This window comes from Motacilla alba, chromosome 13, assembly GCF_015832195.1.
Source record: "Motacilla alba alba isolate MOTALB_02 chromosome 13, Motacilla_alba_V1.0_pri, whole genome shotgun sequence".
NCBI classification, from domain to species: domain Eukaryota; kingdom Metazoa; phylum Chordata; class Aves; order Passeriformes; family Motacillidae; genus Motacilla; species Motacilla alba.
In genome coordinates this window covers 16,420,023-16,490,157 of record NC_052028.1, presented here as the reverse complement: position 1 = coordinate 16,490,157, position 70,135 = coordinate 16,420,023, and the positions used below count along the sequence as shown (strand labels likewise).

The window sequence follows — 70,135 nt, the reverse complement described above, 5'->3', positions numbered from 1 at the left end:
CTGCTCCCCACGGCCCTGGGGAGGAAGCTGGGCAGGACAGAACGTTCATTTCTTGGCACAGCCCTGCTGTTTGCCTTTCATTTCATCCCACTTTCACAAGCAGCCCTGTCTGTGGGTCACTGGGGGTGCCACATGCCCCTAAAATGCCACCACACTTCATTAAAAGCTGAGTGGAAGAGGGAGAAGCCAGCTGCCAACTCCCTCGGGGCGAGAGGGCTCTCGTTTGCACAGGAGCCAAGTGTGCAGAGTGAAAATTCAATATTGGGCTCTTGGGATGGTTTATTTTATGGCTTGGAAGGTGCCAATAAAGTCTCCTGCTTTCAGCAAGGGATGGCAGGGGACAGAAGGATGAAGGAGGTGCAGCACTCTGACCCCTGGCTCTGTTGGAGTAGGACGTTCTCCCTCTTACTCCCTCTGAGAAAAGCCAGGCTTCCCAATTCAATAAAAGCAGAGAAATAAATCTTAATTTCACAAAAAGAGGTGCAAACAGGCACATGTGAAGCCGTGCTCTGCCGGGGTTACGTTCAGGCACTGCACAGCAGGACTCTGCAGCTCTGGGCTTGGCTCTGGTGTTAATTTGCCACTAATCAGCAGCTCTGGCCATGTTTCCTGCCCATTTCCCATCAGCAGCAGCAAAATAACAGCCTGGAGCACTGAGAGCTTCTTTGTTAAGTCACAGACTTTTCTCAGATGCAGTTTGACTGCCTGTTTATCACAGAATGATGGAATGACCTGAGTTGGAAGGGATCCTCCAGTGCCACCCTGCCATGGCAGGGACACCTCCCACTGCCCCAGGCTGCTCCAGCCCCATCCAGCCTGGCCTTGGGCTCTGCCAGGGATCCAGGGGCAGCCACGGCTGCTGGGGAAAGGATGGAAAGGAATCCAAACCTGCCTTCCCTGTCAGGAGCTCTGTGAAGGTGCTTCAGGGTATTCTCAGGGAGATTTTCTTCCCAGAAGAGTTTCCAGAGAAGGGAGCCCATCCTGCAAACCACTCTGGCAGGAAACCCTCCGAATCTCACCAGCCAAGCCCATCTGTAACCACCCCTGCACCGACCAAAGTGTCTTCCTCTCATAAATTCCCTATAAAGTAAAAATCCCGGAGCCTGGGCTGTGCAGGGAGTGGCTGATGTCCCCAAACCCAGCTCAGCCTGGCCCAGAGGGTTCCTCCCTTGTCCCCTGTCCTTGTTTCTGCAGGAGGATCACTGGGAATGCTCCAAAAGCTCAAACTGCACAGCAGCAAAACTCCCGAGAGAGGAGGAGGAGGAGGAGGAAGGAGCAGAGAGAACCCATCAGTGCAGAGCACAGAGAGGACAATGCTGACCAGATAAACAAAATCATTTCCAGCTCATTTCAAGAAGCAGCAAAGAGGGAGAAATTACAGGAGGGTTGGGAGGCTTCCACCTCTCTCCTGCAGGGAATGAGGAGAGGATAAACAGAGGATAAACCTGACCCCTCGTCACAGTTTTCTGCAGAAGGAGGTGAGGTCAGGTCCATACTGGGATGGGTGCCACCTGAAGCTTTGCATTCTGCCGTGTCCTGGAGGTTCCTGACCCAAATCCCTGTGAATTTATTGAATTGCCATAATAAAAATCCCTCCTCTGCTGAAAATACTGAGAGGAACTGAATAAACCTCTTGACTGAAGGGGATTTATTGAGTCAGGGGATCCAGAGGAACCTTCACTCCTCCTCTTTCCTTTTCCCTCCCCATCTTTTCCTGGCAGAGCTGCCCCATCCCAGATCCCTGGGGGGACCAAGGCTGGGAAACAGCTCTTGGTGATGCTTTTGAATATTTTTTTTGGGGGAGCCTTTTTGCCCTTTTGGAAGGAACTTTCTGATGGTTGAATTTTTTTCCCCCAACAATTTGTGAGCTTCTCATCATCCACGTGGCCCAGGCAGGTTTGGTATCCTGGGAACTCCTGGCAGCTATTGACAGAAAATGCTGCTCCAGCAGAGGCTGCTGATAAAGCACAGATGGGAACAGGTAGAAGCTGCCTGTAAACAATTATTGGGTGAAAAGCCTGTGATTGCAGCAGAATTTGAGACTGAGGCAGCTGAGAATTGTGAAAGATTGAGGAACTGGAAGAGGATGCTGTGGGAATTGTTCCTCGGGAATCCACTTCTCCCAAAAAGCTGAATTCTTCAAATCCTTCTACTCACAGGAGTTGAGGTGGGGGGGAAAAAAAAGCATTTTGGTAAAGTCAAACCTCTCATTGTTTCAATATTTTTAAAAGCAGATGGTCTCTTTAGGAGCTGAAACCAAAGTGATTTTAAATTTGATATGTTAAATTTTAAACATTTAAATATCATTTGCTTTTGCAGTCGATCTGTTCTTTAAAAAATATAAAGCAAAATCAGAGTTTGGTGGGTTATTTTTAAATAAAAAAAAAGAGATTCAAAGGTGTTAAATGATCCAAAATTTGAAATTAGGTCCATAATGGGATGGGTTTTGCATTCTGCCATGTCCAGGAGGTTCCCGACCCAAATCCCTGTGAACTTATTGAATTGCCATAATAAAAATCCCTCCTCTGCTGAAAATACTGAGAGGAACTGAATAAACCTCTTGACTGAAGGGGATTTATTGAGTCAGGGGATCCAGAGGAAGGTGTTTGAAGGTGTTAAATTATCGAAACGTGAAGGTGTTAAGTTATCCAAAACTGAAGCAAAATGAAAGGTTTTGAGCTGAACTAGAATAATCTTTTTCCTCAGGCTGAGCCCCTGGCCATGCTTTGGACCATTCCCGGGTGGGCTTTGGCCAGCTCTTCTCATGACCCCAGAATGGTTTGGGCTGGGAGAGACTTTAAAACTCCTCCCATTCCCCAGCCCAGGTGCCTCAAGCTCCATCCCAGCCTGCTGGTTCCTGGCTTCTTTTCTGCCTCTGTCAAGGTCAGCATTGAAGCACTAGAGGTGATATTTCGTGTTCAGGCTCCAGTGTTTATTATTTCTTATCTAGGTTACAGTTTTACAAGTCATGACTTCTGCAGTACTCTACTAACAAGCTACAAAATGCCCAGCTATCTTTCTCTACAAAGTCTTTTAAGGCTAAACTATCCAATTAAGAAGTGACACCTGAATTTTTTTTGACTTTTAACCCAATAATTAATCACTCATGTCCCACAGTTCTGCCCAATTACAAAACACCACCCAAACCCATGAAGAAGAAGGTGGAGAAGAACAACCAGCACTGCCCTCAAACCTCCTTCTTGCCCCATATTTATCGCTATATTCTAAAATATTAAACTCCCACTTTTTGGCCTCAGCTCAAATGCAGCGTTCTCCTGCGGGTCTGTGCCTTTCAGCACAGGAAGATGAAGATTCTCAGCATCCAGGGCTCCAAGATCAGCCCCGATGCTTTGCAAGCTCCCAAGGACACCTCGTGTGGGATCCAGCACGTGCAGGAGATGGAGCCCGGCCCGAGAGCCCCAGGGTGCTGGACACAAACACAGCCCCCTCCTTGGAAGGAGCTGCTGAGCCTGAAGCCATCCCTGAGCTCTCCACAGCTCACGTGAGGAGCTGAGCTGAGCTATTCCCTTCCCACGTGCAGCATCCAGACCTGGAGAGGCTCATGGACGTGTGGTGGGAGCTCTCTGCTCCCTCAGCAGGGCCCTGAGCTGCAGGGAAAGGCACTCCCTGCTCTGGGATGCTCCATCCTGAGCAAAGCTGAGCTTTTCCCACTCTGGCAGCAGCAGGAGGGAGCTGAGCTCCCTGGGAAATCCAGCAAAGCTTGCACATTTCTAGCTCAGCACCCCACGGTCGGCCGGGGCGAGTGGCTGTAAATGGTGGGCATTTTCCATGGGAAAGAAAAGTCCTTTTCCCAGGGTCTGGGTATCAGATGAAAGGTGTTTTTTGGGGCTCTAAGGACCTGCAGGGTCCAAGTTTCTGGCAGCTTTGGTTTTGGAGATATCCTGCAAAATTTGCAAATTTCTAGCTTGGCAGGCCACGGTTGGCCGGGGTGAGTGGCTGTAAATGGTGGACATTTTCCGTGGGAAAGAAAAGTCCTTTCCCCATGGTCTAGGAACCAGATGAAAGGTGGCTTTTGGGGCTCTGACGACTTGCAGGCTCCTTGTTGCTGGCAGCTTTAATTTTGGAGAAATCCAGCAAAATTTGCAAATCCAGCAAACGGCGGCCATTTTCCCTAGGAAGAAGAAGAAGTCCTTTCTCCAGGGTCTGGGAATCAGATGAAAAGTGGCTTTTGGGGCTCTGAGGACCTCCAGGGTCCAAGTTTCCGGCAGCTTTAGTTTTGGAGATATCGAGCAAAATTTGCAAATTTCTAGCTCGGCACCCCACGGTCGGCTGGGCCGCGTGGCCGTAAATGGTGGGCATTTCCTATGGGAAAGAGAAGTCCTTTCCCCAGGCTCTGGGTATCAGATGAAAGGTGGTTTGGCTGAAAATAAATTGTGTGACTGGGATGAGACCCACTTTGGAACCTGGGTTCTTCTCTTTCACCCCCTCAGCCAAACCCCCGGCCAGAAATCTGCTTTTTTGGTAGGTTTTTTTTAGGGACTGGGGCTTTTTTTTCCCCTGGCCACTAAGCCAGGCAAAGGAAATGCTCTGCAGGCTGACACAGAGTCACTCCCTCCTGCTTTTAAACACAATGTCAGCAGTGAATAAACAGGAAAAAACCTCTCCTGCTCAGCAGAGCCCTTCCCAGGGAACATCTCCTCTGGACCTGCTCTTGGGAGCCTGGAAACACTTAAGGTGTAAAAATAGCACCTGCAGAGTCAGCAGCCAGCCCTGCTCCTGCAGGGTTCTATGGCTTTTTTTCTGGGCTTTGTTTATTTTCCAAAACCTGTTCCAAACTCTCTGGAAGGAAGTGGAGACTCTCCCTGGCCACCTCAGCCCATGAGATCCTGAGCAAGATTCCACCTGAGCCAGCCCCGCTGCTCAAGAATCCACCAGAATGGATTTCCTGGGGAATTGAGGGATATTTCTAGGGAGAGAGGCTGAGAAAAACCCAATCCTCAGCAGAGCCAAAGCCCCCAAAGCCAGCTCAGGATGTCCCCAAAATCCCCTCCCATCCCTGCTCTGCCTGGGATGCTCCAAAATTACCCCATTCTCTCTTTTTTGGGTTTTTTTTCTTCTTCTTCTTTTTTGGGGGTTAAAGCCAAGTGAAAATTCTCAGAAACAGAGGTGGAAAGGAGGATTTTTCCCTCATGGAAAACACATCCAGGTTTCCCAGTGATCTTTTTGCTCTCTGCAGGACACTGAGGAAAAGGAGGAGGGTGCTGGGCAGCAGGGAAGGCTAAAATCCAACCTAGGATGGATTAAATCAGCAAATCCCTGAGAGAATCCTATCCCTGGGCATTCCCAGCTCCAAACCTAACATTTAACAATGCTCCTGGGAATCTCCTGGGGGCTTTTCCCACAGGAAGTTCTGTCTGAGTAAATGGACCTGTTCTCATAAAAAAAATTAGTGCCATTGCTGAGGAATTTCCAAAAATTCTCTGTTATCTCAGGCTCTGGTATCCTGAGAGCCCTCAGGACATTGTCCTCTGTTATGTCCCCAGATTCACTCGGGAATTTCTTGCCCAGCTCTGCCTCAAACACATCGGGGTGATTTTGCCTGCTGCAGCAGAGGGAGAGGAGTGGAATATCCTCCACTGCTCTCCAGGCCTTCCACCAGAACATCACAGGGACAAAACTGTATTTTTGGCTGTGCTCTGCGAGCTGTTGGTGGATAACCAAGCCCAAATTCCTCACAATGCTGCCCCATCCCTCTGATCACCTTGGTTTTTTTCCCCTGGCATAGCTGGTATGATATCAGAGAGCTCCCCAGACCCAGAAAATCACCTTGGAATTGAAAAGAAGCACCACCCAGGCCGGGCTGGATGTGCCAGCTCCCGTTTTCCTGGGGCACAGAGCAGGAATGCAAATGGCATCACCATTTGGAGATCACCAAGGGGAGCAGCCTGGCCTCTCACGAGGCTCTCTGAGCTCTTCCGCCAGCCTGCTTTTGGGGCTGCAAGTTCCCCGCTGGTGTGAGAGAGAGGACATGCCCTGTGATGAGCTCCCGTTGCCATGCCAACACCCTCAGCACCACAAAGGACATTCCCTCTCCGGGCCAGGTTTTAGCAGTGCCTTGCTAAGCTCTGGGGTTGTTTTTGAGGACACTGAGCAGCAATCAGCCAGCACTCCTGAAGAGCGAGAGAGGCTGGAATCTGTGACACAAAGGCACAAAGACAGGTTGAAACAAGCCCGGCTGAAGTGGCGCAGTCTGTCAGTCCCTTATCTAAGGCAGCCCTTCTATTCTTGGCTCTTTGCTGTGCCATGTTTAGTCTGTGCCTATTGTACTTTTTGGCAGCAGTTCTCCAGCCCCAGCTCCAGCTCCTTTCCTAAAGATGCTGGAGCAGATGACATCCCCCATCTCTGCCCCCTGGGTGGATTGGGTGCTCCTAAACCCAGGAATAACGTGCTGAGAGGATGGAATGCAAAGTCCTGTGCTCAGAAGGGGAGGCACTGGTGAGCTTTGCAGCCTCAATTCTCTGCCACAAAGTCTGGAACAGGCAGTGCCACAAAGTGCTCAGAAAACCCGACAACATCTGACCAGAACACACTCAGAAAATCAAAGTGTCGTCAGACAAAATCTGTCCTTGTATCCCCACCATCTCCATCAACTCCAGCTCCTTTCCTAAAGATGCTGGAGCAGAACACATTCCCCACCTCTGGGGAGCAGAACACATTCCCCACCTCTGGGGAGCAGAACATTCTCCATCTCGGGGGAGCTGAACATTCCCCATCTCTGGGAGCAGAACATTCCCCACCTCTGGGGAGCAGAACATTCTCCATCTCTGGGGAGCAGAACACATTCCCCACCTCTGGGAGCAGAACACATTCCCCATCTCTGGGGAACAGAACACATTCCCCATCTCTGGGGAACAGAACATTCCCCATCTCTGGGAGCAGAACATTCCCCACCTCTGGGGAGCAGAACATTCTCCACCTCTGGGGAGCAGAACACATTGCCCATCTCTGCCACCTGGGCAGGTTGGGTGTTCCTAAATCCAGGAATAAGGTGCTGAGAGGATGGAATGCAAAGTCCTGAGCTCATTGGTGAGTTTTGAAGCCTCAATTCTCCTACACAAGAAGGAGACTCTCTTTCAGTTTGAATCCATTCCCCCTTGTCCTGGCACTCCATGCCTTGTCAAGTCTGTCCCCATCTTTCCTGCAGCTCCTTCTCCTGCTCCTCAGCTCTCTTCTGGCACAGACCATGCTCAGAAAACCAGACCAAACCTGTCCCTGCACCCCCTTCTTGCCAGAGCCACCCCTTTCCTGGTGACACAGGGACCTGCAGGAGCTCCCACAGACCCAGGCATGAGGAGAGAATCGTTATTCCTGTTTAAACCGACGTGGTTTTACCATAGCAACTCCCCAAGAAGGAATCAACAGCTTCTGAGCAAACAAACACCGATTAAAGCACCCTTCTGAAATATTTGTGCTTTGTTCCCCAAAGCCCACTAAGTGCAGGGCTCTGCCTGGCTCCAGGAGTGCCAGGAGAGCCTTTTCCCCGCTGCCTGGCAAAGTGGAAAAACCATTCTTCAGCGGAGTGTTTGTCAGGGAGGGAGGCAGCTCCTCACCGTGACCGCAAGGAGCTGCAGGGGGAGCAGCCGGGCCGGGGCCGGCCCCAGCGGGGCAGAGGCAGGAGGCTCTGGGGCGCTGGGACAGGAGGCACTGACTGACACAGGGGCAGAAATGCCAATGCAGTTGTTGGATTTTGCTGTTGTGTGTTAGCTCATGCAAATTATTGTTATTCACGGCAATCTGAGTGTAATATAAACATAGAAATGTTGATATAATGGAAATAATAAATATGAAGAAAATAATAAATATAAAGAAAATAATAAATAAAAGAAAATAATAAATATGAAGAAAATAATAAATATAAAGAAAATAATAAATATAAAGAAAGTAATAAATAAAAAGAAAACAATAAATATAAATATTGTAATAAATATTAAATACAAACACTATAATAAATAATAAATAAACAATAGAAATATGTAAATAGTAAAATAGAGTATAATATATGAATAAATAATAAAATAAATAATAAAAATAATGAATATAAAATAATATAATAAAATAAATAATGATATAATAAATTAAAATAATATAAATATAAAGTTTAGAATAACTTTTAAACTGTTTTTTATTTAGTACATAGTACAGTATATAGTACATATATATAGTACACTGTATAGTATATATAGTATATAGTATATAGTATAAAGTATATATATATATATTATACTATATTTAAAATAGCATATTTTGATATATTTTTCTGGGCTTGGAAGAGCACAAAAAGGGAGAAATCTGGGAGTGTTTAGTGCCTGTGTGAGCCCCCGAGCCCTGTTTGTTTATGCGCTGATGCTGCGCACAAATATTTGGCAGGCTGGTTTCAGAAGGTTTCCAGAAGTTTTTCCTTAAACAAGGGAGCCCAGCTGCTCTCTGCCATGCTTCCTGCTGCAAACACTCAGAGATTCCTCCTCTGACAGTCACTGCAGCCAGGATGGAAAAGTGAGGAGGATGTGGCACTGGTTTGCTTCATTTTATTTTAAAGACTTTGGAAATCATTCCATTCCACCCCTGCCGTGGCAGGGACACCTCCCACTGTCCCAGGTGGCTCCAAGCCCCATCCAGCCTGGCCTGGGACACTGCCAGGGATCCAGGGGCATCCACAGCTTCTCTGGGCACCCTGTGCCAGGGCTGCCCACCCTGCCAGGGGGGAATTTATTCCCAATATCCACCTAAACCCACTCTCTGCCAGTGTGAATCCATCCCCCCTGTCCTGTCCCTCCATCCCTTACAAATCCTCTCTCTCCATCCTTCCTGCAGCTCCTTCAGGCACTGGGGGGCCACAATTGTGTCACCCCAAAGCTCCTCCTGTCCAGGTGAGCAACCCCAGCTCTGCCAGCGGAGCTGCTCCATCCCTCTCATCACCTTGGGGCTTTTGTTTTTTGTTTTGGTTTTTTTTTCCCCCCTGGCATAGCTGATGTGATATTAGAGAGCTCCCCAGCCAGAGAAAATCACCTTGAAATTGAAAAGAAAGGAATATTATAATATTTATTAAAGGGATTTAGCTCCTCGAGAGCCCCAGGACAAGAACTGGGTGATGCTGGAACCTCAGAGTGGCAGAATTCCCAAAGCATTTGCAGGATCTGGCGCAGGTGGATCCAGATTTCCAAGGCAGAGGAGCCACCCTTGGCCTGTTGGGTGAAGCAGCTCAGCCCTGAGCCCCCAGGCAGGAGCTCTGAGCACAAATTTTGATTCAAATTTTGATTTATTTGCTCTGAACCTCCCGATCTGAGCTGCGGTTCCCATTTCAGGCTGCACAAGTGGGCATTGACTTTAGTCTGGCTCTCTCTAGTGGTCTGAAGCTTAACGAGATGGAAGCCCTGCTCTGTAATTACTTTGGGTGATTTGAGTATGAACAAAAAGACATCCAGTCACTTCTGAGCAGTTAAATTAAAAGCAAACTGGGTTGAGCTACCTGGGGTGTGTTTCCAGGTGATAAATGCTTTCTCACAAATCTCATAAACCTTTCTCTTTCCGCTGCACTGAACTGGGATTTTTATGGATCTTTTTAATAGTTCCTCAAATTATTTCATCAGCACAAAGTCTCCTCCTGGATGGAAATTTAATAAAAAGCTGAATTGTTCAGAAAGGAATGAGCTTGATCTCATCTTGCCCTTGGAAAGGTATTCCTGACAGGGTGGCAGTTAATAATTAATAAATGAAATGAACTACTTGGAAATTGCAAGCTGACACCGGGCTCTCCCCTCCTGCCTGCCCAGTGATAATTCACACTTTGTTTTTGTCAGTCACTTGCCTCTGTGATCCAGATGAAGCACCAAAATTAGGATGTGGAGTGTCCCAGGCTCAGGGTTCAGAGTCAGGATCTCCCATTTCACATTTCAGTGTGAGTTTGCTGGGTTCAAGCCAGCAAAAGTGAGCCCAAGTAAAGATGCAGAGAATTCCTGGTCTTTTTTGAAGGTCGTGGCATGGAACAGGAATTATCCCCTGAACCAGTGGGTCCGAGCCCAGCTCTGTGCTTGGATTCTCCAGCTCCTTCTCCAAGTCCCACCTGCGAGTTCCAAGCTGCCAGAAATCCTTGGCTGCAGCTCCACATCCTTCTGTGGCTCCCAGGCATCCTCCTGAGGCCTTGGGAAGGCTGAGGTAGGAGAGAGGCCAGACAGAGCTAAGGAATAAAGCAGGGATTTATTCACAGGATCTCCTCCATGGATCCACCTTGGGCAGCACAAGAGCCCAGCCAGGGCTGCCCCAAGATGAACCAAAATGGTCCCAAAATGCACAACTGGTCACAGGGTCTCTCCCTTGGCTCAGCTCTGCTCCATTTGCCCCTTGCAGTTCATTGTCCCGTTCCAGCTTTAGCCCAGGCACTCCCACCCTGCTTGTTTTTCTCTCTGCAGCCCACGCTGTTTGTGCTCCTGGGCTGAGCTTTGGATCATTTGTCCTTGGTGCCCAGCTGGAGCAGGAATTGTTTTGTGTCCCTGCTCTGTGCAGAGAGCTCAGCATCCCCTGATGTGAAGCCAGCCCCACACACTGAAGCAGCACAGAATCTGAAAATAGAAAAGCCAAACCTGAGGCATCACCCTCAGAGCAGCTTGGGTCCATTACCAACATCTCAGGGAGCTTCTGGAGCCCACTGCTCCTCCTGACAAGGAGCTCAGGGGAGCATCAGGAAGCCACCCCTGTCCCACAGACAATTCCTGCAAAAGCACAGCCTCGTTTTTCCTGCTGTGGGAGAGGCACCATTCCTGTGAAGTGGAGGCCAAGATTTCCCAGCTCCTCGCACAGGCACTCTCCTGTCTTTGTGTGGGCTCTGTTTTGGAGAAAATCTGCTTTGTTCCATCGTTTTCCCTCACCTGGTGCTAGAAAGGAGCTGAAGCCAGGCTGGAATACACCCATGGAAATGTGTGGGTGTCCTGAAATCAGCAGAGCTGATGGAATTCATCCCAGAGCATTTGTGAACCACCCAAGGGAATTTCTGAGGCATTAGTGAGGATCTCTGAGAAGGTGGTGGCAGGAGGATTGAAAAAGGAGGAAAAGAAGCCCCAGGAATGATCCTTCAACCTGCCCAACTCCATTTCTTGGAAAGATCCTGGGACAAATGATGAAATAATCAATGTAATAAAATTACAGGGAAAATAAATAAATAAATAAATAAATATTTATTATCAATAATAAAATTACAGGGAAAATAAAAATAAAATAACCAGCATGGATTTGTCAGGAATCACACCAAATCAATCTAATTTCCTCCCCTGGCGGAGAAACAGCCTGGTGGACAGGGGAGGAGAAGGTGTGAGATATCCTGGATGTAAAAATCTGCGCACTCAGGATTGCACGGCAGCCTCGCGAGCAAATCAGGGCCACGGGAGCAAAATAGCAACATGAAAAAGGCTCTGTAATTTCAGTGCCTCGGCAGGAGGAAATGCAGCCCCCAATTCAGGTGGGGCCAGAGCTGCTTGTTCTGTTGCTGCCCATTAATAACTGACTTGTCTGATAGCAGAGATAACGCGGCTTTATGAGCTGGGAGGTGATGGAACAACACAGAGAGCAGCTCCTGAATTCAGATTGATCTGGATAATGGGATGAGATCCGGGGGCTGAAACTCGCCGAGGACAACGCAGAATCCCAGGCTCAGGCAGGAAAAATCAAATGTACAGATGCAAAATGAGAGATAAGGAACAAAGCCTCGCTGGGAGCACGGGGACACAAATGACTTCATCTCTTCTGCCTGAGCTCAGAGGGTTTCTTTTCTGATTTCAACGTGTGCAGATACTTTTGACATCGACAGATGGTGGAAATTCTGAGATTATTTATTATTATTATTATTTTTGACAAAGAACACGTGTTGTTCCAAGGTTTATGCATTAAGAAGTAATGTTTTAGGGGAGAGATGGAGTGGTGAGGTCACACCTTGAGTGCTGTGTCCAGTTCTCAGCCCCCAGGGCAAGATGGGCATGGAGGAGCTGGAGCGTGCCCAGGGAAGGGAATGGAGCTGGGAAGGGTCTGGAGAATCCCTGAGGGAGCTGGGAAGGGGCTCAGCCTGGAGAAAAGGAGGCTCGGGGGGGACCTTGTGGCTCTGCACAGCTCCTGCCAGGAGGGGACAGCCAGGGGGGCATCCAGGATGAGAGGGAACGGCCTCAGGCTGGGCCAGGGCAGGCTCAGGGTGGGCACAGCAGGAATTTCCCCATGGAAAGGGGGCTCAGGCCCTGGAACTGCCCAGGAAAGTTTGGATCCCCATCCCTGGAGTGTCCCAGGAAGGGCTGGAGGTGGCACTCGGGGCTCTGGGCTGGGGACAGGGTGGGGATGGGCACAGCTGGGACTCCATGACCTGGGAGAGCTTTTCCAGCCTCAGTGATCCTGGGATCCTGTGATCCTGTGCCAGGCCTGGGACCTGGCATGGAACACTGGTGACACCAAATGACAAAGGACACCTCAGAAATGGCCACTCACAGCTCCCATTCCCAAAAGTTGGGGTGTTTTAGAGCCAGTGGCAAGGCCTGAAGCACTGATTTAAGAAGTCTCTAATTTCTCCACAGGCAGGAATAGGATGCCCTCATGTTATAAATGCCAATATTTAAAGCATTTTCCCATCTCTTCAGGTGTTTCCTGTCGTGGGTTTCTCTGATCAGCACCTTGCAGGTGGGATGGGAACTTTCCCAAATCCAGGCTTCCTTGTTAATCACCACGCAAGAGGGAATTTTCCTGCAGGAAAAATTCCCCCTGTCAATCACAGAGGGGAATTTTCCTGTGGGAGCACTGGAGATCCCTCCTTAGCACCCCTTCTGATCTCCCTTTGAGCTTCCCAGCCCTGCAGAGTCCCTCCAGTCCCTGCCCCCCTCCAGTTTAAACTGCTGGGAGTATTTTGCCGAGTGTTAAAATTGAAATTAAAGCGATGTTTATCCCCGCGCGTCCGTGGATTCTCCAGCTTGGCTCAGTCCCCCTCACACGCCCTGGAGGTCACGTCCCCAGCAGGGCTGGCCCAGGAGGATCCCTCACACCAAGCTCTGTCTCACACAGACTTTATTTTCCTCCACTCACACAAAGACCATCTAGAGAGGAGAATCTGCCTCTTTGTTTATTGGGAATACAACAATAGGATCCTATTCCACACCCCGAGGGACGAACAACAGTGCTCACAGCCAGGATCTCTCCTTGGCATTATTGCTTTCGATGCTTAATGCCACAATCCAAAGCTCCAGACAGATTTTGATCCAAGTTTAGCATCCCTGATGCAATTCCGCCACTCAGTAGAGGCACAGCACACGTGCAATGAGCTCCTCAGAGGCAAGAGTGATGGGAAGAGATAAGATTGTGATGTCCAGCCAGGTGAAATCATCCAAGAGCTGGTGTGAATGTGTCCTGCCATGCTGGGGGTTGTTCAGGTTGGGATTTTGGGGGTGTTTTCCCCATTTCCATGCAAAGCTCAGCCCTATAAAAGCGAATCATTCACAAAATAATTCAGCTCTGAACACGGCTTTCAGGATCAGGAGCTAAGAGCTGGGAAGAATTCCTGGTTTTCTCTAGGGGGAAAGGAACTGCTGCAGGGACAGTGAGGCAGGTCCTGGTCCCTGACAGTGTCTCTGCTTGTGTGTCCCACAAAACCATGGAGCAGGGAGCACCAGGCAGTGACAGAGGCCCTGCCCTGTCTGTGCAGCCAGACCTTGCTCCTTTCCCTGTCTCCATTTCCCTTCCTGCTCTTTTTCCCATCTCCATTTCCCTTCCTGCTCTTTTTCCCATCTCCATTTCCATTCCTGTTCCTTTCCTTGTCTCCATTTCCATTCCTGTTCCTTTCCCTGTCTCCATTTCCCTTCCTGCTCCTTTTCCCATCTCCATTTCTGTTCTTGTTCCTTTCCCTGTCTCCATTTCCCTTCCTGCTCCTTTTCCCATCTCCATTTCCCCTCTCCCTGCCCTCAGCACCAAGCAGGGAGCAAAGCAGGAGCTCAGGCAGCTGAGGACAGGGAGAAGGAATGAATATCCCACCAAAGCCCAACTGCAGTCCAGGCAAACCCTTCCTGAGCACAGGAATCTTCTTCCAGCTCCCCAGCCAGGGAGAATGCTCAAGATCCAAAGCTAAAATATTTGGAATATTAACATCTATCAGTTTCACACGTCTCTTAAAGCAGCATATTCCTTGCCTGATTGATCCTGCCATATGGGAACATTAGCCTGTACCATCACCATCTGCTGCAGCTTTAATTTTATCAAAAGCATTATGACAGGAGGGAGAATGTTTCTTTTTCCACCCTTCTTTCTCCTCCCGCCAAAACCTGGCTGATTTCTCCTCAGATGAACCCAATTTCCAGTCCTGAGTGAGAAGGCTGTCTGGATAATCTGTCTAGGAATAGCTCTTTGATTTCAAACACTTCACTTTTGGGAAGCTGAGCTAAAAATCCAGGAGCAAGGCAACTCACAAACTTCTCTCCCAGGGAAATTTTTGGTATTCATGAGCTCAAAGCTGAAATAGAAGTGTGCCTTGGGTCTTGCACATTTCTTCCACTCTCTGCTCAGAATCCCAGAATTATTGAGGCTGGAAAAGCCCTCCCAGGTCATGGAGTCCAACCTGATCTGCACCCTGTCCCCAGCCCAGAGCCCCGAGTGCCACCTCCAGCCCTTCCTGGGACACTCCAGGGATGGGGATCCAAACCTCCCTGGGCAGTTCCAGGGCCTGAGCCCCCTTTCCATGGGGAAATTCCTGCTGTGCCCACCCTGAGCCTGCCCTGGCCCAGCCTGAGGCCGTTCCCTCTCCTCCTGTTGTTGGTTGTGTCAGAGAATAAAAAATATTGTACTTTAATCACCCCTGACTTAGCCTGTCACCGTTGAGTGTGCATCCCTTCATAAGGGAAAAAAAGGAATTCCGAATCTCTTGCCTTATTTCTTCTCACTTATTCATGACCACAGATATTTTTATGATGTCCCTGCTGTGTTCCTTCTCCACAGCAAACCATAAACTAAACACAAACTTCAGTGTCATGGAATCAGAGAATGGTTTGGGTTGGAAAGGACCTTAAAGATCACCAGCTCCACCCCCCTGCCATGGGCAGGGACATCTTCTGCCCCCCCAGCTTGCTCAGAGCTCCATCCAGCCTGGCCTCGGGCACTCCAGGTGGAGATGTGAGCTCCCAAATCAGCCTCCAGACATCAATAAAAGATTTACAGGACACGAAATGGGTACCATAGCAGCAGGAAAGGCAGAAATGGCACCACCACAGGCCAGGTGTGGCTGTGCCCCAGTGACCCAGCTCTAAAGCAGCTCCTGCTGCGCTGGGAATGTGCAAAGGCTGGGGAGCCCCGAGCTCGCGTGCTCCCTTTGTGCCACCCAGCCCTGCATTATTTAGTGACACAGAACCCTCCTGCAGCCAGCCCGGCCAGAATCCACTCAAAGGCAGCTGAAAGGGGAGAACTTGGCCACAAAGAGAGCTCAGGAGGGGAGGAGGCTCTCAGGGCTGAGCTGGGCTCGGCGTTGTGCTCTGGGAGCGGCAGTCCAGGGCTGTGACAATGACAGCGGGGTGTGAGCGACTGCCTGGCTGCAAGAGCATCAGAATAATGATAATAATTTTTTTTTAAATCACGTTGAAAGTGTCGTTTCTTGCAGTGTCTCGCTGTGCAATCAGGGAGGTCACCACAGGAGGGAAGCAGCGTTTCACTTTTGTTGCTTTAGCAGCCAAGGTTCTTTCTTTCTTTTTTTTTTTTTTTTTTTTTTTTTTAATGTATATTTTGATTAGCAAAACCTGCCTGATGTGACAAAGCAATAAATCATGGAATCATGGAATGGATTGGGTTGGAAGGGACCTTAAAGATCACCTCATTCCACCCCTGCCATGGACAGGGACAGCTTCCCCTGGCCCAGGTGGCTCCAAGCCCCATCCAGCCTGGTTCTTGCAGTGGAATCCACCCCTTCCAGAGACTCCTAGCACCACTGCTGATGCTGCACATCAAAAGTGATTTTTAGCCTTTTCAGTGACCCCTTTTCTCCAGCAGTTGAAATCAAAACCTCAGAGCTTTGCAGAAACACTTAAAGCAAGTGGAATCATGACTTTTCCTTCTGTTCTTGACAGAGAGAGATAAAGAACCCCAAGCAGTCCCAGGAGTGGGTGTGGGGCTTTGCAGAGATCAGGAGAGAAGCCCACCATTGCTCTTCACAGCAGTAATCCGAGGGTGGAAATTCCCTCAGCAGCTCCAGCTTCCCACCCTGGCATTCCTGCAGCAGAGGTGAATGCCAGGGCTCCCGGAGTGGGGTTGTGCTCCTGGAGAGCTGCTGGAGGGCACACACAGCCCTCACTCTGTTCATTCCTGGCCAGTTTGGGGTGTTCTGGTGTCTGGTGGGGCTCCTCAGCCACAGGAATTCCTCAGTGCAGTTTTCTCTCCTTGGCCATCCCAGAGAAACAAACCCTGCCTGGTTTCACATGATTTTGACACGGCTTTGCTGCCTCTGCCTGGTGGAGATTGCTACCAGCCACTTCAGGAAGGGACGGATTAGATGGGATTGGAATCAGCGTAAAAGTTGCTGGTGGAAAGCTTGGAATGGGAGCCAGCATTCCTAAAAACCACATCTGAACAGAAATGCTGTGCAGGGAAACCTCCAGCCTGTGAAAATGAGGCTACAGCCTCAGCAGCTTCCAGGAAGAGCCGTGGGGAAATAAATCTGCAGATAGCAAATTGCTGAATCTCTTCAGACCCTCTGAGGAGCAAAATGAGCAGTTGGAGTGCAGGGTTCTTTCCTGCTCCTGCTTCCTGTGGGACCTTTGGTTGATAACCTCATCAGCCGTGCCTCCCTTTCCCATCTGCCAAAAGCAGGGGAAATCTGGGAAGAAATTTCTGGCAGAAATCTGGGAAGACTTTCACTTACAATGTGAAGACTTTGATAGTGCTGTCCTGAGGAACACTGCTAAAAATCAAAATGTGGATGCCTGAGAGAGAAGTTTCAGTGCTGATGCAATTTGTCAGCATCTCATCCTTGTTCCCACACAGAGCTGAATCATCAGAGAGCAGGGATTTGTCACTCTGGATCATCATGTGATGGCGAAGCCCACCACCAGCACTGAGAGCAACAGCGAGAGCCCAGCTGGGAGAAAAACTGGCCAAGTGCAGAAAACACTTCATTAGATAGGATTACATTGTATTATAGAGGGTTTTATGTAGGTTTGTATAGGGTTGTATAGAGTTATATAGGGAATAACCTGACAATCACAGAGCCATGGAACTGCCTGGGTTGGAAGGGACTTTAAAGCTCATCCAGTTCCAATTCCTTTGCCATGGCAGGGACACCTTCCACTATCCCAGGTGGCTCCGAGCCCCAGTGTCCAGTCTGGCCTTGGGCACCTCCAGGGACGCAGGGGCAGCCACAGCTTTTCTGGGCATCCTGTGCCAGGGCCCGACACCCTCACATTTTCTTGCCAATACCCCATCCATCCCTGCCCTCTGTCAGTTTGAAGCCATTCCCCTTGTCCTGGCACTCCATCCCTTGGAAATTGTCTCTCTCCATCTTTCCTGCAGCTCCTTCAGGCCCTGGGAGGCCCCAGTTGTGTCACCCCAAAGCTTCTCCTCTGCAGGTGAACCATTCCAGCTCTGCCAGCAGAGCTGTCCCATCCCTCTGCTCATCCTGGTGCCTCCTCCTCCAACACAGAGCATGTGGAGATCTCCTCAGGGGCTTTTACTCAAACCCCCTCCCTCTGGGGCTCCTAGGACAGCAGGATTTGTGCCACGAGAAAATCCTCCAGCTGTTGGCACTGTAGAGTTTGTGGCCCCAAATAATCCCAACCTCACAGGGCAGTGGTACCCCCACGGAACAGTCCATCCGTGACACCCTTAAATTGTGCAAAGTCACTCTTGGTGTTCGAAGTTTTACATCCCGTGCATTGCAGGCAGCTAGCAAGTCATGAAGAGCAAGAATTAATTAATCCTGGCCGTACCCCCAAGAGATGTGCAGGCAAACACTGAGCTACTGACACAAACACAGCAGCCAAGGTTACTGACTTCTCCAGGCCACATGGGTGTTGGAGCAGAGCTGAACTGAGGTGCAGAAACTGATTGCAAAGCTCAGGGCAACTTATCTTGAGGAGAAATACCCTTCAAAATAAACAATCCATTTGGAAAAATGTGTGGTTTTAATTCAGCACTTTATTAGTGCAATGCAAGTACATCCTGATCTGTGGGGTCAGGCTGTAAATATTCACTTTGGCCCGTCCTGAGGGTTTGCATGCACACAAACATGTATTTATGTGCTCCATACCCTGGGGGAGGGAACAATGAGGTGTCCAGGGGAAGAGTTCAGTCCCAAACAGGCAGAATAACAAGCTCTGGTGTGTTTTTCCAAGGCTCCACCAGCAGACTGCTGGCTGGTGGGGACAGACTTTCCCACGCAGCCCTGCGGCCACCCTGTTATGGAACAGAGTCACGCTGGCCTCCCACCAGCTTTGGGATCTCACTGGGCAGCAGATATCCTGAAATCCCACAATCCATGATTTCTGCAGAGTTATGTGCTCTGATGATAAAATACAGCAATACCTACTTCTAGGAAGATTTGCAACTGACTCCCAAATTTCTCACAGTTTTGAATAAATAATATTCAATCCCTCCTCCCCAGCCTGACATACCTCAGGCACAGGAATGGGGTGCTCAGGGAGGTTTGGAGTGCCCATCCTGGAGGTGTTACCTGGAGGTGGGGGCCAGGTGGGCATCGGGCACAGGTTGCACTCCGTGGTCTTGGAGCTCTTTTCCAACCTAATTGATTTCGTGATTCTGCAATATCTTTGATCATGCACTGTATATATGGGCAAACTCCCTCATGGCCCTCAGATAAAATCTAAAAAGAAAAAAACTGGGGGTCTGTGGAGCTCCTTGATCTGGTTTAAATGTCTGCACAGACAAGGAGTTTTTGCTTTTGCTGTAATTAGTGGGCATGTGCTCAGACTCTAATCATTGTTCTTTAGGCTTTCTTTCCAGGCCTGACCTTCCCATTTGGACCCAATAAAGCAGATGAGCTCGGTGCCTTTTTGTTCTCAGATGACAAAGTGCTCGGCATTTGGCACTCAGCTTATCTCATCCGTTTGGGATTTTAATTATCAACACAAGAGCCTTCCCAAAGGCTGGCTGGGCCTTGGGTATGAAGATTATGTAGGGAAATTAATGGCAGAAAAATGCCTTTGTCCATCAGTTCTTTTCACAGTGGCGACTAGAAACTCTACAAACAGCTATGCTATTTTAATTCCAAAAAACACATTTGCAATGTCATCTCTATGGAGGAAAAATATGCTCAGCCTGAGTTTTGTTTTGTGCTGCTGTGTGTACAAGAACACAGAGCTGCCGTGTTTGCAGCGCGTGTGGGGACCCCAGAGCACAGTCTGTTACCAGGCTTTATTTTTTGCACTGTCTGCTCCCATTTTTCAGTGTTCTGACTTATTGCTGATTATTCCAAGGCGCTCCAGTGCATCTGATAGTGTAGGAACTGTAACTCCTCAATCCCAGGCCGGGAGGGCTGCCGAAACGAGATAACCCAGCTGGGCGTTGGGAGCACAGGAGTTGAACTTTTCTTCTCAGAGAACTGAAGCCTGCTTGGTCAGATTGACCAAAAGGCACTGAGTTTGCTTAGTTTTTATTTCAAACTGGCAGTGTGATTACACAGGGCTGGGTGGCTGGGTAGTGGGGCAGGGATTTATCTGAGTGTGGCCTTTCTCTTCATGTGCAGAGAAAAATCATGGAATCACAGAGCTGTTTGGGTCGAGTGGCCTTATGGATCCTCTTGTTCCCTGGGCAGAGACACCTTTCAGTACCGGGATGCTCAGAGCTCCATCCTTGAACACCTCGGGGACGGGGCAGAGCACAGCAGGGCACGGGGCAGGCTGTACAGTGTGAGGGGAATAAACCCAGCAAGAGGGAATAAACCCAGCGAGGGGGAATAAACCCAGCGAGAGGGAATAAACACAGCGAGAGGGAATAAACCCAGCGAGAGGGAATAAACACAGCGAGAGGGAATAAACCCAGCGAGGGGGAATAAACCCAGCGAGGGGGAATAAACACAGCCCGGCACCCACGGCCGCGGGACCCGCCCGGGCTGGCCCCGCATCCCGGTGCCGGTGCTGGGCTGGTCCCAGTGGCGGTGCCCATGCGGTGCCGGTGCGGTGCGATGCCAGGGCGCTTCTGCGGGCCGAAGGCGGTATCAGTGCCGGTGCCGGGGCGGTCCCTCAGGCCAGAGGCGGTGCCGGTGCCGGTGCCAGTTCCAGTCCCAGTCCCGGTGCTGGTCCCGGTGCCAGTCCCGGTTCCAGTCCCGGTGCCGGTCCCAGTCTCAGTCCCGGTGCCAGTCCCGGTGCCGCTCCCGGTGCCGCTCCCGGTCCCAAGTCCCTGTCCCGGTCCCAGTCCCGGTGCCGCTCTCGGTGCCGGTGCGGCGCCGCGGGCCGGAGGCGGTGCCGGTGCCAGTCCCGGTGCCGGTGCCGGTCCCAGTCCCAAGTCCCGGTGCCAGTCCCGGTCCCAAGTCCCGGTGCCATCCCGGTGCCGGTGCCGGTCCCGGTGCCAGTCCCGGTCCCAAGTCCCGGTGCCATCCCGGTCCCGGTGCCAGTCCCGGTGCCAGTCCCGGGGCGGTGCCAGTCCCGGGGCCAGTCCCGGTGCCGGTCCCGGTGCTGCTCTCGGTGCCAGTCCCGGTGCCGGTGCCAGTCCCGGGGCGGTGCCAGTCCCGGGGCGGTGCCGTGGCAGGCCGCGCCCCGGGGCGGGCTGCGGGGCGGGGAGGCGGCTCCGGAGCCATCGCGCCTGCCCGGCCGGCGGCGGAGCTCGGTGCAGGGGAGGGGGGCGGGGGGCGGCTCGGCGGCGGGTCTGCGGGCCCCATGGGCGGGTGTGTGGGCTCCCACCACGACTCCTCGGGCAGCCTCAACGAGAACTCGGACGGCACCGGAGGTGAGCGCCGGCGCCGGGCCGGGGGGCCCGCGGGGGGACCCCGGGGCGGGCGCTGCGGGCCGGGGCCTGCGGCGGGCGGGGGAGCCGCGTCCGGCCGTCGGCCCGGATCGTCCCCCGCACCGTCCCCGGGCTCCTGCCCCGAGCTCGGCGGGGCCGGCGGCGCTCGGCGGGCGCTGCCCCCGCTCCGCGGCCGGGGCTGAGCCGGGGCTGAGCCGGGGCTGTGCCGGGGGCTCCGCCGCGGCTCCGGCGCCGGGCGGGAGCGGGGAGCGGGGCTCGGGGCTGTCTCGCTGGGCAGTGCTGGGGGGCTGAGGGACGCGGCCCCCGCTGAAATGAAGCCGGGCTGGGGAAAGGGCCTGCCCGGGGCTCCCGAAGTTTGTTTTCCTCGGGCTGCGCTGCTTGCGGCGTGCGGAAAATGATTGCTGGGCTCGCTCGGAGCCTGGCGGAGCTGCGGGGCTGGGGTTTATTTTCCAGCCGGGAGAGGTGCCTGGCTCCAGCCTCAGCCGCCCGTGAGAGGGAGCGGTGCGCGGCGGCTGGAGATGCTGGAGGGATGGAGCAGCGTGGTCCCTGCGAGCGCAGCCCGGGCTGGGGAGCACAGCCAGCGTGCAAACGCTGCTGCAGTGTCAGCAGCCTTTCACCGGCGTGTTTGTCTCCAGCTGAATGCCTGAATGATTGCTTTCTCCATGCTCTCAGGTTTGTGGACCCCTGATGTTCTCCAGCTGAGCTGTGTATGTTTTATAGTCATTTAAAGTCAGCCTACCGACAGGACACTTGACTTATAAGTAGTCCTCACTCATGCAGGGTCCACGGATTTCAGGAGGAGAATTGCTGAGCTAGGTCTGTGCTTTTCCCTGTGTTTTACAGAATGTCATTTATCAGTCTGGTTCTCATTTCGGATGTCCCAGCTGATGGGTGTTCTTTCCATCAGTGGCTTTGCTGTCATTCCATAATGTGAAAATATGCAGCGCTTGGAGTTGTATCTGAACCAACCATCTGCTGGTTAATGCCAGATACAGAGTTCATGGAAATACCAGAATTCCAGCTGCTGAGAGCTGTGTGGGATTTCACAGAATCCCAGAACAGTTGGGGCTGGGGACCCCAATAGTTGGGGAGTGACCTCTGGAGATCATCCAGACCACCCCCCTGCTGAGGCAGGGTCATCCAGAGCAGGTGAGACAGGGACACATCCAGGTGGGTTTGGAAAGTCTGCAGAGAGGGAGGCTCCACAGCCTCCTGTGCATTTAATCACATCAGTGTCATTAAAAGGGATTTTATAGCTTTGAGTAGCGTGAGTCTTCTTGCTCTATTAGTAAAAAGGGAAGGAGTGGGTTACCTAAAATGCATCTGTACTAAGCACATTTGCCAACCAGTAAAAGCCTGCAGGAGTGCTGAGCAGAACGGACCAGTCAAAGGAAAAGAACAGCAGGAATCATCACATACCCCAAAATCTTCACCAAAAAATAGCATTAAAAGCTCCACTGGCGCTTGTCCTGAGATGTGCTTTGGTGTTACGAGGTGAGATCATGTCACAGAAATAGGCTCGGTTTAATTTCCTTGCTCTTATCTCACCTGTGATATCGAATGAATGAGATAGGAGAAGAACATGATCAGGCTTTGGGTGATATTGTAAAACAGATTCCACAGCCCAGAGCAGCATGCGAGGTGGGCAGGCTCCATCCAGGCTGTGTCCCTGCCTGGTGCTCCCAGGGCATGGCACTCTGCTGCTCTGGGGTTAAATAACCCATTGTGCCTGCTGCATTACAACAGCAGCTGGGCTTTCAAGATGTGAGAGATGTGAAATTCGTGTCAGCTGGCTCGTGTTGATTCATGCTCTCAGGGTAATGTTCCTTAAGGTTGTCTCGCTCAAGTGAGAAGTGCTGAAATTTCACTTGAATTATGAGCTTCTTAGGACTGTCTTAAACAATCAGCTCCAGTGTGCAATAGCCTGTTTTGTAATGCTACAGATCTGTTCCTGCCTCTCCACGAGGAGGAAAGGGGGGGCAGGTTAAGCCGGAGGAAGCTCTGAGTATCAGGGGGGGCAGGTTAAGCCGGAGGAAGCTCTGAGTATCAGGGGGGGCAGGTTAAGCCGGAGGAAGCTCTGAGTATCTCCCCTAAACGTGACTCCCCAGGTGTCAAAGTCCAGCCTCGCTGATTCCGAGCTTTACGAATTCTGCCAGCGCGCCCTCAGCAAGCCTGAAACCTGACGTGCTCTCTCCAGGGAGCTTCTGTCTGGAGGCATCAGCCAGTGAACCAGCTGAAGCACGAGTGCACAGGGGCTGGAGTTTAGACCTGTGCGGAGAGATGGCTTTTTCCTGTTCCCCAAGTGAGGCTCATTTCCTCCAGCTCCGGGGTTGTGACCTGACCCGCTACATTCGCTTTCAGATTGCTGTGGGTGAGCGGGGCCAGAACGTTTCGAAATCCTGGGAAGGTGCTGTGGAACATGATGGTTCTAACTTGTTTTGGAGAGGCTTTGTCTTTTCCCCAGCATGGAAAAGTTTCCTGGAGGATTGCGAGCGCCCCAGAGCTCGGTTCGCCGGCAGCGGCCGTGCGCGATGCTGGGTGAAAGCACAGCCAGCTCTCAAGGCTGATTCATCCCAGTTTCAATTTATTCCAGGGCAGTGGGGAGTGGCAAAATCGTGCTCAATTGTGTTATTGGAGTTGAGAGGAGGATTTGTCACATCCCTGTATTCTCCTCGGCGTTTTTGTCCGTGGCCAGCACTTCCCGTTGCTCGTGTGCAGCTTGGCAGAGCTGCCGGCGTGTCCTGGCCACGTGTGCTTCTTTTGTCTCTTGCAGGGGGCATTTTTCAAGGTCAGGATGCCTGTGTGTGGATCCTCAGGTGTGCCTGCATGTGTGAGATGGAGCTAATCAAAAGCCCAGCTTATTGCACAGTTCTGTTTGCAGTGACCGGAGCAGGAGGAGGCTGTTCCTCACCAAGAATTTAACAGATGCTGCCCTGCCTGTCGGGCTGGAAATGAAATGGGCTTTGCAGATTGGTACCAGCTGTTTCATTAGCACTGCTCTTTTTTAGCAGGTTTTCATTTCAGCAGGACATTGTTTGGCATAGACAGGAAAAGTTCCTGCCTCGATGCTCGGTGGGTTGTAGCCCAGCAGCACCAAACTGTGGTGGGTGGCCTGGGTGGATTTACTGGGGAGTCATTAAAGGACATTGTTAACTCCGTTATAGACGCAGGTTTTCCCCAGTTCATCCCTTTAGCTCAGCTGCCTCCCAGCTAACAGCCCAAGGTTTCAGGAGCTGAGCGCTGCCTCTGTTCCAGCTGTGCCCTGCCAAAGGTGCCCGAGCTCCTGCAGGATGGTGGGAGCAGGGGAGGAATAACTGTTCTGCAGCCGCTTCCCAGGCTGTGTGACCTCTCCACGTGTGCTTCTGGCATTGCTTTGGGCTTGGAATGAACTCTGGAAAGCTCTGCCCTTGTGCCTGTACATCAGGTCTGTTCAGTTGAGCAAAACCAGCAGAGCTGTGCCAGCTCCATCCCCACGGGCAAGTCCTTCCTGGAGGGCTCCTCAATTTCTTTTTGAGAAGGAAAAGGAGGAACCTGTTCATTTGTGGCATTTATGTTCTCTGAAAAATCCCTTCGCCCAGGATTTTTCTCCTGGGAAGCTGAGAAGCCTCAGAGAAAAGGGAAACAATTATTATTTCATTTGATTCTCCTCTGTTGTGCTAGTTGGGAATGTGTTTGGAGCTTGTTTACCCACAGGTGATTGTTTCATTGATTCTGGTGTGAGTTCTTTTCACCCTTTGGCCAGTCAGGGCCAAGCTGTGTCGGGGGTCACGAGTTTTCACTATTATCTTTTTAGCATTGTGCAAGTATCCTTTCTGTATTCTTTAGTATTCTTTAATATAGTATCACAAAATAATAAATTAACCTCCTAAGAACACGGAGTCAGATTCATCATTCCTCCCTTCATCTGGGGGCAGCACAAATACAATATTCATTCTCTTGTTGCAAACTCTCCCCCCTCTCAGAAGCTGCATATTGCTTTGTCTGACGTGGTGAAGTTCAGTGAGACAGTTCCTTGTGTGGGGTGAGGGAGAAGCAGGGAATCCAGTGGCTGGGAGCAGGAGTCATTCCAGATTAAGGGTTTTGGCTGCAGCTGTCTGATTGCTGCTGGGCTCTCCTTGACACGCTGCTCGCCTGCCTGCTGCGGTTCTTGCCGCCCTTCCTTGGGAGCAAAGATGCTGATTCTGTTTGAAACTTGTCTTCTTTCCTGCTGCCCCCCATCACCCAACAGTGAGAACGGGGCCAAGTGGAAATAAGGCTGCCGGAGTGGGAGGTTATTCAAGCTATCAGTTCCTCCCGTGGAGTTTGATGCAGTGCTGGAGCTCCGTTAACTCCGAGAAAGGCAAATATTGTGCTGCACCTCTGCTCTCAGCAACTGGACAACAGCTTCTGAAATATTTTCCTTGAGTGCTGTGCAGGGCTGCGTGTCACACGGCTAATTGGAAGTCACAATAACCGCTTTCATGGCGCTTCTCTGCAAGACTGACCAGGGGAATTTGCATATTAAGCAGTGAGATTTGTTGCTCACAATTGCGCTGATCCGGCCGGGCTCTGCTTGGCTGGCACGGGGGGGTTAAACAAGCAGCTCATGACTGAGCACTTGAGAGCATTTGGTGCCTCCCTTTTGTGCCGGGGCGCACAAAGAGGCTCCCAGAGGGATTTTTTCAGTGGGTTGGAGCTGTTGGGTGCAGGCTGGGATGGTTTTTCACTGCCATCTGCAAGAGGCACCTCTGGATTTCAGGTAGCTCCTGCTGGTCTGGAATACAGGGCTGGCAAAAACATTCAGAAATCAGAGCTGGCTTTTGCTGTTAGTTCCTACTGGGGGGTGTTTCGTATGGTTTGTTTTGGTTTTGGGTTTTTTTTTTAATGGAATAACCAAAAAAGCTGACTCTGAAATTTGCTCCAGACCCTTCCTGCTCCGTGCCTGGGTGTATCTAAAGGATGTGCAGATGGAGCACTTGGGGACATGGTTTAGAAGGGCAGTGATGGGTTAGTGATGACCCCAAAGGTCTGTTCCATCCCAAACGAGTCTGTGATTTCCAGGAGAGTTCTGTGTGGGTTTTAGCAGGGCTTTGGAGTCAAAGCAGCCTTTAATAACTCTTCTTTCCTGCGGGCTGGGCACCCGCAGCCTCCTGGAATGGCTGGGATCTGGGAGTGGGTGCTGATAATTCAGTCCCCGGTGTTCATCTCCTGGCTGTCACTCTGCTGCCGTGACACTTTCCATTTGTGAGCTACAAGACTCGTTTTTGTTTTCCAGGTGATAACAAGGAGCTCTCAGAAACCCAAATAAAGTGTTATTTTTGCTGTTAATAAGGGCTGGCAAACAAAGCTGTTTGCTTTCCTTTTTGGCTGGTTCCTCCATGTAATTGTTTGTTTGGCTTCTAGATGAAGTGATTTATTTTAATTTCTCTGTTTGGGATTGCAGTGTTGAAAACGACAACATCCTCCTTCACTGAATGTTAAATACAATAAATTGAACAGTCGTTGTGCTTTGGAGACTTTTGATAAATGGAAAATATTATTAGTTGCCAGTTTGAATAAACCCTACAAAGCAGCCATCCACTCTCTTTGCAGCAAGTAATATGATAGCTATTATTTTTCATGTGAATGTTGAATAATACAATTTATGAGTCACAAATTATAATACAGCTGAAGCCTGAAATACAGATTTACCTCGTGGTTAAGTTGCAGATTCCTGGGAGTCTTCTTGCAGGTACAAGGAAGGGTCAAGTTGGCCTTAATTGCTTTGGTTGCCTTTCAAAAAGAAAGAGTATAAAGATCTGGAAAGTTCATGAGCGAATGACAGTGATTGAGAAGGGAATCTAACTCCTCCTTGTAATTTAGAGTGTGATGTTACAATCTTCATCCTCTTTCCCAGACAGACACTGTGTATAAATGTCTGATACATTTTAAAACAAATTATTTTCAGTTTGCCACCTTGGCTTTCGCTGCCTTAAAGTTCAGCCTCCTTTGCTGCGAGTATTTCAGTTGGATTTTATCTCTTCATCCTTATTTTTTTTTTAATTTTTTAAATTTGGGGGTTTTTTTTTCCCCAAATCACTTATGGCTCCTACAGAAAAGTGTAGGGTTTTTTGGGGGGATGTTCTGCCCCCCCAGCAGCCAGGATGGAGCAGGGAGGGGTCCATGGGGCATCTCCTGGCTATGTAGAATAAAACACTTTGCTTGCACTCTGAGGTTTTTAGTTGCAGTTTCATCTGCTGCTTCTGTGTTGTCTGGCAATTTAGAGTTGACAAAACAGAAATCTTCCACCACTTAGGGAGTAAACGAGCTGTCGGTTTTGTTAGGGATTTTTTTTAAAATTTGGTTTGTTTTCTTGTTTGTTAAGGAAACAAGAAGGTTTCCCCAGCCGTGGGGGTTGTGTTTGCAGTGTAATTCAGTGTTTTAGGCTGAGGTGATGGATCCCAAGGCTCCTGCATCCCAGAGCAGCAGGAATGCTGGTGGCACTGGGTGTGGAAAACTCCTCCAGCACAGGATGTCAGCTGATACTGCACCGTCTGACCTGTGTGCAGGGGAATTTCTCTTGTGGTTTATTCAGGGCTCAGCTGGAACCTGGATTTTGCATTTGCTGCCTTGTGCTGGCCCTGGCACACTCAGATTTAATGCAGGTGAGGGCTGGACAAAAGATGGGGCACAGCAACTGCAGCAGGTGGTTTTGTTCTGGTCCCTTTTCTAGGATTAAATTAAAAACTGTCTCAAATGCTGAACGAGGCTGAAGTTTCTTGGGCTGCCTTAAACATTTAAAATGCCATCAGTCTCATCCTGAGGCTTCCCAGCGCTGGGAAATGCAAGGGCACTGCAGGTTCTGCAGGTAATAAATGCAGCAGCAATTACTGCACGCTATCAATTTGCAGGAGCTGCTCCACATCCACTTGACCTCTCGGGCCTGATGGGAAACATTTGGAAATTGTCCTTCCCAAAGCAGAAACGCTGCTGGGCTTGTGGATTAGAGCAGTTTCAGCAGCTCCTCCCTTCAGCCTTTTCTCAGTGTCCCTTTCCCTGCCCATCTCCCCCTCTCCTCAGTGAAGAGGATTTAAAAAGGAAAATTCAAAGCCCTGCTTGAATGCCATTTGTGGGAGGAGATGGGCACAGCTCTGATTTTTTTTCTTTCTTTTTTTTTTTCTTTGCTTCTGGAGAATCTCAGATGTGCTGGAGGATTTTCTATGTGCCTGTCTATCCGTGTGTGTATAAAGACATCCTTGTGCTGCTGCTGAGGTGGAAGGGAGGGGATTTGGGGAGTTTTCTGCATGATCTGTCATGTGCTTTTCCCCCACGTTCTCAGCCATGAAAGCAGGAGCGCTTCACAAATGGTAGTGAAAAATGCTTCAGCAGTTTGCAGCAAGAACAGGTAGTGCCCAGGGGGAAAAGATTAGAGGCTAAAATGGGAAAATGTGTCACACGGAGCAAGGTAGCTCTGCACATGTTTAACAGGGAAAGTTTACTCTTAAAACATATATATCCAGCCTAGCATTACCACCACTTTTCTAGAAATAAATTACTTTTCATCCCCTGAAATGATAAACATTTTATAGCTCGTAACAGCTTCCAGTTTACAATAATGTATAATAAATGTAGCAACTATAAATAATTCCCTTAGTTCAGACAACAGATTCTGGAGGGAGGCATTTTTCACCTTTTCCCAGAGGAGCTGTGAGCTCTTTGAGAGCACTCCCAGGGCCTGAAATGGCATCGGAAGCAGAGCACAGCACTTTGGGATTGGAAGCTTGTTACCTTTCTATTTTTAAAATCCAGTCATGAAGCTCCGGCTCTGCTGCCGTGCTGTGATGAAGGGCACTGTGCATTCAGCAGGAGAATCTCTCCGTGGCATTTACTTTGTTGCTTTATTTCCCTGCCACAGAGCTCTCCTCTGCTGTGTGGGTAAATACAGGCTCTGTAAAAGAGCACCCACAGAACAGCAGAGGCTTCCTGCAGCTGCCAAATGCCATTTTCTCCTCTCTGCCAATTGTGTTTTTTTTTTTTTTTTTGGGAGCACCTGAGCCTACAGCAGAGCATCAGCAAGCACAGGATAATGGCTGGCTGGAGAATTTAGGGGAAAATTGTTAATTCCCCTGCACTGGCTGCATTTCCTGGAGAAGCTGTCACCGAGCCCTGTGTCACACGTGCTGGATTCGTGTCTCCAGAGTGGCTTTGGGTGTGTTTTTCTCCCTCTCAGGTGCATGCAGAAGCTGGGTGTATCAATAGAGTGTCTTTAATGCAGAATATTGAGTTTCAAATGCCCCCGAGCCATTGCACTGCATCCCTGTCCCTCAGTGGGGACATGCCCCGAGTGGGAAGGGGACACCCAAATCTTTGAATTTGTAGATGTAGTTTAGATGGTTTTTTAGTGCAGGTACAAATCCCATTCCTACCTAGCATGGCTGTGGCTGCTCCCAGCTTGTTAGCCCTCCCCAGGGGGAGCGGACAGGGGAAGGAGCAGTTGGGAAATGTTTTTGGGAAGCACGGTTTGGAAAGCACCATGGTCACCCAGAGGCTGGGTGCAGTTTCCCTGGCTGGATGAATTCCCAGGTGGGATAAATTTGGTGGCAGTGATTCCTTGTGAAGGCTGAGCTAGAAGAGAGACCAGACAGAGCTAAGGAATAAAGCAGGGATTTATTCAAAGCATCTCCTCAGTGGATCCACCTTGGGCAGCACAAGAGCCCAGCAAGGGCTGCACCCAAGGTGAACCAAAAAGGTCCCAAAATGAACCCAAATGGTCCCAAAATGCACGAGTGCTCCCGGGGTCTCTCCCTTGGCTCAGCTCTGCTCCATTTGCACCTTGCAGTTCATTGTCCCGTTCCAGCTTTAGCCCAGACACTCCCCCCCTGCTTGTTTTTCTCTCTGCAGCCCACGCTGTTTGTGCTCCTGGGCTGAGCTTTGGATCATTTGTCCTTGGTGCCCAGCTGGAGCAGGAATTGTTTTGTGTCCCTGCTCTGTGCAGAGAGCTCAGCATCCCCTGATGTGAAGCCAGCCCCACACACTGAAGCAGCACAGAGTCTGCTGCTGATGCCTGAGGTTTTAGCTTTTCTGTTTTTCAGTCAAACTTGTTCAGCTGAGCACTCCAGTGCTTCCCACTTCCGAGGAGCAGCATTCCCAGATTTGCCAGTGCCCCCATGGCTGAGGCTGAGCCCAAATCTCCCTTTCCCTGGGCATTTCCATCCTCCCAGTGCCTGAAATGACCAAACTTGCTCTGGAAACTGGGAAATCACAGCTCCCAGCTGAGGGGGAGCCCTGGGAGGGCTGAAGAAGAGGAAAGCTGTCACAGAGCTATTTAAACTTTATTTTTTTCAAGAGTTAGATTTCACTCGTGAGTTGCATGTTGATGACTTGGCTCAGTGAAACACGTAGCAGACTGATTTTATTTTTTTTCTGTGATTTATTTTTTTTTTTTGCTCTGTGCCCACATAAGTTCGTTAAAAGCACATGGGTTGCTATAAATATGAATGCTTTTAGAACAAAAATACCTTCTGTGAAGCGCTGATCAATATTGGATATTATCCTGAGACAGGTTGAAATGCTCATTTGAGAGGAGTTCTCACTCTTTTGTGTGTTTTTCACATCCTCAGAGCTCCATTGTGTGTTTATCCAGATCTAAAAGTAGTTCTGGTGCCAAAAAAGCTCGAATTTCAACAGAAAACCACATGATTTTTTGCTTGTCTGAAGTCACACCCTTCCAGTCACTCACAGATTGGATGGCCCCACGTGGATCTTACAGCAAAATCCCATTTTTTGCTGCCTTCGTGCATCCCAACAAATCCCATTCCTTGTGTGTATCCAGGGCTCTCCTTTTAATCCAGCACTAAAACACCTCCAAAAACACTCCAGGCACGGGTTTGGCTTTATCTGAAACTCCTGCAAAACAGAGCAGGGAGTACAAGATTTGAGCCTGGCAGCTGGGAATGAAAAAGGAGCAGCAGCGTTGTCAGGTTGTTGTGGTTTGGTGTTACAAGGCAGTACCAGAATCAAAATCCTTCTGTTGTAAATAAGCTTTTAGCTCTTGAGCTCTGCCTCGGAATGGAGACTTTCTAATCGAGTGTGGACCGAGATTATTTTGTGTAAATCTCCAAAAACACTCGGGCTGTGTTTGGGGTTTTTATTCTCCTGAATAACAGAAACCTTTAGAAAACAGAACAGGTTCTTCTCAGCTGTTGGAGGTGAATCTCAAGGGCTGTGTGTGCTCTGCCTCCCTGGGAAGTTTTGTGCCCTTTCCAGTTCTCATAAATATTGGGGTCGTAGGCATTAGGTTTAAGTTGAGGAGGAGAAGTCGTGGCTTTTGATGAAATTATCACCCTGGCAGCTTGAAAATTGAAATTCTAGCTTGAAAATTGAAATAATCTGCTGGGTTTTGGAGTGTTGGTGTGCTCAGCAGTGGGGAAAACACAATCACCCTCTTAAACAGGAACCCAAATTTCTCTTTTTTATCTTGAACATGCCAGGAGTGGGAGGGCTCCAAACACTCCCCAGTCCCAGCCTTCCTCCATCCCAGGATCAGTCACAATCAGTTCTCAGGGAGCAAATTTCCTCAAGAATTTTTAACTTAAACTTATTTAAATTGATGCTCACCACAACTTCTTCACAGTATTGCTTTGGGAGATCAACAGGTTCCTTTATAAAATTATTTTTTCCTGCTTTATCCATCCCAAATAAAGGGCTGGATAAATTTATCCATTCCTAAATTTGTCTTAGGAATGCAACTGCAATTCTTCATGACTCTGCTCGTGTTTTTCCTGATGGTTGGTGTGCTGCAGGACTGGGGAAGGAGCCACATTAGCATTTTATCTCATTGCGCTGGGAAACTTATTACCAAGAGTTAATCATTTGCATTGAGCTCACATTAGTTAGGAAAATATTGTAGATATTTTGGGGTGGGGGAGGAAGTGTTTTGGTTGCTGCCAGTGTCCTGCTTTAACATCTCTTGGCAGCTCTGGCCAGAGGGATGCTGAGCTGCTGGTCTGATAATTGAGCCTGTTCAAAATCCATTCTATTAAGTAAAAAAAAATCCATTTTATTAAGTATTAAATAGCGACAGTTCAGCTTAAAACAGAGTTCTGCAAAGTCTGAGATGGCAAAGGCTTCTGTATCTGTGCTTCAGTGCTGTGTCAAACAGAATATTCTGCCTTAGAAATTCTACCAACTGATCTAATCTTGTCTTGAAACTCTTTCCAGGTTTGCCTGCTCAAGGATTCTGTCGCTATCTGATTGCTCTGCCTGCCAAATTTCCAGGCTGAATTCATCTGCCATTGATAAATGCATTTCTCTCTGCTCCCTGCATCCACCCTTCCTTCTTTCACACGTCTCCTTTCGTTATTATGAATTAATCAGGGCATTTTTTCCAGCTCAGGGGACTCTTGCCATGCAGTTCAGCTTTGGGGACCTGCACCATTTCTTTTCTTGTGTTTTGAAACTTTCCAACTTCTGCTGGTTTCTGTTTGTTTACCTTTCTGTCGAAGGTAAATAAATTAGGAGCCCTTTTTCTCACAGAGCATTTTTCTATCAGGGTATTTCAGGGGTTAATGTTTGTTAAAGGCAGTTTCAGTGTTAATAACAGGGAGCTGCTCGGATGGGAGCAGTTTTTAATGCATTTTTCTCCTGCTCATCCTCAGGTCTGAAAGTGGCCCCAGTTCTGCTGCTCTGGGCTTTGAGATGCCTTTGTTCAGAGCTGTGGAATCAGCACTTCCTGGGCATGGTTTGCTCATTAGAGCACAGTAATTAGTGAGTTTGCCATGCAGCCATTCTTAGGAGTCCTTTCCACTGCTGCAGTGAAATCAGCAGGTTTGGGTGTTGGGGTTTGATTTCCCCAAAGCTCTCAGGAGTTCCTTTCCCTAAAGCAAACCATCCCACCCGCCCTGAGGAACCGTGGGAGAGGTGGGCTCCTGCTTGCAGGTGGCTGAAATAAGAATCTCTTTTTAATAATGCATTCTCATTGCCAGTCAAACTTCTCATCCTTAATTTGAAGCTATTTTCCCTTGCAGGAAGGGCAGCAGGGGTGAGAAGAGAATCTGTGTAATAATGGAGGGTTCTGCTCGAACTCAGAACTTCTCTTGCAGCCACTTTAAAGCCTCTTCACACACTCATTTAATCTGTCATTGCATCAATTATGTCTTAAATAATGGGGTGAAGTAGGGAAAGTGCATCTGTCCTGACAAAGAGCTCTGCTCTTGCTTTGCAGTGGTGCCACAGGAGAAATGAGCTCCTGGAGCATTTTGGTGAGGAGCTTTTTAGAGAAGAGAAGCACAGCCCACGGCCGAGCCCTGCTCCAGCTCCTGCTGGCTGTGGAACAGCTGAGAGCATTGCCAACACCATCCCTGGGCTGCCAGTTCTGAGCCTGCCCTGAGCTGTGGAGAATTAAATGCATTTTTCAATCAAATTCTGTGATCCCTGCCTTTGGAAGGAGCTCCTCGAGGGCCGCTGTGGCCGGAGGAAACACTGAGCAAGCACCACCAGGCCATTAATAGAGCTAAAGCCCCGTGTGCTCAGGGACTTCTGAAAGAGATCAGATTAATTTGCTAAAGGTGGAAAGGCTCTGGCTGCTTTAATCTCCCTTCATTGCAGCAATTGAACCGGAGAGGGCGGTTTCCTGTGCTTCCTCCAAGGTCCTTGCAGCTCAGAGGGGGCTCTCTGTGCTTGGCGTTGCTGACAGCACCAGGCCTTGCTTCAGTTCCTCGTTTTGGGAGGGTTTTAAATGCTCGGGGTTGGTTTTCCTGGCACAGGGTGCCCTGAGAAGCTGGGGCTGGATCCCCGGCAGTGCCCAAGGCCAGGCTGGATGAAGCACCTGGGACAGTGGCAGTGTCCTTGTCCATGGCAGGGGGTGGCACTGGGTGTCCCTCAAGGTCCCTTCTGACCCAAAGCATTCTCTGGTTACATCAATAATCCTTGAGGCTCTAACAGGGCTGGTTTTTCCCCAAGAACATCCACAGGGGGATAAAAAAAAGCCTTGAAAGGATGGAGTTTTAAGGCTGCCTTGTTCACGTGCTCCCATTTCCAGGATTAGGTTCGTTTGGGGTTTTTTTTCCCCCCCAGATGTTCAAGACATCCAGGTATTTATACAAGTTGCAACAAAGGCTTGCACGTTTTTCATTTTAGCTTAGATTGCTTTCTAATTACCTGAGCAATCCACTGATGTCCTTATCTGTTATTACTTGCCTCTAACTTGGGGATAAATGTGGATTTCTTAATAAAATGTGCACTCGAAGGGTAGGAATTCCTTATGGCCAAGAGGCTGGTCATGTGTTCTACACTAAATTCTGAGCTTTATCCAGCATGATAAAGCTGGAGTTTCCTTGGGGTGACTGCCCAGGACAACAGAGAGGAGTTGAGTTTCAAAACTGAATGTGAAATATTAACTTTACTATGAAAAAGTACCCTGCAAAACAGGGCTGAATAAAGCAGCAAGTATCGTTCTGAGAAATCCAATTTCTTCGATGAAATCTGTAAATGTTTGTGTGACTTTCACTTTCACTTTCCTTGAAACCAAGCAATCACCTTTCAGTTTTCCTCGGGCACCTGAGGAACACAATATGGGAGTGTAAAATGAAATCATTAAGATAATGTATGTTTGGGATGTGTGTCAGGTAGGATTCCTATTTTCAGCTTACACTGAGCTCTTAATTAACTGATGAGCTTAAGCAGCTGAGATACAGTAATAGTGCATTTAGTTAATTGGCTCATGTGAAACTTTATCCCTGCCAATAACTGTGACACTGGAATAAATTCAAGACGTGGTGTTAGATCCTTTAACTAAGCTAATTTAATCGTTGGTCATTGTAAAAACAGCCACCGACTTGGAGGCTTTTTTTTGGTTGTTCCTTCCTGGAATTTGTGACTGCTGTGCTGGCAGCAGTGGCATGGCAAGCGTGGCATGCTGTTCTTTGGCATGTTCGGCCAAAAAAATCCTCGGGAACGTGGAGCTGGCCATCTGTCCTGAGCATTATACCTTGAATTACCCAGATTTCAGGGTTTGCTGGAAGGGTTTCACGCAGCAAAGGCAAACGGAGGCTGTGCTGAGATGGGGTCTGAGCACCCTGCTGGCTCCCGAGCAGTTTTACCTGAGGGAAAAACCTGAGAAAGATGGAGAGGGAATTCTAGGAGAGCCTGGAGTGACAGGGAACGGGTTCACACTGACACAGATGAATGCTGGGGAGGAATTCTTCCCTGTGAGGTGGGGAGGCCCTGGAATGGGTTTCCCAGAGAAGCTGTGGCTGCCCCATCCCTGGAAATGTCCAAGGCTGGGGCTTGCAGCAGTCTGGGGTGGTGGAAACTGCCCTTGCCCATGGCAAAGGCTGGCACTGGATGAGATTTAAGATCCCTTCAAACCCAAAACATCCAATGACTTTATGAATTTTGGGTTTACTCATAGTGAAAGAAATTCCCTGGTGGCACCATCCAGAAGGTCTCCAGAAGGTTCAGCCCCACATTTAAACACCCTCAGCACGAGGGCCTGCTGAGCAGGGTGTCCTGGCTGCTTTCAGCACCATCACACCTCATCAGGGATTGAAGAAATCATCAGCCAAATATTTTTTTGTCATTCTGGCAGGGTGAAAGATAAGGCTGCCTTTGATTATTCTATTTTATTTTTTTTTCCCCTGAAGATTTTGCAGATGTTGGAAGCACTCGTGGTGTGTCAGACACAGCCCAGATGTCCAGCAGATGGTCCTGTGCCACTTGCCCGGCTCAGAATTCCTGGTGGCCTCGCGTGGCTGGGCTGTGGCTGTGTGACAGAGGCCACGCTGCTCCCCTGGCTCAGCCAAGAGAAAAGCCAGGCTTTATTTTAAACCCTGCTGAGCCAACCCCCACCTTGGCCTTGCTCAAAGCACCCAGAACTCAGCTGTCAGTGTGTGGGGATGCCCTTGGCACTGGGAGTGCTTTGGTGCTGCTCCTTTTCCCTGGAGGTGCCCAAGGAAGGGCTGGAGGTGGCACTCAGGGCCCTGGGCTGGTGACAAGGTGACCATTGGAGATCTTGGAGAGCTTTTCCAACCTCAGTGGTTCTGTGAACTTTAAATCACGTTTTTAGCAGTCCGTGCTTGTTGTGCAGCATGGGGAGAACAGTCTCAAGGAGGAGGGGGATTTGTGAGCCCGAGCTGCTCGTTTGCAGCTGGACCTGGACATTTCCTGGTGTTCAATCCATGGTGCCCGTGGGGCAGTGGGCAGTGCCCTGTCCCAGCAATGCACCAGCACAGCTTGTCCAGCCAGGAATTGGCACTTTTATCTCATGTGTCTGAAGTTTCCCCGGGAGCTGAAGGGACAGCAGACACAAAAGGCTTTTAGTGCTTTAAAAGTGAAGTTGCTGAGTTGCATTCTTCCCCACGCTGAGATACAGAGAGCTCTGGGGTGGGGTTTTTTTTGGGTTTTTTTTTTGCAGATGAGCTCTGTGCTGCTCCCCACTGCATTCCCAGAGCTCTGCCTGCTCTGTGCTGCTCCTCTTTTGGGTGTGGGGCTGCCCTGGTGCCAAGCTCAGCTGCAATTGAGTTGGAGTTGAAGCCACACGCTGCAGAAGTCACAACAAACGTGTGCTCCGTGCAGCCTGGCTCAGACAGAATATTTTTCATGTTGCTGACAGCTTCCCTAATGGTTCCTGTCGCAGCTTTTAAAGAAGGTGGCCCAGTTGTGCCCTGTCGATGGCGCAGATTGAAGCTCTTGCTGCTTGCACGCTGTGGGTTGGGGATGGGGAAATCTTTATCCTCCGCTGTATCCAGCTGAAAACATTCATCTGCCAGAGATAGGAGCCGTTTCAATTCCAGTGTAAACAGTGCTGACAGGTAATTGTGTTGATAATGTCTGTCCCCTGGAGCTGTTTCACCTCAGTGAACTTCCCTGGGAGCCTGGGGCTGACTCTGAGCCGGGTTTTACAGCTCCTGCTCTTGGGCCCGAGTTCAGGCCAGCTGGGTTTGGGGCTGCAGGGCTGCTGTGCTGGGCAAGAACAGAGACAGATGGGCATCCCCTGGGCTGTGCCCTGCCTGGCAGCCTTCCCTCCTCACCCCTGCTCAGCCCTTGACCTGGCCCTGAGGATGTGGTGACTGCACAGAGGTGTTCCCTCCCTGAGACATTCTTCTCTGTCCGCAGGAGCTGTTGTGTCACTGTTGTGTCCTGGGCTTAAGCAGGATGACTGAAAATGCTCTGCTTGTGCTTGCAGCAGGAGCTGGGTGGGCAGGCAGGACTCGGGAGTACCCACAGAGCTTTTGGAAAGAATAATCCTGGAAACAAAGGATGGTTTGGGTTGGAAGGGACCTTAAGAATCATCTTGTTCAGGGCAGGGACGCCTCCCACTGTGCCAGGCTGCTCCAAGCCCATCCAGCCTGGCCTTGGGCATTGCCAGGGATCCAGGGGCAGCCCCAGCTCCTCGGTGCCAGGGCTGCCCACCCTGCCAGGGAAACATTCATTCCCAATATCCAGTCTAAATTCCCCCTTGCCAGCTGGCTCTGGGCTGGGAATGCCCCCTCAGGTCAGCTCAGCCCAAGTGCCCTGCCCTGGTTTCAGTTCTGCTCAGGACATCCCAGGGCTGTGCTCACCTGAGCAGATCCTGCCTGGGCTGGGCTGAGCTGGGATCTCTGGGATACCACAGAGGGAGCAAATTTCCAAGGCTGAAGCTTTCATTCCTTTCTGCAACACCGCTGGCTGCTTTGAGGGGTGATGAGTGATGAGCTGCCCAGAAATCTCCTGATTTCTTCCGCAGTTTCTGCTGAAAATGATGGGAGAAATGGCAAATGCAGTGGAGTAGCTGGTAACTACAGTCAGTTCTCCTCTTTGTCCAGCTCATTCATCCACCCTCATCCTCTCATGCTGGGAAGCCTCTGGATTGACTCGGGGAAGGTTTAATGTGTACACAAAGGCAGGGATGAGTTGTCCAGAGCTGCCTGGAATTACCAGAGGAACTTTGCATTTTACTCCCTGCAGCCTCTTCTGGGCAATTTTTGGTGTTGGGTAAGAATTGAAGGGGGGAACAGGGAAGGATTCCCTGCCCAGCACCGTGTGCCAGGCTGGGAGCACTGGGTGGCACCGGTGATTGATTGTCCCCCTTGTCCCCAGAGGCACCACATCCATCATTTAGCAGCAGCACATGGTGTCTGGCACAGCACCAGCCTGGCTTTAGTGCTGCTGCTCAGCCTCATGGCCCTGCTGCTGCTTCCCTTTTCCATCTGATTTTTTTTGTTGTTGTTTATTTATTTTCTTCCTGTCTTCGCCTCCTTTCAGGTGGGAGAAAGGGGAAATCGCTCAGGGCTTGCCTGGGGGTTTATTTCTTGTGTGCTGATGGGGCTCTGCTGGGTTTGCTGCTCTGAAAAGCTTCACAGTTTGTTATTTGGCTCCAAATTAATACCTTTGCCTGCACTTTTATAATATTGCTTTGAGTCTGCAGCCTGGTGGTTTAGTACACAACTATTTCGAGATATAACCTGAATTTCTACCAGTGTTCATTTCACCCTCCTAAAAACCATAAAACTTGACTTAGTTTCAAGCATTATCTGTCTATCTGTATTTACTTGGAAAGTTCACACCGCCTCCCTAGAAATGTTAATTCATTTCCTTGTTAGGAAAGCCTAATTGTCCTAATATTTCACTTTTAAGTCTTTGCCACTGTCCAGTGCCACTTCTGTTCCAAAATCCTCTTCTTGCCTTGGAAAAATGTGACCACCTTAAGAGGCTGAAAATCAGCAATAAACAGATAAAATTCTGCCATTTTCCTGTTGTTGGCCACGCCTGTGCTATTTAATGTAATTTAAATTGTGTAAGCCTGTGTTGCTTAATGTAATTCAAATTGTCTGCTGCTTAAATGCAATGAATTTTCTCTTTCTCCCTCCCTGTTTTCCCTGGGTTTTTGCACTTTTCCTTTGTCCTGGCTCTTCCAAGCACCGTTGTAATTCAGGATTACACTGGAGAACGACAGAAAGAAAATGTTTAGGATGAACTGTGTGATATTGATACCAAATTACAAGGTACCTCATGAGGAAATTGGAGCAAAATGGATTTCAAATGGGACTCATTTGATTAAGCAGAGAAGTGCTGGGTGATTGTGGGGAGGAGAGCCCTTGGGACTATTACTGACAGAAACTTTCTGGGTAGCAAACCATTATTTGCATTTCATTTCTGATAGAAAAACACTTTGTTAGCAGCTGAGCCTCAACAGGGAAGCAATCTTGGTAAAGAAAATAGTTTTGATCATTGCTTCAATTTGTAAAACATTTCCTTAGCTTCTGCTGGCTGCCTTCAGCTCACTGCTGAGGTTTCTCCAGCTGGGTGTCCTGGGTGGAGATCACACAGAATCACAGAATTTCTGGGTTGGAAGAGACCTTTAAGATCATCGAGTCCAAGCCATGTTCTAACACCTCAACCAGATCATGGCACCCAGTGCCACATCCAGGCTGTTTTTAAACAATCCAGGGATGGTGACTCCACCACCTCCCTGGGCAGATGATTCCAGTGTTTGACCACTCTTTCTGTGAAAAACTTCCTCCTCAATTCCAGCCTGGATCTCCCTTGGCACAGCTTGAGACTGTGTCCTCTTGTTCTGTCTGTTCAGACCGTGTCCTCTTGTTCTGTCTGTTCAGACTGTGTCCTCTGGTTCTGTCTGTTCAGACTGTGTCCTCTGGTTCTGTCTGTTCAGACCGTGTCCTCTTGTTCTGTCTGTTCAGACTGTGTCCTCTGGTTCTGTCTGTTCAGACTGTGTCCTCTTGTTCTGTCTGTTCAGACCGTGTCCTCTTGTTCTGTCTGTTCAGACCGTGTCCTCTGGTTCTGTCTGTTCAGACCGTGTCCTCTTGTTCTGTCTGTTCAGACCGTGTCCTCTTGTTCTGTCTGTTCAGACCGTGTCCTCTTGTTCTGTCTGTTCAGACCGTGTCCTCTGGTTCTGTCTGTTCAGACCGTGTCCTCTTGTTCTGTCTGTTCAGACCGTGTCCTCTTGTTCTGTCTGTTCAGACCGTGTCCTCTTGTTCTGTCTGTTCAGACTGTGTCCTCTCGTTCTGTCTGTTCAGACTGTGTCCTCTCGTTCTGTCTGTTGCTGCCCGGAGAAAGAGACCGACCCCAGCCCACCACAGCCACCCTTCAGGAGGCTGCAGAGTGTGACAAGGTCACTCCTGAGTCTCCTTTTCTCCAGGCTGAACACCCCCAGCTCCCTCAGTCGTTCTTCACACGGCTTGTGTTCCAAGCCCCTCAGCAGATCCATCTCTCCTAATGAGCACCCAGAATGGTGCTGTGGCACGTGGGAGTGATTGGATCCTTGAATTAATGAACCTAAGAGCTCGTTTTGCCTGTTGGGGCTTTTCTCTCTTTGTCAATATTGCATCCAGTTCCGATGTGTTAGGTCAAAGACACAGAGAGGGCTCCGAGAGCATCACAGAATCACAGATCCCCTCTGCTGCTGGGGCTGGGGGCGTTGGCAGCCCCAGACCAGCCTGGGTGTTCTCCTGCTGCCTCTGCAGCTCTGGGGCTGTTCCAGAGCTCATCACCTCATGGCCAGCCCTGCAATCCCATCTCTTCCACCCACAGCAGCTCCTGGACGCGTCATTCCCTTTCCCTGGTGATCTTTCATCCTTCTCTTGGGCATTCCTGCTCCTCCTCCTCACTCCAAACCTCTGGGCACCCCAAACCTTTTTCATCTCTCACCACTTAAGCACTTGCCTTCATCTCTTGGATATCTTCAAAATCAAGACAAATTTTAAAAAAATACTATACTTTCTTTTATTTATTATTTATTATAATAAATAAGATAATATAAAAGAAATACTAATATAAATAATATAATATATTTATTATATATATATATATATATATATATATATAAAATAAATCTTGCCAGATTCTCCTGTTGCAGCATTTCACCATTCTGATCTTGGAGTGTTTGCCTGGATCTGCTCTTAGCTCGTGTCCCACTGTGGGCTGTCCCTCCCTGCTGCTTTCTGGCTGTCTGTCCATCTTCCCACAAATCTGCAGGGATTGGGAAGCACAGCCAGGCCCTGTTCTGGTCACTCCAGCTGCTGATGGAGATCACCAGCCTGAAGTGGAGCACGTCCAATCCAGGTGGATTGGAAAAAAAAAACCCAAACCCTCCTGGGTTTTCCATGCCCTGCGTGGGTTCTGTGTGCCTGGAAACTTTTCCACCACCAGCTTGGGCCGGTTTCCCTTGCTTTTTACAAAAGCTGTAAAAGGCTAATGCTGCAAGCAACATATGCTTGTGTTTCCAAGGGAAAGGAGGAAACCCGCCGTGGAGAGCTTGCAGGGATGGAACAGCCAAATTTGGTCCTAATTTCATCTTTAGAAATAGGTGAAAGATGCTTGAAGGATGGGGTGGGAGGGGAAACTCGCGTCAGGCTGATGACAGCAGAGGTGCTGCCACAGATAATTGAGATTTGAGCTCAGCTGTACAGGGCTGTTCCAGGTCTCATCCAGGGTTACCTGGCCGGTCAGAAAGTGGGGAGGAGGAAGATGCAGGTCACACCTGAAGCAGGGAGAAGTCCTGCCCTTCTCCAGAGCTCTGAGCTGTCCCCTGGCTCAGCTTGGCCACGTTTGATTTGACACAAAACCCTCTGGGGCTGAAATATTCCCAATTTGATGATGGAGTGCTGTAATTCGGGTGGTGTAAATTAGGAATTATGGATTGTGTAGCTGGATATTGACTTTTAATACAAGAATCCCGTGGTAGCAGCTGCTCCTGCTCATCTGGTCCCCCCCAGAGGAGGCACCAGTGATATCCACAGTGATATCCACAGTGATAGCGACGTAACAAACACACCAGCTGCTCCAAAGAACTTCCACTGAGACATTTCTTGACATTCTGTGAAGAAACTGATTTAAATATCTGGGTTTATCTGCATAAGGAGCAGAGATAACCTTACAGATTCATTGCTTTGATGGGAAGCTGCGGGGAAGGGAAATAAATTTACAATTCAGGTGATAAAGCAGTCTGCAAGGGTTAGAGAAATACATTTTTCCTTCTGAAAAATGAGACTTTGTAGCCTGCCAGGAGTTCAGTGGGGCAGGCAGGAGCAGCTGCCTCGAGGATCCCAGGGTAGCAGTCTGCCTGTGAAGGGAAAACAGGTGATGCTGCTAAATCCTGCAGGATCAGCCCGTGGCTTGTGTGGCACTGTTTGGGGCACTTCGAGGCATTAAACAGAATTATTAGGATTGGAAAAGAACTTTCAGAAGAGTTTGGTGTCCAGACTTTGATCCATCAGCACCTTTCCAAGCAGACATGAAGGGAGGTGTGGATCCCCAGCCCTGGGGGTGCCCAGGGAATTCACACAGAATCACACAGAATTTCTGGGTTGGAAGAGACCTTTAAGGTCATCGAGTCCAACCTGTGTTCCAACACCTCAACCAGATCATGGCACCCAGTGCCACATCCAGGCTGTTTTTAAACACATCCAGGGATGGTGACTCCACCACCTCCCTGGGCAGATGATTCCAGTGTTTGACCACTCTTTCTGTGAAAAACTTCCTCCTCAATTCCAGCCTGGATCTCCCTTGGCACAGCCTGAGACTGTGTCCTCTTGTTCTGTCTGTTCAGACCGTGTCCTCTTGTTCTGTCTGTTCAGACTGTGTCCTCTTGTTCTGTCTGTTCAGACTGTGTCCTCTTGTTCTGTCTGTTCAGACTGTGTCCTCTTGTTCTGTCTGTTCAGACTGTGTCCTCTTGTTCTGTCTGTTGCTGCCCAGAGAAAGAGACCGACCCCAGCTCAGCACAGCCACCCTTCAGGAAGCTGTACAGAGTGACAAGGTCACCTCTGAGTCTCCTTTTCTCCAGGCTGAACACCCCCAGCTCCCTCAAATTCCTGGAGGTGGCACTCGGGGCTCTGGGCTGGGGACAAGCTGGGGATGGGGCATGGGCTGGACTTGATCCTGGAGGGCTTTTCCACCCGGAACTCTGTGGATTTCTGACCCTCTTTGGGATGCACAGCACCACCCGCACACCTGGGCTGTGGGAACAACAACCCAGCTTGTCCCAGCTACTGGAAAGCAGACCAGTGCTGATTTCCATATTCCCTTCTAAATAAATCCCTTGCCAAAAATATCAACCACTGGCCTCTGCTGAGAGGGTGACTCGGAGGATTGCTTCAGAGAGAACGTGCCTTCTTCTTGGCATTTGGAAAACAATTCCTGCTTTTAGCAGGGGATGAATAATTTCTTACTCATGTCGAAGTGATGTAAGATGAAAAATTAATGTGGATGCTGCTTTCTCTTCTGGATCCTGCGAGCTGGGGGTGCCTCTGATGGGTATGGTCTTAAATGAAGTCAACGTTTCCTTCTGAGCTCTAATTTCCTTCCAGAGTGAGGAACAGAAAACTGACACTGTAAATACTTTTAAGTGGTTCAGACTGTTGATGTTTGTTTCTTTATCAGCCTTGCTAACAGAAAAGGGAAAGTGCTTTGATGTGGTCCCAAAGTTTGGTTGTAGAAATTCTCATGTTTTGCTTTAGTGACTAAAACATGGGCTGGAAAGAGAAATATTTGGGCCTTTTTACACATTATTTTTTTTACATGGCATAAGTTTCTCTCATCCTTTCTGCCCCATCTATCCACAGAGCTAAATAATGAATTTTTCTTCAGGGAAGGCGTAAAGCTTTTTGGGGATCCTTGAAGCACTTCTATTAAATGATAAACACAGCAAAGATCTTTTTAAATACTGGCTTGTGCTGAAGCCAAGTTGTGTTTAAAGGCTCAGCACTGGGATGGATGGCTTGTTAGAGTGGATTTGGCTTTTGAGCCATTTGGAGAGTCCCTTTCTTCCACCACCCTTCCTTCCAACTCGGAAAAAAAGCAATTTATCACCGGGTTTATCATCACTGCTGTCTGTGTGGGAAGGATGGGATCTCCAGGGAGGAGCTGTTGGAGGCTGTGAGGATCTGAGCCTCTGCTGGAGCGAGGATAAATCAATTTTTAATAAATCTGGGTGCTGTCTGGGGCAGAGTGGGAAGCAGGGAGAGGACTGGGCTGCTGGGTTTGCAGTGGGGCTGTGGGAAGTGCCTTTAACCTGCTTCCATAATTGATGTTTGGGGACAAGGAGAGGGCCCTGTGGGACAAATCAGATCCATTGAGTGGATGCAAACAGATGTGAGCTAAAGTGGAATGGAAAAAAAAAGATATCCACTGACCCAAATTTCTTGCAGTGTGTCCTATTCTGTCTGGCTGAAAATGTCATGCTTTGGCTGCTAAGCCTTAATAAGGAAACAATTCTTTGTTGGAGCGTTTTCCCACATATGTTTTTAGAATTTTAGCCTGTACGGGGTTTGATGCACAGCCCCATTGCTTGAGGCTGCCCCAGCATCATCTTCCAGGCTTGCTCAGCTGAGCCTTGGACTGGGAAAGGCTGGGCTCTGCCAGGAAACTTGGTGTTTTGTAAACACTGGGGCTTGCTGCTCTGCAGTCTGCTGAACGGTCAGCGCCGCTTTGAAAAGCAAATGGAAGCAGTCCCATGGAAGCAATCCCGTGGAAACAAAAAGCAGTGAATGCTTGTGGTCACTTGAAAGGACTCAGCAGTTTGTTACTGCTGGGGTCTGCGTGGGACACGAGGAGCAGCTGCAGTCGGTGGACGCGGGCCATGCAATTCTCATTTGCTGCTGTTAATTGGGAGCTGACTTGGTTTCTGTGCAAATGCATCCTCCAGAGGAGGCCACCAGCATGGGAGGGATGGGGCAGCTCTGCTGGGAGAGCTGGGATTGTTCAGCCTGGAGAGGAGAGGCTTTGGGGTGACCTCAGCGTGGTCCCCCGGTGCCTGAAGGGGCTGCAGATGGAGAGGAGGGGAAAGATGCAGAGAGAGGATTTCCAAGGGATGGAGGGACAGGATACTGGGAATGCCTTCAACTGACAGGGAATGGGTTTAGATTGGACATTGGGAAGAAATTCTTGGCTGTGTGGCCCCATCCCTGGCAGTGTCCAAGGTTGGAGCACCCTGGGATAGTGGGAGGTGTCCCACTGGCAGGGGGTGGAATTAAATGATCTTCAGGGTTCCTCCCAACCCAGCCCATTCTCCCATGTTCTTTAATCCACAGAAAGCTCATCCCTCACCAGCAGGAATCCTTTTCAAACTCCTCTTTTCCCTGACTTCCACTTGAGGTTCATGAAGGTGTCTGTCACCCTGAGCTAGCAAAGGAAGCTGGTCGTTCTTGGGTCATATGGGGTCAGATTGAATGAAGGCGTGTGGTTAACCTCCTGTTAGGGGGGGTTTTGGTCTCCTTAAAACCTCTGTGAGCTTGGAATCTCCTGCTGCAGCACCAGGCACTGATGGGGATGAGAGCAGGGAGTTTTAATCTGTCAGTTTTATACCTGTGATAACCTCAAAGAGGCTACCACACAAAGATAGCTGGAGTTCAAGGGAAACAAAGGGGGTGGTGTTCATTGAGAAGGAGGAAGATGCTCTTTAAACCTTGATGGATCCCTGGATTTGCAGGGGAAATCAGGAAGCAGGAGGATGCATTTGCACAGAAACCAAGTCAGCTCTAAATTAAAAGTAGCAAATAACAATTGCATGGCCCACATCCACATCACCTCCCTCCTCCTAAGCTCCACGGTGCTCTGACCTCTTGGGAAAATTGAGGAGACTCTGAGTCTGGCTTTGAGCATACAAGACTGGTAAAAACATAATTCTCTCAAGAAATGAAGATCTGAACAGTGAGCGTTGTATGAATAACAGCCCTCTCACTGCATCACCTGGGAGGTGATGAACAAAAAGAACCAGGCTTCCAAATTCTGCTCTGGTGATGCCTTGTGCAGGCTGCCCTAGAGCAGAGGCCAGGCAGAGTTACAGATGAAATGTATTTATTAAAAGGATTTATTAAATTGATTTAATAAATAAATAAGGATTTATTCACAGGATCTTCTCCATGGATCCACCTTGGGCAGCACAAGAGCCCAGCCAGGGCTGCCCCCAAGATGAACCAAAATGGTCCCAAAATGAACCCAAGATGGTCCCAAAATGCACGAGCGCTCCCGGGGTCTCTCCCTTGGCTCAGCTCTGCTCCATTTGCACCTTGCAGTTCATTGTCCCGTTCCAGCTTTAGCCCTGGCACTCCCACCCTGCTTGTTTTTCTCTCTGCAGCCCACGCTGTCTGTGCTCCTGGGCTGAGCTTTGGGTCATTTGTCCTTGGTGCCCAGCTGGAGCAGGAATTGTTTTGTGTCCCTGCTCTGTGCAGAGAGCTCAGCATCCCCTGATGTGAAGCCAGCCCCACACACTGAAGCAGCACAGAGTCTGAAAATAGAAAAGCCAAACCTGAGGCATCACTGTAAATCCAAAACAAAGCAACCAAAGTGATTTTTGTGGTGTTGTTTTGATGAATTCTCTTTTTTCTTTGTCCCCCACAGTGGCTCTTGGTCGTAACCAGCCCCTGAAGAAGGAGAAACCCAAATGGAAGAGCGATTACCCCATGACGGACGGGCAGCTCCGCAGTAAGAGGGATGAATTTTGGGACACAGCCCCGGCCTTTGAGGGCAGGAAGGAGATTTGGGATGCCCTCAAGGCTGCTGCCCACGCCTTTGAGAGCAACGACCACGAACTGGCACAAGCAATCATTGATGGTGCAAACATAACACTACCCCATGGTAGGTGCAGCTCCCGAGGACGTGGCCTCTCCGAAGGGTACCAGGTTAAAATCATGATGGTTTTACCCCAAAAATCAGTGATGGAATGGTTTAAAATATCTGGGATTCAGTGTGGATGTGCTCCTGTTCAGAGTTTCCAGGCAAAATGGTGTAAATATATACGGGGACCAAGAAAATCTGCTTTTTTTGGTGGTTCCTGCAGTGATGGAATGGTTTAAAACACCTGGGTGTCGGTGTGGATGTGCTCCTGTTCCGAGTTTCCAGGCAAAATGGTGTTAATATGTAGAGAGCCCAAGAAAATCTGCTTTTATTTTTTTTTTTTTGGTAGCTCCTGCAGTGGAATGGAGGATGTGGTCCATGGCAGTACTCAGCTTGAGTCTGATCTTTGCAGGCACTTTCTGTAATCTCTTGGAACACCTGGGTGCTCCAAGGCACCATTTCCATCACTTTTTTCCCCAGCTTCTCTTTGTAAGGAAGTAGATTCTTTTTCCCTCCTGATTTTATGTTTTTCTTTGGCACTTGAACTGTTGGGGTTTTTTTAAACTTTCTCTTCTGAAAAGCCTGAAAAAAATTTCCCAAAAATTTGGGGCTGGCAATCTGCTGTTAGATCCCGTGTGAGATAAACTGCCAGCTCTTATTTTGGGTACTTTCCACTTTGTTTTGTTAGTCTGAATCCGGCTGGGTGGGATTTTTTTTTTCCCAAGCTCTATTTCCCTTACTCCACAACTCTGAAATAAATCCCTTCCCTAAATTCCTGACAGAAATTCAGTGAGAGGGGGCTGGCAAGGAGTTACTGCTCGAGTCACCATTCAGATAAATGGAAATAGCAACTCAGAGATTGCATTTTTACAGACCTAGGGGAGTTGCTGCATTGTTTTTAGCTGCTAAAATATCAATTGTAGATGTCAGGAAAGCTCAATTTATACACGGGGAAGGTGGAATAAAATTCAGGTTACCTTTCACTGTGGTGTCTCCCTCACATCAGGCTGCAGCCCTCAAAAATTGCCTTTAACGTGGGAAAGTTCCTCTCTGTGAGGGTCTGACTCTGTCTGACCGTACAAAAGCCTGGTAAAAACATAATTATCTTAACAAATGAAAACTTGCAGCCAGGAGCAGCAAGGGGGAGGTTGTTTCTGTGATGAGTTTGATCAGCCCCCATTAATGAGCTGCCTTGGCAGCGCTGGGCTGTGCGCTCAGCTGAAATGCTGCGGGAGCACGGATGAGCAGCACTTCGGGGGAAAACACTCGATTTATGGCATCAAATCCTGCAAAGAAGGTGTTTGGCACGTTGGGTCTGGGCTGCCTCTTGTCAGAGTGCCATAACAGCTTGTAACCGTGAGGGAGGAGCTGGAGGAATCCGAAGCTGAGGCAGTTGAATCCTGCCTGCAAGGCTCAGCCTGGCTTCGGGGGCACAGGGCAGTCCCTGTGTGGCTCAGGAAAACAGAGGATGTCTCACCAGCAGCTTCAAGGCTCCCAAATTTGGAAAAAAAAATAGATATGAGCTCTTAAATCTGTTTTTCCAGCAGTTTGCTTCCAGTCCTGCCTACTGCTGGCAGGTTGTAATCTGCTTTTTAAGGCCCACGTGCAGAATATTCAGAGTATCTCAGCAATAACTCAGAAATCAGAGCTGGACCAGGGGCTCTGCTGCCCAAGGCAGGCCTGCCTTGAAGCTGAATTCCAAACAGAGAGAATATTTAGAATTTTTACCCACGATGTGCAGCTCACTGGGGATTTTTTCTACCCACAGAATCACATTATTTATTTTATTCGGCTTTCTGACACGTTTGGGCACCAGCTGCTGGCAAAGCAGTGTGACCTCCCCAGCCCAGAGTAAAAACCCAAATATTCCCAGTGCCCAGGCCCTGGCAGAGCATGGATGAGGGGATTAAGGATCAAACCCTTTCTCTGAGGGACCCAGGTGCAAAGTGAGCTTTTCTCCAGGCAGGAGGAGCAACCAAACCCTCCTGGGTCTGAGGGACCCAACAGCCTCTGGGGCCCTGCTTACAAAAAAACTCATTTTGGGCAAAATTGGGGAAGAAGGGGGAAAAGCTGTGAAGGAAAGCAGCTGTGCTGTCTGCAGCAGGCTCCCCCAGATCCCCCTGGAGCTGCCGGGCTCTGCAGGGGACCCCTGGCACTGCTGAAATTCAGATTTTAGCCCTCTTTGGGGTTTTTTTTTTTGTTTGTTCTTTTTTGTTTTGTTTGGATTTGGGGTGGTTTTTTTGGGTTCTTTGGTTTTTTTTTTTCCTTTTGATTTTGTTGTTGTTTTGGGGTTTTTGGTTTTGTTTTGGAGGTTTTTGTTTTGGTTTTTTTTTTTTTTTTTTGGTTTTGTTTTGGGGGTTTTGGGGGGTTTTTTTGTTTTTTGGTTTTGTTTTGGGTTTTTTTGGTTGTGGGTGTTTTGTTTGTTGGGGTTCTTTTGTTTTGTTTGGAAGTTTTTTGTTGTTGTTTTGTTTGGGGTTTTTTGGTTTGCTTTTTTTTTGTTTTGGGTTTTTTTTGTTTGGTTTTGGGTTTGGTTTTTGGGGTTTTTTTGTTTGTTTTTGTTTTTTGGTTCTTTTTGTTTTGGGGGGTTTTGGGGTTTTTTGTTTTGTTTTTTTTTTGGTTTTGGTTTGGATTTTTTTTTTGGTTGCTTTTTTTTGTTTGTTGGGGTTCCTTTGTTTTGGGTTTTTTGTTGTTGCTGTTGGTTTTGTTTTGGTTTGTTTGTTTGGGGTTTTTTGTTGTGTTTTTTGTATGTTGGGGGTTTTTGTTTTATTTGGGGTTTATTTGATTGTTTATTTATTTGTTTTTATTTTATTTTATTGGGGTTTTGTTTTGGGTTTTGTTTGGTTTTGTTTTATTTTATTTGATTGGGGTTTTTTTGTTTGGGGGTTGTTTGTTTGTTTTGTTCTAATTTATTTGAATTTTTAATTTGTTTTGTTTTGTTTTGGTTGTTTTTTCCCTCTGGATCTCTTTACCTGCCCAGCCTTTGTCTTCTATAAAAAACTTTGGATGAAAATTCAGCCTCAGGCTGGGCCAGGGCAGGCTCAGGGTGGGCACAGCAGGAATTTCCCCATGGAAAGGGGGCTCAGGCCCTGAACTGCCCAGGGAGGTTTGGATCCCCATCCCTGGAGGTGCCACTCAGTGCTCTGGTGTAAATCTAAATATTTCCCCTAGAAACCAAACATTTGTTGGATAAATTCCTTTAAATCTATGAAAAAAAATAAAATGAAAGCTTTCTCACTAATTTTTTCTTCTGCAAATGCTGCAGTGCCGGGGGCTGTGGTGTTTGCCTGCGTTCATTTGCTGTGGGTACAACACAGCAAAATTAAAAAAAAATAAACCTCAACAAGCCCCACATCCACATCTGAGTGTCCCTGTGTTCAAACCTTGTGTTCCTGGGAAGATGAAACCTTGCAGGAAGTGGAGGAGGGAGAGGAGGGCGCTGGCAAATTCAGCTTTTGCTCACAGACACTCGGGCCGAGCTGACGCTGCACAAATCAAACTGCTTCTTTATTCCAGAATCCTGCAGGATTCTGATCCTACAGGAAAGGGAGGGGGGAAAAGGAATGAGAAAATCTCTGGTGAGGCTGCTGTCAGTCGCTGCTCTGCTGGGAGGAAGGCTCTGAGCAGGGCAGTTTTCTAATGGGGGCCTTTTGCTGGCTTCTGCTGTTAAAAATAGCGTGTAAGAAGTATTAAATAAATAAATAAGCTTGTGGGATGGGCTTAGCACTTCTCATCTATCTTGGGTGACTCTGTGGGATGGGTTTAAAAATAGAAATAACGTTATCACCAATTTCTACTTCTTTTTTTTTTCTCCTCCTGTCTTAAAGTAGCACATCCTCCATGTTTTATTAATGAGTCCGTTCAAATTTCATGAAGAAGAGTTTTCCATGCTTCTCAGCTATCCTGCAGGAAATCTTGGCGTGTGTAGTATTTTATAATAATCTCAATGTTGAGCTGAACTTGGCCTGTAAGTCGTTAATATTAATTGCAATCTGGCCGGGGTTAAGTGGAGTTTTTAAATTCCAGGCTGGACACTTGATGAGCTGCAGCAGAGTTCCCAGGATATTGGGGTTAAATGTCTCACAGATTGCATCTTTGCAGCCCTTGCATTGTTTTGCTTTGTTGCTAAAATAGGAATTGGAGATGGCAGAAAAACTCAATTTATGCAGGGGGAAGTTGTATTAAAATGCAGGTTACCTTTAACAGGCAATAAAATACAATACATAAAATTTACCAAAAATACTATAAAATTTAACAAAAAAAGGACAAAAAATTACAAAAAAATTAAATACAATAAAATAAAATTTACCCTTAAAGCCACTCCAGCCTCAGCTTTGGGTCAGGGCTGTTTTTAACCCTTGTTAGGCAATGGGTTCCAGGATGGCCACTTCACGTCAGGGTATTGGGGTTGAGCTATTTGCTGAGATCCCCAAAAGTGGGATGGGAATATTTCCCTGAAATGCTGGGGAGAAATGAAGGACATCACTGAGATATTCCCACTCTGAACAGAGCATTTTCTTCTCCTTTGGGTGAAATATGAGTTACAAAAGCATAAAAAAGTCCTAAATAAAAAGGAAACCCCTCAAAGCCAAGAGCAGCAGTGTGGGGAAGGCATGGGGTGTTTCCCACCAATTCCTAATTCCAGCGAAACTCTGCTACATTAAATCCCAATCCCATTGTTCAAACGCACAATCCCAGAATTATTTAGGTTGGAAAAGGTTTCCAAGATCCAGCCCGGCTTGCGAGCTGCCCCACGCTGTCACCAGAGCTGTGAGTGGCACTGCAGATCTGTCACACTTATCAGTGCCACAGGTCAGTCCGAGATTGCCTTCAAACAAAAAGCAGAATTGCAGAACTGCACCTCTGGAGGAGCACACAGATCCGTGGAATCTGCTCCAGGGATGGAATTCCACAGATCCGTGGAATCTGCTCCAGGGATGGAATTCCACAGATCCGTGGAATCTGCTCCAAGGATGGAATTCCACAGATCTGTGCAATCTGCTCCAGGGATGGAATTCCACAGATCCGTGGAATCTGCTCCAGGGATGGAATTCCACAGATCTGTGGAATCTGCTCCAGGGATGGAATTCCACAGATCTGTGCAATCTGCTCCAGGGATGGAATTCCACAGATCTGTGCAATCTGCTCCAGGGATGGAATTCCACAGATCCGTGGAATCTGCTCCAGGGATGGAATTCCACAGATCCGTGGAATCTGCTCCAAGGATGGAATTCCACAGATCTGTGGAATCTGCTCCAGGGATGGAATTCCACAGATCTGTGGAATCTGCTCCAGGGATGGAATTCCACAGATCTGTGGAATCTGCTCCAGGGATGGAATTCCACAGATCCGTGGAATCTGCTCCGGGGATGGAATTCCACAGATCCGTGGAATCTGCTCCAGGGATGGAATTCCACAGATCCGTGGAATCTGCTCCGGGGATGGAATTCCACAGATCCGTGGAATCTGCTCCAAGGATGGAATTCCACAGATCTGTGGAATCTGCTCCAGGGATGGAATTCCACAGATCTGTGGAATCTGCTCCAAGGATGGAATTCCACAGATCCGTGGAATCTGCTCCAGGGATGGAATTCCACAGATCCGTGGAATCTGCTCCAGGGATGGAATTCCACAGATCCGTGGAATCTGCTCCGGGGATGGGCACTCCAGCAGCAGCCTTGCCTTGTGGGTGGTTTTAATGTTTATCACTTGTGTCGATATAAAAAGCTGCCCTCTGCTATGATGAAAACTCCCTTTTTGTTTATGTTGATGAAAATCCGCATTTATTGAGCCCGTTTATTTCATTTTGTGCTGATGGAGAGCTGAGCTGCCAGTGTGTGCTCGCAGCCCAGCAAGCCAAGCATTAGCATTGAAATCTGCACGGTAATTCAGAAATATCTGCCACAAAACGCTGTAAAGTGTGGCAGGGTTTTAACGCCATTCCAGTTAATTGATTGTCGATTAAATTGTGAATTAAACAGCTCCAGAAGTGGAGCTCTGTCCTTCTGCAGGGCTTTTTGTGTGGTGGCAATGCTGGAGTTACCTGTTCTGCTGATGAATTCGTGATGGAGTGAATCTGTACAGTGAATTTTGCTGTGGAACCTTTAGCATTTAAATTGAATCCCCTGCGAACTGCTGCCCTTACAGCCACCAGCTCCTTGTGCTTTTTCTTCCTCTTGTCCTTGAAAATTGCTGTGTCCATTGCTGGGGATTAAAGCTGTAGGAGCTGCTTGCTTGTCTGAAGAGGCTTTTTAATTATCATGAAAAAAATCAAAATTTGATATCATCAAAAATCATATTTTTGATGGATTACATTCTCTACACACATGTAAAGCATTGCTGGACAATGTGAGGATACCAAATTCTCGCTCAGGTTTCTCTAATACCCCTTTAAAAGGGGAGGAAATGATATTTTGGTGACTGTGGCTGCCTAATTTTAGATTCCAGCAGAGTTATGAAAGCTTTGGGAGGTCTGACTATCAAAGCCTGTCTGTCAATATCAGCAGCAGTAGTGCCGAGAGCAAAATGCAGCCCCTGAAAGTTAAGCAAACTCTAAAATCTGCACTGAATACCATAAAATTTACAGCTGAGCCTCCTGGTTTGTTGCTTTGGGTGGGTTTTTTTTGACTAAACTCTGCTCAGGAGACAGCAGTTATTAGTTCGAGGGAAGCTTTTTCTGGTTTGTTTGTGCTTCAGTGTAAAAAAAAACCCAAAAGGCAAGGATTAAAACCCAAAATTGCTGCTGTCTTGTGAGGAAGCAGACAAGCTGCTGCTGGCACTGAGGCTGTGCGTGCGTTAGGAGGGTGCTTTTATTTTGCTTTTTCTTCTACACATCCACGTCTATTTTTAAGGGTTCCTGACGTCAGGTCCCCTCTGTAGGCTGAGCTGGGCAGTGACTACACTGAGGATTTCATAAAAGGGCTGCCTGAATCCCTTCCTGCCTCCCAGCCCCCCGGCATCCTCTGGGAAAGGGGTGGGAGCTGCATCCCAATTTTGGGTGCTCCGGCCCCGTCCCTGCCTGCTCTGCACACAGACAGGGACAGGGGTGGCAGAAATGGCTCTGCTGCCTCTGCTGCTGCTCCTCTGGGCTCCTGCTCAGCAGTGGAGGAGCTCAGATCACCCCAAAATCCAATTCCCAGAGTGGAGCAGCCCAACTTATCCCAAAATCCAATTCCCAGCTCATCCCAAAATCCAATTCCCAGAGCTGGGGAGCCAAACTCATCCCCAAACCCCATTTTTTGGAGTGTGGGAGCCCAGCTCATCCCAAAATCCAATTCCCAGCTCATCCCAATATCCAGACAGCATCTCACCCCAAAATCCATTTCTCAGTGTGAGGAGCCCAGCTCATCCCAAAATCCAATTCTCAGAGCTGGAGAGCCCAGCTCATCCCCAAACCCCATTTTTTTGGAGTGTGGGAGCCCAGCTCATCCCCAGAATCCAATTCCCAGAGAGAGGCAGCCCAACTTATCCCAAAATCCAATTCCCAGAGAGGGGCAGCCCAACTTATCCCAAAATCCAGTTCCCAGAGTGGGGCAGCCCAGCTCATCCCCAAGCCCCATTTTTTTTGGAGTGTGGGAGCCCAGCTCATCCCCAAATCCATTTCCCAGAGTGGGAGAGCCCAGCTCATCCCCAAAATCCATTTCCCAGCTCATCCCCAAAATCCATTTCCCAGCTCATCCCCAAACCCATTTCCTGGAGCAGCTCTGGCTGCCCTGGCTGCTCACAAAGTGCCTCCTGCTGAGGAGGAATCCCCCAAATCTCTGCCTCTGGCTGTGCCCAGGAATTGCTTTTGCATCAGGAGGCTCCATCCAGAGGAGGGATCCTCACCTCCAGGTGAGTGCCTGGATTTGGGATTGCCCAGATTTGGGATTGCCCAGCTCCAGCTTCAGCCTGCTCTGGGCACAGTGGCAGCTCCTCCTCCTCTGCTGCCTCTTCCTGTGATGATTTTTGGCATTTTCTGTGTCCATCACAGCTGGAAAAATGGCTTCTTCCCCTTGGGAATGGCCGTGGTTCCAGTAAAGGATGAGCTTTGTTGTTGTGGCTCCAAATTCCTCCTGACCTTGAAAAAGAATCGCTTTCCCCAGCACCTCCTCCAATGAAGATGCTGCTTTCCATCATTTCTGCTGTGATTAATATTTTTAAAATAGATCACAACATCCTTTCTGAGGGATGCTGAATTCCCAATGTTTTCTTTCAAGTGGAAGGAAAATGAATCAAATCCTCAGGATGTAAAGCACTTGTGGCTGGCTGGAATATTTATATATCTAAGTGCAGGTTAGAAACTCTCAGCCCTTCAAATAAAAACCCCACTGAGGGCTCCATCCTACAGTTGTTTTCCTTAAATATCTTTAACTCTGCTTTTGTGTTTTGAAAGGGTTTTTGAGGAGCTTTGTCAACAGAATTCTTGGGCTCTTCTGGAGCCTCTTCCCCTGCAGCCCTCGCCTCTCTATTTCCTGCTTTGGTTTCAGTTTGTCTTTCTGCTCTGGGGAGGGTGACTGAGCAGCACTTTTCAGAAATGCTATTTTGGGGGTTTTTTTAAACCATTAATGTTTGACCAGAAAATTGCAGCGAATTCCTTTAAGGGAAAAAAAAATTAAAAAACAAACAAAAAACACCCTAAAGCAACAACCCCAAAGTGGCCACGAGATGCTCAAAATAAACCCAGATTTGTGACAAAAGGAGGTCTCCAATTCCTCGTGGAGGAAGCTGCTTGTTGGTCTGGTTCAGGTGAATAATAGTCCTGTGCTCCCTGACAGTGGTCAGGACATGCTGGCTGCTTTATTAAATATTCCCAGGAGTGGACATTGACTCTGGGTCATTCTGTGGTGCCTTCACAGGCTGGCCAGTGCTAGCAGCCCTCTCCAGAAATGCCTTTGTGCTGCCTCCAGAGGCTGGGCAGGGTTCCAGGAATAAAGCAGGGATTTAATAAAAACCCTCCACAGGACACACCTTGGGCAGTGCCAGAGCCCGGCCGTGGCTCCACCCCAGATGGACTCCTGGCCACGAGTTCTCCCACTTTGATCAGTTCTGGTCCATTTCCACCCTGGGCTTCAGTGTCCAATTCCAGCTCCAGGGGATGCAGTCCCACCCTCCCAGGCCACTCCCCTCAGTTCCCTGTTGTTGGCACTTTTTGGGCTGGAAAAGGATTGTTCTGTGGGACTGAGCTGTGAGGAGAACTTGCCCACACTTGATCTGGAGTTCAGAGTTCTGTACCAGTGCAGTGCAGAGTCTGGAAGACATGAAAGCTCAGACTGAAGGTGCTTTCTCTCCCTGTTGCACACAGGTGAGGAAGAGTTGTTCAGTTTGAGGAGTTTTCTTCCTCTGGGAGACCACTCCATCAGAGCCAACATTTGTTTGCTGTTCAGTCTGAGGGGTTGTCACTGCTGCTGCTTTACCTGGAGCTTCAACAAGTGCTGTATCAGCCCAAATTTCCCTCCAGATCCACGTGGAGCTCAGATTAAACTCTCTGAAATCTCCTTTTGAGCAGAGGATTGTTTGGAGGCTGAGCTCCCTGCCTGGAGTGCACAGGAGGTGCAGCAGCTCGAGTCCTGTGGTGATTGAACATCCCAACGAGTCACGGCCAGTCCGTGCCTCCTCTCTCTCTGCAATTCCCTGGAATGAGGTTGGAGCTGGGGGAGTTTGGTCTCTGCTCCAGGGAACAGGAACAGGGACAGGAGGAGAGGGAACGGCCTCAGGCTGGGCCAGGGCAGGCTCAGGGTGGGCACAGCAGGAATTTCCCCATGGAAAGGGGGCTCAGGCCCTGGAACTGCCCAGGGAGGTTTGGATCCCCATCCCTGGAGTGTCCCAGGAAGGGCTGGAGGTGGCACCTTGTAGACTTCCAGGGACACAATCTGTCAATGTCTGTGATTGGCAAGAAAAAGGAGATTTCTGTCACGTGTACAGTGGGAACCTCCTTTGCTTTCCATTTGAACCGTGCCAGTTGTGGCATTTGGGATGCTCAGTGCCAGCTGTTCACCCTGGACTTACAGGAACAGCAGACTGAAAAAATCAATGGTAACCAAGGCAGTGACAACCTGTGTAAATCTGAGTTCAGCCTCACCCCGAGCAGGTGACCTGGGGACTTCAAACACTGCCAGGGCAGCTGTGCTTGGAGGGATGCAGTGCAGCCTCAGGTGGTGATGATACTCTGCTTTCCTTTTCTCCTCCAAAACCCTCCAGCCCCTTGAAGAAGCTAGATAATGCAGAACAGCAGATGGAAATGAAGAGGGTACACAGAGAAGCTCTTTTACCAAGCATTTTATTTTTAAATTTTTTTTCTAAGAAGCCTGTCTAGACAGGCATTTATTTTCATGACATGCAAAGCAGAGTAGTAGATGAATACTTCATTAGTAAAATGACTTGTCATCTTTGAACCCTGCTGGAATATCTCTTGGAAGCTGTTCCTTCCATGCAATATGAGATCCAAGTTTTACAGGGATGTGGAAGTAGCAGTACATATGGTGTTGTTAACATGACAACTCCTGAGCATTAGTGCATAATTACTTTGTTTATCAAAGCCAGTGATGGCAAGCCAGTGAAGTGCACAGACTGGAGCAATGTGAGCTCTGGTGGAGCTGTTTCAGGGAAGGATCAGGTTGTTTGTGGAAGTTGCACTGCTGGGAAATTTGGAGCTTTCTGGTGTAGGTCCCTTCTTCCCTGTCTCCATCAGGTGACTGAGGTGGGGTGGCAGATTCCAGCTCCTCTGCTGCGATTGCACTGCTGCTGTTGGCATTAGTGTGGATTTCTGAGAGGGATTCTGAGGGATTTGGTTCCCTGAGCACCCCTTTCCCAGGTGTCCCATCCCTGTCCCTCTGCTCCAGCACATCGGGCACGGGGAGGGAGGCTCAGCTGGGAGCTGGGGCTAAAACCTGCACAAAAGTGGCTCATTTAGCTAGTGCAGAAATTCCTCTCTTTCAGAAGACTCTGTTAATTATCTTTCACCTTCAGCCTAGTTAATTAGTGCTAATGAGTGAAGTGATGCTGGTGCTCTGCTGTGATAAAGGGAGAGGATCAGCAAGCCCAGCGCTGCACATGGCACACAGGCAGCAGGCTTTGCCCAAAATTTGGGTGGGTGGGGACCTTCAAGCTCATCCAGTGCCACCCCCTGCCATAGCAGGGACAGCTGCCACTGTCCTGGCTTTTTCCAGCCTGTCCCTGGACACTTCCAGGGATGGGACAGCCACAATTTCTCGGGACAAGCTGTTCAGTGAGCAGCCTGCCCTGTGTTAGGGAGAGCTGTGCTTAGTTTGGGGCAGGAAGGCTGGGATACACCTGAGGGATCTCTGGTTGCGTTCTCCAACTGGGATTTGCTCTTCAAAAGTGTTATTTTGATATGACAGCATGAGGAAAAGCTTCTTTCTGTGGAGAGTGGCAGAGTCCTGGGGCAGCTGCCCAGGGAGGTTGTGGAATTCCCTCTCTGGGGACATCCCAGACCCACCTGGATGTGTCCCAGTGTCACCTGCTCCAGGTGACCCTGCCTGGGAATTTGGACTGGGTGATCTCCAGAGGTCCCTTCTAACCCCAACCATTCTGTGATTGCAGGAGAAGCAGCTGGGTAGGATCCTTGAGGTTGGGAAGGGTGTCAGAGTCCCCTTATTGTCCCCTCTTTTCAGTTTCAGTTCCTGTGTGTCACACAGGGAAGCTCACCAAGCAGCTCCCGGAGCCCCGGGATCTCCTGCTGCCTCTGGGAGTTGTTCTCCAGCGTGGAAAGGAGCCAGACCAATAATGTTCCCATAATGGAAGAGCTGCTTTTCAGTGGATTTGAAATGAGAATTATTAAATGCTTAACTCTCATTATTCCTTCAGGAGCTGCAGACAGAGGCAGGGTGGGGATGAGAGCACAGCAGTTGTGCCCTGCCCCAGGATCCAAACTGCACCTTTGTCCAGGAGCTTTCTCCAGTTCAAATTTACAGAGCCCTTGGAAATTTAGTGTGGAAGGAGCACGGGAGGGGGTTTATGTGGGTGATTTATGATCAAGTGTTTCCCCCACACCATTAATTCTTAATTGTTCTCTCTACACCGTGCAAGGCACTGACTTGCACGAGCATCCCCACAAATTTCCCTCTGGAAAAGGGGAAAGCCACTCTGGTGACAGCAGCCTTGGACACTTGCAGGGATGAACTGAGCAGTTTCTGGTGGGATTAGGTCAGGAAGAGCTTTTTGGTGTGAATTCCTCCCAGCTGGGGCTGCCTGAAGGTGAGTGGAACGCAGCACTGTGTGTTTGCTCCTGTCCCAGCCCTGCTCCCACCCTGCAGGAGCCTCCCTCCACCTCTCCCACGTGCTCCTGATGCCAGCACAGGGATTGTTTTTCCTTATAAAATCTCGCATTTCCCAGTTCAGACCTAGAATCAACAGCTAATAAAGATGAAGAGATAATTCAGCTTTTCTGCCTCATCATTGCTCTCCAGGAACTGCTCTGCTGTAAGACCCAGAGACTCCTTTGTTTTCCTTCTGAATTTCAGGCATCAGTGATTTATATTGGGTCCAAATCAATGCTCCACAGGTGAGAGCTCTGCTTTCCCCAATTTATTCAGCAATCCAGGCTCAGCTTGGCTTTGGAATGGAGATTTTCAGTCAGAAAAACAACTGAACCAGCTGTTCCTTGGGCAAATGTGTTCTACACAGACAGTCTCCTTCAATTAGCTGAGCCTCGCTGCAGTGCTACATTTTGGGGTTGTGTTGTCTTAATTTCTCTTCCTGCAGCAAATCTGGCTGAGAGAAGGGGAAAAATCAGATGGAAATCTGCTCAGTTCTTAAGTTTTGGGTGTTTCTGAGCAATGCTCCCACAAAATCACTCTAAAACTTGAAGGCGTTTTATGAACAGGAAACAAGAATTTTCCTGAAGGGCATGGTGTGCAGCTTAAGGAAATGCCAAAATGCCTTTTCAAATGCATTAAAACTTTTTGTGTTCAGGGTGAGTGTGACTGTATCTGCTTGATTTGATAACTCCTGCAAAAGTGGAGCTTCCTGTCATTGAGAGCTCTTCAATTGTTGGTCCTGCAGGAGGAGAAGTCAATCTCTGAGCTGCTTAGGGGTGGAAGCAGTGTTTTAACCAGTCCTTTTTAGTGTTTTTCCTCCCAAATCCAGTGAAATATCCTCATAATCTTCATAAAACAAAGTTTTTGTGGCTGGCAAAGCAATTAATTTCAAAATGTTCCCGTTCCCTTCTGCTTGATGATCACATCTGCTTATTTTTCCCTCTGAAATTCTCAAGCTGTCTCCTACCTGGATAACAACCAACAAGAAGCTCTGCCTTGTAGCTCCTTCCAGAATGCCTCCCTCCAAGCCCGTGTTAGCTCTGAAATATTAAAATAATCCCATCTGCTGTTGTTTTTTTTCTTTGCATTGTCTGCCACCCTTCCTTCCTGCTGCCTTCCTCCCAGAATCTGCCCCTTGCAGAGGTTTCCTGGGATGGTCCAGCAGTGAAAACTCCAATCCTTGAGGCTCTGGATCTGAACCTCTCTGGTTTGGGGAAGGGAAGGGGAGCAGGGAAGGGGAATGAGGCTCCCTTGGGCTGTGGGGTGGTTGTTCCCTGCAGCTCTGAGCATCTCTGTGCTGCCTTTTCCTCCCTGCTGCCTAAGGGACAGAAAAACCTCAAAACGATTTCTTTCTCTCTTGTTTTCCACTTTCTCATAAAAACTTTATAGTCTTTTAGTGCCCCTTCCAGCTAAATGTGGTCCAAGCTGCTGCGTCCTGCAGGGAGGATCAGAAATTTGATTTTCAGTTAGAACGTCAATGTTGTGTTCTCCCGTTGAGATGTTTGATATTTTTTTGGTGTGGTTTTCAGTCAGAATGGCAATGTTAGGAAGTGTTCTCTAGTTGGGATGTTTGATTTCCTGTGATTTTCAGTTAGAACAGCCCTGTTGTCTTCTCTAGTTGGGATATTTGATTTTTTTCTATGATTTTCAGTTAGAACAGCAATGTTAGGAAGTGTTCTCTAGTTGGGATGTTTGATTTCCTGTGATTTTCAGTTAGAATAGCAGTGTTGTCTTCTCTAGTTGGGATGTTTGATTTTTTTTGTGATTTTCAGTTAGAACAGCAATTTTAGAACGTGTTCTCTAGTTGGAATATTTGATTTTTTGTTCAGTTAGAACAGCAGTGTCAGGTAGTGTTCTCAAGTTGGAATATTTGATTTTTTTCCTGTGATTTTCAGTTAGAACAGCACTGTTGTGCTCTCTAGTTGGGATATTTGATTTCCTGTGGTTTTCAGTTAGAACAGCAATGCTAGGAAGTGCTCTCTAGTTGGGATGTTTGCTGTTCTAACTGAAAATCACCAAAAAAAAATCAATGTTAGGACGTGCTCTCTAGTTGGGATGTTTGATTTCCTGTGATTTTCAGTAAGAACAGCACTGTTGTGTTCTGTAGTTGGGATATTTGATTTTTTCCTGTGATTTTCAGTTAGAACAGCAATGTTGTGTTCTGTAGTTGGGATATTTGATTTTTTCCTGTGATTTTCAGTTAGAACAGCAATTTTAGGACGTGCTGTCTAGTTGGATGTTTGGGGACTTGGGACAGGGGACATTTCCAGCAGGATGAATGCACTGGGGTTACTGGTGAGGTTTAGTGACCTGTTCTTCCATTAACAGTTTGGTAGAAACCATTCCTCAGTTGGAATGGGACTGTGGGGTTTTATTGGCAAGAGCTTTCCTCTGCTGTGTCTCTTTCTATTCATTTATTGTTTTTAGCTGCAGACCTCCGAGTTAGCTGCTGTTTGAGAGGGTTTGTTTTAATATTGCTTATCTGATGATGATGAAGGAATCCAGTGTTTATAGCATCAGCTTTGACCTCCGTGTTAGTTCAGCTGGGCAGCCAGATAAATGATGAAGGAATTCCTCAGCAAGCTCCCCCCGTGATATTTAAAATTAACTCTTTCAGGAGCTCTTCTAAAGCTGATGTATGCTTTTAAAATAAACGCTTTTGAGGAAATTTTAGCTGCTTTAGCTGCATTGAAAGGCTGCTGAGGTTTGGATTTCAGCTCGTTTTTAGCAGCAAACTTGTTTCTATGTCTGGAATTTAGTCCTGTGACATTTAGCAAATAGATGAGGAGTGAAGTGAAGGTCGTAAAACAAAACTGAAGTGTGGCAGCTCCAGGCTTGGGTCTGTAAATGGCAAAGAACCATGAAAGGGTTTCCAGCACAGCTTTGATAAAAGCTGGTTTGCTCTGAAATTCATTAATGGTAAAACACTCTAATGAGTTCGTGTAATTAGATCATTTTATTTCCTTTTGGTTTGTTCTCTGATAAATCTCAGGGCACAGATGCCTTGGTGCTGCCCGTACAAACAGAAAGCCTAAACCACTCATCTTTTGAATGATTTCCTCTGCGTGTTTTTGCAAACACAAATTATCCTTAAAAAAAAAAAAAAAGGGGATTATTATCCAAAAGATTTCCGAAAGAAGATGTTGCTGTTACACCGGGCTGGGTGACACCACATATCCCTGAGTTATAATTTTATATTGTGGTAATTTTGCTGATCAAACAGCAAAGTTTCAGACAACTCAGTGTCAGCATGAAAAAAAAAACCCAAATAAAAAACCCCTTAGTTTCCACCAAGGAGCACTTGGCTGCTGTGTGCAAACAGAGTCAAAGAGGTTTTTAATATTGTGTAGCTCAAGGACTTGGCTCCTCTTCAAGCATTCCCAGCTCCACGAGGATGGGTAATTTGGCAAGAGACTGTGCCCCTCTAGGGGCAAAAATGGGGAAATTCTTCTACAGGTAAATTCAGACCTGGGCAGAGGGGGTTTAACCACAGTGAGAAGGGATTCCTGCTGGGATTTGGGATGCAGCTTCCTCAGTTTCCCAGGCTCTGCTTTCAGCCTTCTCTGCCTTGAATTCTTAAAGCTTTCTCGGGTAGTACTTGAAATCCATTTTAGAAAGTAAAATCTTTATTTTATAACGTTACACTGTGAAAAACTCAGCCCGCATTTGATACTTCAGCGTGTGGTAGAATTCCTGAGCACCCAGGTTTATCCAGATGATCCCAAGGGGGTTTAGTGAAATAAAAATCCCTCCTGGCACCCCAGGGTTTGAATGTGGGACTCAGAGATGCTGGGGAAACTCAGAACCCACGCTGGGTGTTGCTCTGTGGTGGTGGTGGAGCCGCAGCCTTGGGTGGCCGAGTTTGTTTGTCCTGGCAGCGCTCGCTAAAACACGAGGCCTGCAAGAACCATTTCAGCAATTTGGGGATGTTTGAGAAGGTACAAAATCCTCCTTTCACGGAGCTCTCCCGCATTTTCACAGCTCGGGCTCAGCCTGGTGGACTTGCTCCAAGTGGCATTTTTGTGTCCTGACCCTTGGCCGTGCTGCTGCTGAAATGAGACACGGGAGCCCATCCTCATCCTCCTGCCTGCTGTGGGACTTTAGCCTGGTTTTTCTGGGTGTTTGGCTGTTGGGGGGTGCTTTTATCTCAACCCCAAGTTTCAAACAAGGTGGGGCATTGATGATTTTTGTATTTATGCAGACAAGGTGGAGCATTGATGATTTTTGTCTGTATGCAAACACTTTGGGGCATTAATGATTTTTGTATTTATGCAACCAAGGTGGAGCATTGATGATTTTTGTCTTTATGCAAACAAGTTGGGGTATTGATGATTTTTGTCTGTTTCCAAAAATGTGGAGCATTGATGATTTTTGTCTGTTTGCAAACAATTTGGGGTATTGATGATTTTTGTATTTATGCAGACAAGGTGGAGCATTGATGATTTTTGTCTGTATGCAAGCAACGTGAAGCATTGATGATTTTTGTATTTATGCAACCAAGACGGAGCATTGATGATTTTTGCCTTTATGCAAACAATTTGGGGCCTTGATGATTTTTGTCTGTATGCCAACAATTTGGGGCATTGATGATTTTTGCCTGGTCCTTTAAAGCCTGAATCCCGACCTCACCTCTTGGGTGGTGGCAGAGCAGGGTGAAACTCCCCCGAGTGACCAGTGCAGTGTGAAATGTGCCAGCAATTCCCACTCACTCTCCCCCTGTTCTCTCCTCAAGGTGCTCTTACAGAGTGTTACGATGAACTGGGCAACCGCTACCAGCTCCCCGTCTACTGCCTCGCCCCACCCATCAACATGATCGAGGAGAAGGGTGACCTGGAGACTCTGGATATCCCCGAGCCCCCTGCCAACTCTGGGCACGAGTGCCAGCTGCGCCTGCGCCTGTCCACGGGCAAAGACCTGAAGCTGCTGGTGCGCAGCATGGACACCGTGTACCACATGAAGCGGCGGCTGCACGCCGTGGAGGGAGTGGAGCCGGGCAGCCAGCGCTGGTTCTTCTCTGGGAGACCCCTGGCAGACAAAATGAAACTGGAGGAGCTGAAAATCCCAAAGGATTACGTGGTGCAAGTCATCGTGAGCCAGCCCTTAGCAAATCCCACCCCGGTGGAGAACTGACGGCCGCCCGTTCGGTGGCTCTTCTCTGCTGAGTCCTCTCTTGTGGGGTTTGGTTTCACTGCCCTCTCTTCTTTCCGGGGTTGTTCTGCTCGTGGATGGGTTGCAAGAAATGACCAGCAAAAAAAAGAAAAAAAAAATTCCATCTGTGATGGAGATCTGCAAAAATGTACAAATGTAAGCTGGCCTCTGGGGCTCGCCCGACCCCGCATTGAACACGACAGCAGGAGCAGCGGGGCAGGGCAGAGCGAGGGAAGGGAGAAGAGGGAGGGAAGAGATTGTTCTCCACTGCGTACGGATGTGTAATGGTCCTGGAACTGGCAGTGGTGTCCTGATCCACGAGGCCGGAGCAACAGAGCACTTTTATTTAAAAACCCAGCTTCACACGGAATCAGTGTTTCCAGTTCCACACCAGCAGCACGCACAGCTCCTGCAGGAAGGAGCCCGGGGGGCACGGGGATCCCTCGGGGTGTGCCCGGGCTCTGATGAGGCACAGCTAGCCCTGGGCACTGGAGCTGGGCTGGGCTTTGCTGTCTGGCAGCTCCTGGTGATGCTCAGAGGCAGCAATTGTACATTCCAAGGTGCAGTGCAGCCCTGTGCCGCCGCCTCAGGCAATAACTCAGCCCTGTCTGCTCTGTACTGTAATTCCCCTGCCCCAGCGCTGCTCAGCCTCAGCTCCTGCCTCTGGGCACCTGAGTCTGTGCCTGCTGAACTCCTGCCCTCAGGCCCTGGAGGGGTGAGTGCTGCTCTGTGATCCCTGTGTCCCACAGCCCCCCCGGGCCAGGGGGCCGCACTTCCAGCCGGGTGTGATGGATTGCAGCTCCCCTGGAGGCTCCAAGCTTGGAGATGCTCAGGGTGCAGCAGCGCACAGGTGCCAGCTCTCGGGGTGTCACTGGGAGCCAGCCTTGGGGCTGGGGGGGCTCTCCAGGACAGCTGGGGTGGCCTCAGCAGCACAGAGCGTGTCCCCCAGCCAGTGCTGGCCCTTCAGAATGTACCAGGGGCCCTGCAGCAGGTGACAAATCCTTCTGGGGTCTCACTGGGCTGGGGGGATGCAGTTTGTTCCCCCACCAGAGCTGCTCTGTGGCTGCTCTGCACCCCTGCCTTTGCTGGAGAGCAAGGCCCTGCTCTTTTCATCATCATTTCTCTTTGCTTGGGGTTTAAGCCATCACTGAAATCACTTCTTCCAAAGTCAAATGTGCTCTTAAGATGGGAATAGCAGATTTTTTTTTTCTCCTGGTTTCTGCCTTCCCTCTGTGAATTAAGCTGGGGATTCCCTTGACAATTTTAAACTTCTGCTCCTTCAGTAATTCCATAGAAATCAAATTTCTGGCGCTCAGAAACTCCGAGGGAGCTCTTGCACCAGAGTCAGGATGATCAGGGACATCCCAGCAGGTGGAAGCAGAATTTCATTGATGGTTGGGAAACAGAGCCACGGTTTCTTTGCATTTCCCACCCCACCCCACCCAACTACAGCTTTTTTTGGTCCTCATTTCATATCAAACCTGAGGGTTTCTGCCAGCTCCACTGGCCCCACTTGGTGCAGGATGCCTGAAATGCAGTGGCAGAGCTGTAGGAAGGGAAATGAGTTCCCTGTTCTCATAATCACCAAAGTGACTTGCTTTGCTTTTCTTTTTCCTCTTCTTTTTTTTCCCCTTTATTTTCAAAGGTGAAAGTGAGCTGATCAATACTAACCTAGAACAAGTTTTCTATTGTGGAGTTTTTTTAAAGCAAATTTGATTTACTGTACTTGAGGTCTTTTGCAGCCGAATCTTTTGCATTCCAGGGGAGGGGGGAAATATTTGCTACATAAACAAGTGAAAAAAAAATCTCTCTTGGGTTTTCTCTGGGCAAAGGATGGGTTCATGCCAGGAAGACACTACTTGTCTTATAAGGCATAATTTATATGTCTGGCTAAATACTCTTTATGGTGTCATTTCCCTGCAGTCCCTCCTGGAAAAGGGGGAAATTCTGATGGATTAAGGAGGAGCAAACCTGGAGCTATGAACACTAAAACACCACTTTTTTCCTCTTAATTTTTGTAGGATCCTTTTATTATTATTTATTTTTTTCTATTTGCATTCAGGCAGTTTGTCACCAGGTGCTGGTTTTGAGATGCTGGGGCTGGGATTGCTCCTTCCTTCCTTCCCTGTGCCCCCTGTGAGCTGGAAAAGGCTCGGGTTTGTGACACTGGTCCACATGATCATGGTTCATACGAACTGCTTTTATGGCAGGGAGGAAAGGTGATGCTCTGCAGGCCGTGGTGGGAGTGGGTTCTGAATAGAACAGAGATTTTGTTCATGAAAATTCCCTTGAACAGCCTCCCCCTCCTTAATCACATCTCAACACCTGAAAGAATTCAGTGGTGAAATGCTTTTAGAGGAGCCAGTGAAGAGTTTGACCCTCCCTGTATAAAGTGACAGCACTACTGAGCACACACCCTGCAGAAACACAATTTTACAAGATTTCTATCAGGAAAGAACTTGAAATCTCAAAATGTCTGTTAAAAATATCAGCAACAAGCTGGAAAGGCACACGGCTGAGAGGGGCATGCATAGAACTGGAAATTGTGACAGAACAGAGAACATTTGTGCCTCAAACCATTGAGTTTGCCCTAAAAGTTGGGCTTTGGTGCAGATTCCAGTGCAGGGGAGAAGGCTGGCAGTGTGGGGTGAATTCTGGGGCAGAGGGGGTGTCCCCTGAGGGAGGGAAATGTATTTGAGTGGCTGAAGTGGCACTGAGCAGGGGCTGTCCTGGGGGGGCTGGTGGGGAGGGGATGGAGACCTGCAGGAGAGGATGGAGAACCCCAGGAGAGGATGGAGAACCCCAGGAGGGGATGGAGAACCCCAGGAGGGGATGGAGAGCCCCAGGAGGGGATGGAGAGCCCCTGAAGGGGATGGAGAGCCCCAGGAGAGGATGGAGAGCCCCAGGAGGGGATGGAGAGCCCCAGGAGGGGATGGAGAACCCCAGGAGGGGATGGAGAGCCCCTGGAGGGGATGGAGAGCCCCAGGAGGGAATGGAGAGCCTCAGGAGGGGATGGAGAGCCCCAGGAGAGGATGGAGAACCCCAGGAGTTGATGGAGAGCCCCAGGAGGGGATGGAGAGCCCCAGGAGTGGATGGAGAACCCCAGGAGGGGATGGAGAGCCCCAGGAGGGGATGGAGAGCCCCAGGAGTGGATGGAGAACCCCAGGAGGGGATGGAGAGCCCCTGGATTGCAGCAGGAGGGTGCTGGCAGCATGTCCTGGCTGGGTTTTGGCCCCTGGGGTGCTGTCCCCACCCTCAGACCCTGGGTGTAAATGCTGGAACAGAATTTTAACGCACACGACACAAGCGAGGAGGAATCAATTTGGGATTTTTAAATTCCCCCCCTCTCAGCCCTCTGTGCCATTCCTGCTCAGCTCTGGCTGGGCACTGATGCCAGGAGAAGCTTTTTTATCCTGTCAGTTTGACACAGCTCCGGTTTTTCTACTCTTTTTGTCACTTCTGCCCGAGCCAGAAGTAACGACCCGGTGAAAGTCACGCTCCTGAAGAGCTTGAAGGGCAGAGAGGCACAAACACCTGGCCCCAGAAAAGCCCCAGGTGTGCTGCAGGTCCATTTGGGGCGCTGCAGAAGGATGCTCAGGGTCTTCTTCCCCACCCCAGTGACAGCTGCTCCTTCAGAGCCCCCCTCTGTCAGATCTGTCCCTCGGGGCATCGCAGTTTTTGGGGTCCCCCACACAAAACACAGCTTGGGACCCATTTCCTGAAAGCCTTTGCTTCTCTGGAGCTGGGGAGCGTTTTGGAAAATGAATTGGTGGGGTGATAAGTTGGGTTTTTAATAGACACCTTAAATTTGGGGTGTAACGACACCGAAAAACCTCAGCCCAGGAGCAGCCAAACCAAGCCCAGCTTTTCTTTGCCTTCCACAGAAAGCTTGGGGAGGAAAGAGGGAATCTCTGGAGCAACTGTGCATAATGTTTGGTGAAGGTCAATGATAACTTGATGAACTATTGCTGTAGTGTGATGTGCTTCTGCATATATATCCATTGCTAGTAAATAATGTAATTTTTTTTTTTTGAAAGTATAAAAGCTACAAAAGTACTCTTTGTTGCAATGGTGGGATGCTTTTAGCCATGGAGTTCTGGAAGCATTTTTGCTGTGTAGGTGTTGACAAAGTGAATGCTGAACGTTTCTCCATGTCTGTGATGCTCCAGAAATGGAAGGGGCAGCTGCATTTCTGGCTCTGGAGCTCTCTTTTCCAAACTTTTCCATGTTCCTGTACAGACATCCGAGACCCTGCACCTTATGCAGAGAATGTTTACATTTAAAAAAAAAAGGAATTTTTCTTTTTTTGGCTTTTTCCCTGTGCTGCTCAGATCCTGTTACTTTGAAAAGAAAGTAGTCTCTGTTAGGAAAAGGGGCTTTTTGTTTTATTTTGTTTTGGTTTTTTTTTGCCTTTGCCCTTCCCTGTAATCAAATCCCTCCTGGACTGTGGCTGGAAGCTCTGGGACAGCTCGGACTTTTCTGGAGTGGGATTAGAGGTGCTTGAGAAAGGCGTTTGTAAAAAACCCTGCCTTGGCTGTGGGGATGAGCCTTGTCCACGCTGCAGATTCCCTGGGAAGCCTCGGGGTTGGATTTGCCAGCACCCACACTGGTGTTCCCCCCTGGATGATGAATGTCCTGCTGTTCCCTCTGCGGCCGCAAACGCTCGCGGTGGTTTGGATGCACAAATCTGCCGCAAGATTTCCCTTCCCAGGAGCCCTTTGGGATTGCTGTGGGTGCCTCTCCTCTCCCACCCGCGTGGATCCTCCGTGGGGATGGACTTGGAGCTCTCCTTCCCCAGGGGGACTCTTCACTGCGCCTACACCAGGCAGGCAGCTGGAAAATGAGATATTTCAACCCAAAGGCTCCTTAAAGTGGACTTTGAGACTTTTACCCGACCCGTCTGCTGGATTTTCCATGGAAAATTGATCCCGGCCCTCTGAGCAGGGGTCGGCCCGGGGGAGCTCTGGATTTTTACATTTTCCACATGAGCACCACTCAGCCACGGGGCAAAGAGACAACTTCAGATCCTGACTCCTGCCTTAAAGCCTCTCGTTCATCTTGAGCTCCAGAAATTCCTGCACCTGCTCACTCCCAGATCCCTTTTTTTTTTAATTTCCGTTGGGAAATTGGAACCTGCTCCAAAGGCCGGAGACAACTCAAGGCAGTGGAAAACAAAAGAAATTGGAGTTGGTGGCTTTATTAAAACAACAAAGTTGGCTTAAAACCCCTATTTGTGCCTCTCAAGTCCAGGGAATGTTTCAAAAGAGGTGGATTTGAGCAACGCCGGCCAGGACTGCGCTGGTGGCACTTGGTGACACCTGGTGGCACTTGGTGACACTTTGCTTCCGTGTGCTCTGAGCGAGGGACTCGGCTCTGTGTCCTCTCTGCCTCACGGGAATGGCTTTCAAAGATGGCTGGTACCATCAAATTTGTACTTCTTGAATAAATACCTTCATTTTTATGGTAAGAGCCCTGGCGTGCGTGGGTTTGTGTGGGGTCTCACCACATTGGGGTGACCCCGAAAGATGGAAAAGTCTCTGCTCCAACCCGTGCCTTCAAAGAAAGACTCAGCAGTCCTCTGTTGTCTGTTCTCAAGGTTGTTCATTGTTGGTTATCTAAAAGATTCTTCTCCTGAACTGCTGTGGCCCGTTCAGCAGGTCAGACAAAGGCACTCTGCCCTCCCAGGGGCTGCTGCCATCTTTTATATCACACATTACCTGTTACATGTTTGTACTTTTTCCCCAATGCCCATCATCTATATTGAATGGTGACTTTCTACTCTAAACCAATCTGTGAGTGCCAACATCACCAAAGACATGGAGGTTAGGAAGGAGAAAGAAAGAGGACAGGGCACACCCAAATCCCTCCATCTTAGAACCCCTGACCCCCATGTACAAAACTTGGACCCCTGCGTGCAAGGCTTAAAACCCCCCTGTACAGCACCCAAAAATCCTTCCTTTCACTTCGTGACTGCTTCTACAACACCTAAACCTGTGTGGCTTGTAATTCTTCACACAGAGTTGGTGATTTGCTCCACGGGCTCAGATCCAAACCCCACGTGTGTCCTTGGCTGCTGCCAGGGTCTCAGAGCCCCCTGCCAGCGGCTCTGCCCAGCCAGGGCACCCAGAGGGGCGTCCTGGGCTCCCACAGGTTTGTGCTGTGGGGTTGACCTGGCTGCTCCTCGGGATCTGCTGCTGCCTTTGGGATTGCCCCAGGAGACAGCCAAGCTTCCAGGGATGGGGCTCTTCCTTCCCCTCTAACTTCCAGGAACAACGTCTGGAATCAAACGTTTCAAC

At 48.9% G+C, this 70,135-nt stretch overlaps 1 protein-coding gene across 1 annotated transcript; it reads left to right on the top strand.

The window, feature by feature from the left end:
* Positions 1-20,761: 20,761 nt before the first annotated feature.
* On the top strand, positions 20,762-63,958 carry UBTD2 (ubiquitin domain containing 2). The gene is made up of 3 exons (XM_038150328.1): positions 20,762-20,913; positions 46,222-46,458; positions 63,424-63,958. Exons 1-3 carry the CDS (start codon positions 20,844-20,846, stop codon positions 63,819-63,821), a joined length of 705 nt encoding a protein of 234 aa, XP_038006256.1. The 5' UTR covers positions 20,762-20,843; the 3' UTR covers positions 63,822-63,958.
* Positions 63,959-70,135: the final 6,177 nt, after the last annotated feature.

What these genes read in the sequence shown, in the direction of transcription:
- UBTD2 (XM_038150328.1), top strand. Translation starts at nt 20,844, where the DNA reads ATGGGCGGGTGTGTGGGCTCCCACCACGACTCCTCGGGCAGCCTCAAC. An exon ending in GAACTCGGACGGCACCGGAG is followed by an intron (nt 20,914 to 46,221) that starts GTGAGCGCCGGC and finishes TGTCCCCCACAG; the next exon opens with TGGCTCTTGGTCGTAACCAG. An exon ending in AAACATAACACTACCCCATG is followed by an intron (nt 46,459 to 63,423) that starts GTAGGTGCAGCT and finishes TCTCTCCTCAAG; the next exon opens with GTGCTCTTACAGAGTGTTAC.